Source organism: Etheostoma spectabile, unplaced genomic scaffold, assembly GCF_008692095.1.
Source record: "Etheostoma spectabile isolate EspeVRDwgs_2016 unplaced genomic scaffold, UIUC_Espe_1.0 scaffold00007743, whole genome shotgun sequence".
In the NCBI taxonomy this organism is placed as follows: Eukaryota; Metazoa; Chordata; class Actinopteri; order Perciformes; family Percidae; genus Etheostoma; species Etheostoma spectabile.
In genome coordinates, this window is record NW_022603518.1 from 1 (window position 1) to 50,756 (window position 50,756).

The following is a 50,756-nucleotide window of genomic DNA, read 5'->3' on the forward strand; positions in this document are numbered from 1 at the left end:
TTTACTAAAAAATTCTGTTTCCACTCATTAGTTCTCATCTGAGCCGATTTCTGTCATTCAAACTCTGAGATGTAAGAACTAATTTGTATTAAATTAGTTAGGGCTGGCTCAGAAAGAGCTCCTGAACCATCCCTTAGTTATGCTGCTATAGGCCTAGACTGCTGGGGGACTTCCCATGATGCACTGAGCACCTCCCTCCCTCTCTCCATCTGTATGCAACCTCATCCCATTAATACATGTTACTAACTCGACTTCTTCCCTTTCCAGGAGTCTTGTCTCTCTCCCCCTCTCCTCCTGTCCCTTCCTGGAGGTGGTTCTGGATCTGTGGTTGGAGTCTGCCTCCGTGAAGTTTTTCCATGCCTCTGTCTCCTAGTGCTTGCTCTAGGTGAGTTGTTGGTTTACTGTAAATAACATCCCAGAGTCCGGTCTAGACTTGCTCTTTATGGAAAGACCTGGGAGATAAATAACATCCCAGAGTCCGGTCTAGACCTGCTCTTTATGGAAAGACCTGGGAAATAACTGTTGTTGTGATTATATAAATGAAATTGAATTGAATAAACATCTGACTTACTATGAACATTATTTACCAAAACTAAATGTTATCGCCACCTGCGTAGAACAAGGAACAACACTAAGAATTATATCCATTTCTCTGTAATAATGAACGTGTTTCCTTTAGGGGTTTTTAGCAGTGGGGTGGGGGTCTGTCCCAACAGCAAAGAGTCAAGTCGTGAGATGGATAACAGTTAGCTAGCTAGCCTCTTTATGTAACGTTAGCATTACATGTACACTTCTTAGCTTGAATTTGGTATCTGCGTTTCAAAGCCGTCTCCCACGGTGAAGTTTTTGGTGGAGCTGTTCGTTTCATCGTCCATCAACACAACAGCATGATGAGTAACTGGACGGTTCAATTACCTCTCAATCCTTGGTGTACTACTGAATACTTGTTGTTAAATTGTAATGTGAGCGGCAGCCAATGTGCGTCAGCCCTATTTCTAATAGCGTGGCAGAAGAACTGTTGCCTTGACGATGTACCACAATACAACCAACAGAGGAAACATGTTGCTCAGTAACACAAACTGAGAATAAGCCTCATCTATTACAACACACACATCCATAACGGAGCAAACAGTGTAATACACCTTTAACAGTGAAGCACGTGGCTCCACAGGCTGGTCTGTTTACTGGTCTGAGGAGACTGTGTAGAAGGACAGAGAGCCAGCAGGAACATCTACATACACTGCTACTCTGTTAGAGACAGAGCAGGAAGTGAGGTCTGTTCTTCCGTATATGTGCCAGAAAGAGTAACCATCTTCATCAGAGCAGACCAGTCTCCAGGAATGATCATTATATCCAAACAACCTCATCACACTGCCTCCTTTCCTTCTGATTTCCTCTGTAACTCACTGATATATCAACCTCTCCTCTCCTCTCGACCTCCCAGTAACAGCGACCAGTCGACCATCTCTACACAGCAGCTGAGGCCAGATGTCAAATCTGTCTGGATGATCAGGATATGACTGATCCTCCTTCACATTTGTCACTTCCTGTTGTTTTCAGACATTTTGAGGTCTCTGTGTACTGAGTTTCATCAGATGATGGAGTTCTACTATCTGTCCACTAGATGGAGCTAACTGACCATCTAATGAGCTGAAGATCACAACTTGTACAGCAGCAGGTATCTCTCCAAGTCCTCCGTGTGGCATATTACTTTGATACTTTAATACATTTAGCTGGTAATATTTACTACCTTAGTAGTACCTTTTTTTTTATACTGCTTGTTTTTTCTAACATTTATCTTTACATGCCCGCTCCCCTCCCTCTTGGGTAAGGAATATCTCCAAATTAAAACAATAAAAGCATCTTTCTCCTGACTGCAGCTCGCAAATCAACACAGCAAAAGCAGCGGCGTTAGAAATTAATTTAATATCTACTTACATTTGTCGACGGGTCCTCTGGAGCACAGGCGGCGTCCCACCTGGTGACCTCATGTTTGCAGTGGTTGTGGGATTGCTTCATGCTGGAAGCTTTATGTTCTAGCTAGAAGAAATAAAGGGATGCGTGGGATTACCCATAGACTGTATAGATATTGATTATATTATTATTATTAGGTCTACGGGATTACCCCCCTTTCTGTTTCATGTCCCTGACTCAGCTGAATTACTTTTGCCCGGTGGGGACAAAATATGCCCCCCCCCCTTAAAGTGATCAATGAGCTTCACCAATAGACCATATATTATAATCCTCCAATAGAAGTGTTTTAACTCTGCTGGCCGGCTCCATTGCACGCGTACGTAAGAGGAGCTGATGTTCAACACTACGCTTCACCAGAATCACCAACTGGAGACAGCGGCCAGAGCAGCGTGGGGGTGCGTATTAGAGGGTTGGCGCTCCTATCCCATCCAGACTTCAGTGTTGCCGGGTAGACCTGACCGGACTCCAGACCAACCAAAGATAGAATCTATTACTGGGGTTTGCAGCTGAGTTAACCACGCAGGCCTATTACAGCCAGAACTTAACTATCTGCTCTACAAGCGGACAAACACGACAGTCTGTATGTTTTTTAACGTTTGTGGTGTGGAGCCCTTTCCACACAGAAAAGGATCATAAAGTGTCTTTATTTCTTTTTACATTAAACTACCGATATACAGGAACAACTTCTGACTGTCAGTGAGCGGATCTGCAGTTTGGTTTTGAGAGTTTGTGTTTTTATTTCTTGTTTCCCTCCCCTGCGTCCTCTGACAACAGCTGACAGTAGATCAACTTTTTCACGATGCTGTGCCGGCTCCAAAAAAACTGAAGAAACATCAACATTCCAGGGAACAGACGCTCCGCTAACTAGGGTTAGGCCCAGACTAGCAGCTAGCTTCTTCACACCTAAACAGCCTGTGGGAGCAGACGTATGTGAATAATTTAAGTTCATTCAGAAGCCATACATACGTTGTCCTGGGGAAAGGGGGGGTAATTCATTTTCCCAAGGGGCCACATGAGAAACAGGGGCTGTTGTGGGGGAAGTACCAAGGTAGTAAGTATTAAAAGCTAAATGTACAACGTATACGTCGATGTATATGTCACACGGAGGCCACTTGGAGAGATACCTGCTGCTGTAGGGATCCATCCCATAATATTATTAGAATAATAATCTGAGTCTGTCAGAGACAACAACACAACCTTTAGTGGACGGAAACTTTACCTTTTAATTAGGAGTTGAAACACAGAAACAACAGGAAGAATACATCCATCAAATAATCAGCATGTGGCCTTGTTTTATTGAACTCATTTTGCATTAAGTTGTTCCACATTCCCCAACATTTAAAACAAGTCGATCATTGACGTTATTCAACAAGTCAGATGAATAAATCAGCCAACAAAACTCCCTACTGACTGAGCTACTGCCACCCGTAGTAGTTATACTTTTGACTTTATGACTTTAATTATGACTTTGTGAAGCAAAATGACATGAGGAGATCCACCTCACACAGAAAACTGATCATGTTGAATGCAAGAGGGAAACCTTGGGTTCAACATGGGTAAAGTCTCTCTTGTTATGATATATCTGATCAGATCTGCTTCACAGTGCAGATCCTTTCCCCAGGACAACGTATGTATGGCTTCTGAATGAACTTAAATTATTCACATACGTCTGCTCCCACAGGCTGTTTAGGTGTGAAGAAGCTAGCTGCTGTACAAGTTGCTGATCTTCAGCTCATTAGATGGTCAGTTAGCTCCATCTAGTGGACAGATAGTAGAACTCCATCATCTGATGGGGGACACTGACTGGGTCCAAGAGTGTATGGCTGCAGCCTGGAGCATCCCATGTCATGCCGTCCCGCCTGGTGCCATCCCCGGGCTTCTACTTTTCAAAATAAAAGCTCGCATCTGGAATAAAATAAGCTTGCGTCGACTATCATGCTATGAATAAAATACTTACAAAATATATTTCTGTCTAAAAAATAAATGCAGATTACAGGCAAACTAAAAAAATTCCTTCTGCCATCTCACCTGGTGCCGTCCCCGAGATCTAAATTTCAAAATAAAAGCTTGCATCTGGAATAAAAACTTTAAACAATAGGCTCTATCTCTTACTTTTCAAAGTAAAAGCTCACATCAACTATCATGCTGAATAAAATACTTGAATTTTTTTTTTTATTTAAAAAAAAAAAACATATATATATATATATATATATCAGTCTCTAAATAAATGCAGATTATAGGCAACTAAAAGATTCCTGGAACAGGTTGGACTGGTTCTGACGTCTCTCTGACTCTGAAGTTATGAAGATGTCACGGCGTCATCAGATCAAATGCACATCGACACCAGAAATTTCATACGTTGTAGAATTATTCTATTATGTTAAGAAGTAACACAGATGTAGAGGAAACATCCCTTTCTTACGTATATCCGGTGAGGGGAAATTCACATAGTTCACTCAGTTTGGTACCTTTAATACACACTTTATAGTGAGGTATTGGCAGAGGTGTGAAAATAAGGAATTACATTACTTACGTTACTGTATTGAGCAGTTTGGTTGTGTGGTTTTTTCAAGTAGTTTTTAAATTTTTTTAAATACTTGATTTTAAAGCCCATGTTACAGATTTAATTTTCCAACGAATTTGCCACTTATTGATTTTGGTAAAACCATTCAAACTGTTATCCACTGTATATGATATTGAAAAGTATCACATAACATAAAATAACACGAAAAAGTAGGTCCTATTTTACAGTGGTTTGCTTTTCTCCCACACGCATTGCATGACGTCACACAAGGGAGGTGATAGGCCAGCCAGCTTAGAGAGACCATGAGTTACGAGAGAGATAGAAGACACAGTGTAAGAAAGAGTGTTCAGCACCAGATTAAGATAATACATACATATACATAGATAGCCTATATATATAGCTAGACATATAGATAGATAGACAGTATTGATAGATATATTAAAGAGAGAGAGGCAAGCCAGCAGGCAGCTTTATTTGTAGAGCACATTTCAGCAAACAGGGCAATTCAAAGTGCTTTACCAAAATCAGTTAAACAGATAAACACAGGTAAAAACAGTTAAAAATCTAAGCATTAAAAACTAATAAAACACATGAATAGACAGTTAAAAACAAATAGAAACATTAGGACCATAAAACACCAGAATAAAATTACAGTGCAGCATAAGAAATTTAAAGAATGAGCATTCATTTAAAGAAAGGCAGCATCAAAAAGAAAGGTCTTCAGCCTTGATTTAAAAGAACTGAGAGTAGCAGCGGATCTACAGGGTTTCTGGAGTTTGTTCCAGATAGAGGAGCATAGAAACTGAAAGCCTGCTTCACCCTGTTTAGTTCTGATTCTGGGGACAGAAAGTAACCTGTCCCCGATGACCTGAAAGGTCTGGGGGGTCATAGTGTAGTAGCAGATCAGAAATGTATTTTGGACCTAAACCGTTAAAGGATTTATAAACTAGCAAGAGTACTTTGAAATCAATTCTTTGAGACACAGGAAGCCAGTGTAAAGACTTCAGAACTGGAGGTGAGTGATGTGATCCAGAGAGAGATATATAGCTATAGCTAGCATACCGGTATAGCTAGCGAGCTAGCTAGCTGTAGGTTAGCTAGCTCGGTAGGAAGGTGGGTACAATTTGTCCGTGTTAGGCGGGCAGATTTTTCAAAGACCGGCGTAACCAAGAACTCAAAGATCTGAAAGTGAAACACAGCTTAGACAGGGGATGTTGTTTGGCTTTTCACAAGTTTAGAGCTAGCTAACTCTACGCCGCCGGACGTTAGCACAACAGCATTAGCCTAGCCTGCTAGGTAAATATTACGACTGCCTTTGGTGTTGCCTATATACGCGTCCATGTTGTTAACATCATACATGCGGCATTAGTCCACCTTTTGTACCATAGTTGTGTTGAATGGAATAGTAAGCATTGCTCCAACGAGATGGGTGGGTTTTTGTTACGTTACACACAAAGCTAACTGGCTATAGTTAGCCTGTATGGATGCTAGCGGATTAACGTTGTGTAGCCAGCAACTTCGGCAGTAGAGTTTTGGCAAGCTAACCACAAGGGCGTTGTCGCCCACAATCGACCTGCAGTGATGTTTGAAATGGAGACACGCATATTGTTTCTTTCCCCTGAGATCCTGGACATTATTTTCATTGATGACGTTAAAAATAAATGAAGAGTAACCCGAGTGTGCGCGGTATGAGCTTCCCGACCGGAGGCTCACTCGCCTACACCACCCGCTCTCCACCCTCTCACTTGCCTACACCACCCGCTCTCCACCGCAGCTTCGCCGCCACACACACACGCACCGGCCAAACAGCGACACGTTTTCACCGGAGGTTAGATATAAACACTTAGAAATAACACTAGGGGGGATGCCTTCTATTCCTATATCTAGATAAGTGTATCAGTACTTATCTGAACTAACGACATGATCATTGTCACTAGATCGAAAGAAAACGTTCACTCGCTGCTATTCACTGACCGTAAAAAGTAAAGTCATCGTCTGCACTGCTGCGTTGCTAAATAAAGGAGATAAATGAAGGAGACTTCCCCACAATCTTGACAATTCCTCATTTGCCCTCTCACGTCTGTCAAGTTTGTGATTATACAGCCGCTGGCCTTTCCTCCTCTTCCTCATCCCAGTCAGTCTCCGTAGTTCTAGTGCCAGGCTGAGACTTCTCTCCCCAGTGTGACGTCATCGCACAATACCAAAAATGACCAAAAACTGTCCCAGTCCACCTCTAACTGATTCATTAAGTGAATGTGGAGCTGTTGTTCCCCTCCTGGCCTCCAGGCGGCGACCTTCTTTCATTTTGAACTTTATTCTGAAAAACCCTGACTTGGAAGAAACCGGAAGTCTCGTTGCTTCACTGTGATCTCGGGCTGGCGGCGGGAGAGCTGTGTTCTTTGTTATTAGTGAGATTTAAGAAGACAGAGCTCCAGGTGAACCCGCACACACTCAGGTAAACACTTTGATAACTGCCCTTTACACGCCAGTGTGTTGTAGCTTTTGTGTGTGTGTTGTAGCTTTTGTGTGTGTATTGTAGCTTTTATGTGTATGTTGTAGCGTTTGTGTGTATTGTAACTTTTGTGTGTGTGTTGCAGCTTTTATATATTTCTTTATTTACAGACTCAAGGTCCAGATGACTTAAAAACAATACAATACAAAAGGGGTTCAGACCAGACACAGACATAAATATATATAGACAAACTGATCCTCAACAACATCACAAGATAAACACACATACATGCAAATTTACCAATTGCAATGCTCAATAATTAAAACGAATACAGGTGTATGTTCCAATGATTCCATAGTTTTGACAAATATCTGGTATCACTAAGTGCAGGATTAATTATAGCATTTAAAATCATATTATTGACTCAGTTAATCGACAATAAATCTGTACATAACTTCCTCAGCACAGCATGGAAGGTAGAACATTACAGGTCACACACAGATGGCTAGCACTGTTCCATCTTGGCGCTTCATCAAATTCTGAATGCATCATTGTACGCCACCTTTAACACTTGTTCATCTTTGCTTTACTGTAGCTGCACCATAGATGAGCTGTATACAGTGGAGTACAGTATGCTCTGAAGAGAGATATTTTGACTTCTTCAGAACACACATATGAAATTTGCGTGCCAGAACATTAGCTTGTCCATATAGTTTACGGCACTGCCGCTGTATGTCATCATCATCACACACAGATCGTCCCTGATAATGTGGCCCAAGTATTTCACTTTAGTAACCACATTTAAGGCCTTGCCCTGACAAATAGAAGAAGGAAAACATAGCTTCCTGTCCTCATAGTTTTGACAAACATTACAACACTCTTTTTAGCATTAAATTTGATGTCATGCTGTAGCCCATATTCTGAGCAGACTCTAAGCAGTGCTGTAGGCCAGCACTATATGGAGACATAACAATTACATCATCTGCATACATCAGATGATTAATACAGCTATCCCCCACCATACATCCAGTTTTACACACTTCCATGTCCTAGAGAGGTCATCCATATATAAATTAAAAAGACAGGTGCACTATTCCCCCTTGTCTAACCCCATTGGTCACTGGAAAGAAGCCGACGTTGTTCTCCCCCATCTAGCTTGCATAGTTTGGTGGGAATACCAATAATGCAGGATACGTATCAGGTATCGGGGTACCCCCCGCTCTTGTAATTTTACTAAATAATTTACCATGATTAACACGGTCAACGCATGGAGGCATCAGAAAACATAAAAACATTGTGGAACCCTGTCTTTTATACTTAGTAACAAGTTCTTTCAATACATATATACACATATCCGTGCCATGTTTTCTTCTTAACCAAATTGATTATCCGTGTTATTATATATTTGTAACCTATCAAATAGAATTTTTTCTAACACTTTAGAAAGTATATTCGCTAGAGCGCTCGGCCTGTAGTTTTCTATGCTAGATACCTTACAGGTTTTTGTCCTTACAACTGGAACCAAGAGTACAGATAACATAGAGTCAGGCAATATACCGTGTATTAATCCAGAAAAGCCCATCGCAAGTAACACTGAGACTCTATTCTTGCATACTTGAGGTGTTCAGCTGCTACTAGGTCTAGACCACACGCTTTTCCCACAGCTAAATCCCCAATGGCATTGATCACTTCAACAGGTCTAATACCCACACCCTCATCATAATGATATCACCAACATGATAATGAGCACTCTCAACACAGTTAAAAATCTTTCTAAAATGTTTCCCCACAGCTCAGCAATATTTTCATCCCCTGTGATTCCACCAATGCTGGATGGCAAGGGCATCTTCCTGTTATTGATAACCTTCACTTCCTTCCAGAACTCATACAAATCATTCTGTTGCAACTTGGCCATAGAATTTGCCCTCACCATCTGCTCATTACTTTTGATAAAACGTACAGCATATTTAAACCTTGCATTTGCCTTTTTCTTATGCTCAAATTCTGGTCCATACCTAACTTTACCAATGATACCCAGTTTAAAAAAGCTTCCTTAGCCTCCACATGGAGTTCAGACACATATTCGTTCCATCCTGGTCTAATGTTATACTTTCTTTCGTCATGGATTAAAATTTACTAGCATTAATTAAACTGCTCACAATGTTGTCATACATAATACAAATATCACTGTGATGTTTTTTGACTCATACAATTTAAGTTGCACACAGAATAGCTTCAGAGGTATATCATATACTGAGACTATCATCACTCAGTGCATTATACTTCCATAGTTCATGTCTGTGAGTTTTGCCCAGTCCACTCTTGTGTTGCTCATTGATATTATCATTATTATAGCTAGTCAGCTCAGGAAACTGTCAAGATGTATTACCATAGAGACAGGTATGTGATCAGCTGTGGCTAAACCATACAGAATCTCAACTTCCAAGCAATCATGAGCATCAGCTGTACATATACAGTGGTCAAGCCAAGATGTTGTATGCCATGCTTCACTGATATATGTATAGCTCTCTACTGGTAACAGAATTTTACTTGAAATAACCAACTTACTGTCAAGACAGTATTGTTTAAGATGTTTGGCAAATATAGAGTTATCATCGGACATATCAGCATTCATATCACCAACCACAAATATGCAAGTACTTTCACTCTCTTTAATTAGTGTGTTGATAAAGGCTAACCTATTACAGTTTTTTTCAATCGCTAACAAGCGCTTACCCATACTTCAGATACTTTTTCTAAACTCTTAACACAGACTCACACCTACATAACACAATTGGCCAAATGGATAATTTTCTTCTCAAAAACACATTTTGTTAAATATATACTAACTCTTCATTTCAAAATAGAACACATCTTTTTCTCTGCACACACTAACTTTACCAAACCCTGGAAACCTGGCTCAAAATGAAATTATTCTGTCAAAGAATAACACTTTTTTTCACTTCACAAAGTACATGCAGTCAATCAAAGTACACCAGGTTTTCAGAATACTGGCTATTGTTGATATTACAAAAACTGCCTAGACTTTTATGTTTCAGTTTTACAGGTATTTGCATGCAAAACATGCATCCCACCATTTTTTTTACACTACATTTCTTGGTTGGGAATTGTATGTCCACATGTACTGTAATGTTCACATTCCAAAATCATTCCAGTAAAAAGCAAATCTTTTGTTTTCATTTACTGTTTACTACAGGAGGTAGAGTAGAAACACGGTATGACAGAACAGAATTGCTGCAGTATTGTACATTTTCTACAGTATTGCTTACAGTGAACAAAATATCCATGAAATGCATAAGAAAAAAAATTGGGCTGCACTCTTTCACCAGCCTCTCTTAGTGAAAGACCGTGGTTGATTACATGGTCAACGATAGTGGCACGAATTTCATCACTGACTACTGTTCTTGCAGCCCTTGGAATGCCACCACCACGCATTCTTACACCTCTACCTTGCCCTCTCCTTGGGCCTGCTCCTCTCACTGCTCCTGCTCCTCTCACTGCTCCTCTCCCTGGGCCTGCTCTTCTCCCTGGGCCCCTTGCTCTTACTCTCTTGTCCAGACATTACAGTGTTTGCCTTTTTCTGTTTCTGTTTCCAAAAACATCACTCCTCAAAGTCCTCCTTATGTATAAGTGTCAATGTAATAGAAAAAAATAACCCTTGCCACTTAGTCTAAGCCAGACTGGAATCAGCTGGGGTTTGCCCAATTTACCCAACATAAATTAATTTACAAATACAATTTTTTTTTTTCATTACCGCTGATATACATTGTTTTTTAACTGATATCATTGCAGAAGCAGAGGTTTTTATACTGTGTCTAAGGTTGGATTATTGTTTTTTTTGCTGTTGTGGGATGGTGTGTTTAACATTTGTAAATACTACAAAAACATCCACAATTTTGTTGGGAGGTATAGCTTGTCTGTTAAGAAAATGTAAGCATTGTGGAACTGTGTTCACTAACTGCATATTGTGAAAATGACTTGAAATGTGTGAATGGTATGGCCACAAAAGACCGATGCTGTGCTAATTGTGTTTTGAGTTTTGAAAATGTGACAACTGGTTCGACAACGCTTGTTAGCCGACTGAAAAAACTGTAATATATTCATTTTCATTTTTATAGCATTCATATGGCATGTAGACATTTAAGATAATAAAAACATTTTGTCATGTACACTTTAATTGCTATGGCCCAGTCCACCTCTAAACGCATCACCTCGATCAATGGGTCAAGTTTCCTATGCCATAGAATGGCCACCCCACCAGTATTCTGCCACGCACCATTCCCATACTTAGATCTGTTGTCGACTCACCTGCGCCATAGAAATTATCATGCACTGAATTAAGTTTATGTAGATCTTGCTTGGGTAGCAAAGTCTCTTGTACCATAAAATGTCAGAGCTCTCTAGAGCTTGTCAATAACAAAACGTCGCGCTTTATCCCCGACCCCCTGGTCCAAGGCATAACCCCAGCGAGTTATATGACACAACTCTCATAATCAGTTCATAGTCCAGTCTCATTGCAGCAGTTGCTCCACCCTCAGACTCATCATCATTCATAATCTCTGTAACATTTCTTTGAACCAATGTTTTACGTGCTTCATAGAAGCGCCGCACAAAGACACCCTCCGGCCACAACTGTGGCTCATACATTTCGCTCACCTCATTGCATTCTACACTTACTTTGAAGGAGTTATACCGTCTTTGGGCACCCTCTATCTTTTGGCATATAACATCTCGACGTAGTTTGCCTTTCAAGTAACTAGCCAACTTTTCCGTGTTTACATCTGGGGAGAATTTTGTCGCAAAAACACTCACCAACTTAGTCTTTACAACCCGTATGCTTCCTCCCACACTGGTTCCAACAATACAACTTTTCTTTGCCTTCCCGTAAGCAGTCGGTTTGGCCTTGGGTTGTGTAGTTTCTCCAGTTAGCTGTTGTCGGCGGCCCCGCTTCACCACCCCACTCCACGCCGGGGCAGCCGTCCCTCCGCTCCCGCCACCACACAATACACACTTTTGTGTGTATTGTAACTTTTGTGTGTGTGTTGCAGCTTTTGTGTGTATTGTAACCTGTGTCTGCGTGTTGTAGCTTTTGTGTGTGTGTTGTAACTTTTGTGTGTGTGTTGTAGCGTTTGTGTGTGTGTTGTAGCGTTTGTGTGTGTGTTGTAGCGTTTGTGTGTGTGTGTTGTAGCTTGTGTGTGTTGTAGCTTGTGTGTGTTGTGGCTTGTGTGTGTTTAGCTTGTGTGTTGTAGCTTGTGTGTGTGTGTTGTAGCTTGTGTGTGTGTTGTAGCTTGTGTGGTGTGTTTGTAGCTTGTGTGTGTGTGTTGTAGCTTTGTGTGTGTGTTGTAGCTTGTGTGTGTGTGTGTGTTGTAGCTTGTGTGTCTGTGTGTTGTAGCTTGTGTTTCTGTGTGTTGTAGCTTTGTGTGTGTGTGTTGTAGCATTTGTGTCTTTGTGTGTTGTAGCTTTTGTGTAAGTGTGTGTTGTAGCATTTGTGTGTGTGATGTAGCTTTTGTGTGTGTGTTGAGCAGGGAGGAGGGGCTGGTGGGCTTATTGTAATATTGATGTTGAGGGTCGTTTGAAGGTGGCAGGCTGGGGGGGGAGTAGGCTAGGGGAGGTGTGAAAGGGGGGGGGGGGGGGGGGGGGGGGGAAGAAGGCGAGTAGGCAGAGTCCAATCTGTTAAAACCAATTCAGCTCATCTGCCCAGTCCTGGTCTCCGCTGGCTTGGTCCCCCCCCCACCTCTGCTGTGGCCTGAGATGTTCTGCAGCCTCTCCAGACGTCCCTGGCCTTGTTCTGTTCCAGACTCTTTTCTCTAATTTCCTCCCATAGATGACCTTCCCCCTCTGATCTTGAGCCGGAGTTCCTTCTGGACTCTGTGCAGCTCCTCTCTGTCCCCTGATGCAAAGACCCTCTTCTTCTCATTCAGCAGAGCTTTTATCTCAGAGGTCCCCCAGGTTTTTGTTGGGAAAACACTGGACCAACTTGAGGGCCCGGTGTTCTCCACACAGAAGTTCATCTAGTCTGTGATGCATTTGGTCATGCTGTCTGTGTCGGTGCCGTGGGGGGTGCAGAGTGCTTCCCAGTCTGTAGTTTCAAAGCAGTTTCTGAGCCTATCACTGACCTCCTCAAACCACTGCTTCACAAGCCTCTCCACAGGTTGTTTGGCCCCCACAGGGGGGTAGTCTGGGACCAGGTGGACCAGGTTGTGATCTGAGCGGCCGAGTGGGGGGGGAGAGGTGTATGCATCTTTGATGTTTGCATACAGTAAATCCAAAGTTGTGACGCCCCTGGTGGGGCATTTAACATACTGGGTGAAGGGGGGGGGAAGCAGAGGACAGGGAAGCATGATTGAAGTCCCAGGAAGTGAGGAGGAGGGAATGGGGGTGCTGGTTTCGAAGTTGAGAGGCAACAGTGTGAATCTGATCTGTAGCTGCAGCAGCAAACGTTCACACAGCCACGTCTCGGTGAAGCACATGAGGCTGCACCCCCGCTACTCCCTCTGCAGCCGGGTCAGCGCCGTCAGCTCCTCCAGCTTGTGTGTGCGTGTGTTGTATCTTTTGTGTGTGTGTGTGTGTTGAACCGTGTGGGCCACCGTAGCAGTGTGAGGGGAAATGACCTAATAAAGTTTTGTGTGTTAACTCCAAAGTCCATGTTTTCCCTTTAGATTTCTTCCCAGTGTAAGAAGCCACAGTGGAGATCTGCTGGACTTCAGGACCAGAGAGGAATGGAGGAGGACAAGCAGGACCAGGAGCAGCGGAGCAACGAGGTCCCCAGAAGACCAGCAGCAGACTGGGCCTCTGATAGCAGCCATGTTCAGGTCAGTGTTCTACTATCATAGAACCTTACTGGCTTGGCCCTGGTGTCGGCCACTGTTCCACCAAATGCTTGCTCGTGTCAAATGGTTGTCTCTTTGTAAAGTAGACAATGTGGCGTAGACATACTAGATCTGTCCTGAGAGGACTCCTGCTGGAATTTGACTCTGAAAATGAAATGTCTGCTGCAAATCAGCTGATGCGACCAAGTTGTTGCCAGTTTTATTTAGGGATGCACTGATCTGACTTTTTCAGTCCCGGTCCCGATGCCTGGGCTTTGTGTGTCTGTCAATACCCGATACCGTTGTTAATTAATAATGAACTGTAGACATCCACCTTATACCATCCTTCACCATGTGGACGAGACTGAACGCACCAGACTCCTAACTACACATTACTTGGTGGTGCTGCTTCCCCCCACCCGAGGGGCAGAAGTACATAGGAGGGCGGAGCCAGGCGAAGGCTAACTCCTAATCAGCTGTTACTACACATCATCTTCTTTGCCAATGTCTTTAGCAGACCCCCCCCTCCCCCACACACACACATTATTGGCCATTCCCTATCCTTCTCACGCTCATTGGCCTGCCACCGATTCCAGATTGATTGACGTGCCCCTTCCATGTTTAATGTGTAAAAAAAAACAAAAAAATGTGGGTTGGAGGGCAAATTTACTGGTGTCACATGTGCGACTGGATGTAAAATTCAGATGCACACTCTTACATTTTGGCTGCAAAATACGAGCATTTGCACTGTCAAAAAAAAAGTACAAACCAGGACCTTTAAGTAACAAAAGCTCGTCACTGGGGTGGTACCCTCAAAGGTACATTGTTGTACCTTGAATAAGAGGATCAAATTTGTACCTTACTTGTTTGTACCTTCTAAGGGACAATATTATACCTTTGAGGATCAATAATGTACCTTAAACCAAGGTACAACAAAGTACCTGTAGAAAAGGTACAGTTTTGTCATATAAAGGTACCGCCCCAGTGACAAAGCCATTTCGTACCTTTTAGTTGCAAAAAAGTTACTTTTTAACTCCTGAAAGAAAAAAAAGGCAAACAACTAAGTGAATTTTAGACATTTATTTTAGTCCTTTAAACGGAAATGTTTAATTCACAGGATCTCAAACACAACACGTAACATCCCAAAATAAAATGCAAAAATGTTTTAGGATGTCATATCCAATATAAAAAAACATTTAAAGACACTGTATTAACAACTTCATGCCGCCATGTCAAAAACAAAGAGAACAGTCAACAATAGCAGAGAAAAGCTGCATGGCAGAGAATAAATACAATAGCACTATTTATCTTTCAATTTCATGAACATATCATGAGCAATGGCTTGTCTTGTTATAATGTCTTAATGCTTCCTGTAAATATGTTGTCGGAAAGACTTTGCCACAAGTTATGACAAAATGTGGCTCATGTGCATAGACAAGTCCGATGTGCTGGGTTAACTTCCCCAGTGTGAAGGCTCTTTGAGAGCATTTCGGAAAGCTGAAAGGTGGAGGCATGGCTGTTGTTGATCAAGCTAAAATGTTGATTACTCTGGTCATATTAACAGCTAGAGGCTGGTCACCAACCTCAGACATTTTTAGAACATATTGCTGGATGAAAATCAGGGTGTTCTTCAGACGAGATGGATATTCCACGTTGTAGACAAAGTAAGCACAAAAAGTAGCAATAACACCTTCCTCCAAACCCAGCGTCCTGCAGACTGGCTGCTCATCCAGTTTGGCCACTGCAGGGACCCTTAGAGAGAGCACAGTCCTCCAATCAGAGACATCAGTAGGATAGGGTGACGGTGGCTGATTCTGCAAGAGATATCACATAAAAATTTTATATTCACTCAGTTAAATTGCAGAAATCTACCACAAACATTCATAAAAAGATTTGTAAAAAAAAACACACACACACACGTTCTGTGTTGTCATGAAGAAAACTAGGGACAAGAAGAATTGAATATAGTAAAACATGGTCAGCTAGAAGTCACTCACACCTCCCATTAGATCGTCTAACCCTTGTATCATTATCTATGCATGTCCCCCCCCCCCACCCCCTTGGGTCTACCAAAGGCGTCCTCAGCAGACAGTAAGCTGGCGACCAGAGCAAGAAAGGAGGAGCAGCCTGCCAGTGAAGGAGAGGAGGGAGTATGTGGTGGAGAAGGTTTTGGACCGCAGAGTGATGAAGGGAAGAGTAGAGTTTCTGCTGAAATGGAAGTGCTTCTCAGAGTAAGTATGAGTCTAGAATAATCATATTTGGTGTTCATGGTCCTGAGATATATAATATATTTACATACTGCAAAGAGTGAAATGGATTGTCTAAAACAAAGTGTGAGGAGATGTTCTTCTGTCTGCACTCACCTTTCCAGTGAGGATAACACATGGGAGCCACAAGACAACCTGGACCTGGACCTTATCACCGAGTACCTGCAGAGACACAAGGAGGAGGAGGGGAGGAAAAGAAGGAGGGCAAGAGGAAAGGTGTCCGGGAGGAGGAGGTGGTGAAGGAAAGAGGGTACTCCAGACTGCAGAGTCCCATAAATCTAATCTCAATACTAATGAATGCACACAGAGGGTTTCAGACATGCTGTGAATGATGCTTCTGGTTTTACTTAGCTCGCTCCACCATGGCCCCTTACTAACTCACTCACTCAGTCTGTTGATATACAAACGCAGATAATGAACATGCATGTATTTGGGGGGGGGTGTATGAGGGCACCCCCCTTTTGACCATCATTACATCTTTGAATGTAAAAACCTTTACATACAGTTGTGTTCAGAATAACCGCAGTGTTTTTAAAGAAGTGAATTATGCTCAAAATCCTTAGAATAGCTTTTAATTCCATAATACCAATGCATTGGGAACACTGCCCATTCATTTCCAAATCAAAATATAACCAACATTGATCAAGTCTCTGTCCTACCTTTACAGGAAGTGAGAAAAAGGAATTTTAGCAGTATTTGCATTTTTCTTTACAAACTCAAATTTTTACTGTATAACTGAAAAATGTGTCAGGGTTTGAATCCCTGCACTAATATTTAGTTGCATAACCATTATTTCTGAGAACTGCTTCATATCTGTGTTGCATGGAGTCACCTGTGAACAGGTATTCCAGCCCAGGACCATTGAACTACATCCCATAATTCCTCTGCATTACTGGGTTTGGACTCAGAAACAGCATTTATGATGTCCCCCTACAAGTGTTCTTTGAGATTGAGGTCCGGTGGTTGGGCTGGCCACTCTATAACATCCATCTGGTTCATCTGGAACCAAGATTTTGCTCCTTCCTGGTGTGTTTGGGTCCTTGTCTTGTTGAAAGACCCGTTTCAAAGGCCTTTCCTCTTCAGCATAAGGCAACGTGACCTCTTCAAGTATTCTGATGTATTGAAACTGATCCATGATCCCTGGTATGTGATAAACAGGCCCAACACCACAGTATGAGAAACATCCCATAACCAGCATGCTTTACTGTCTTCACAGTGGACTGGGGCTTGATTTCAGTGCAGGGGGGTCGGAGGACAAACTGTCTGCTTCTCCTTGACCCAAAAAGAACAGTTTCCCTCTCATCAGTCCCCAGAATGTTGCTCCATTTCTCCGTTGGCCAGTCAATGTGTCCTTTGGTTGTTTCCCACGTCGGTCAGGCTTTGGATGCCATTTCAAGACATTTGAAATGATTTTGGCAGAGCAGCTTATGATCTTCTGCACTTCTTTATATGTTTTCCCCTCTCACATCAACTTTTTAATCAAAGTCCTCTGTTCCTCAGAGCAATGTCTGGAACGAGCCATTTCGCTGAGTATTTCAGCGTGAAATGCACTATAACCAGCATGCACAACATGTGCTTCCTTCCTTCCTTAAATATGTATATATACAGTATATAGATTAAATATGGGCAATAACTGACACCTGTTTCTACACAGAATCAATCAGCTCACTAATTGAACACAACACTGCTATTATTATGAACATGCTCCTTTCAATTACAGATTCAATTCCACAGAATGAGCAGTATGCATGTCGTGACTGTTGGTTTTCTAGGACTTTTATTATTTGCCTTGTAGAAATATCACTTTACCAAAAATATGATTCATGAGTTTAGTGATGCTATTATTTTGAACACAACTGTACATCAAAGCTATTTTTTAAACATCCTTGACCACGACATATGCGCCTTGGTTTTTCAGAGGCGTCAGTGATGCTCAACAGTTTTATCCAGAGCACAGCAGAAAGCTCTGCTGAGCTTCAGAAATGCTTGAGGAAATGGAGCTTGTGTTGACAATACCACATTACACTACCATATTACTACTTACACAATACTGCTGGCTATACATTTGATTTAGCAAAACGACAACCTCAAACAAAAGGTCAAAGGTCAACTGTGCCCCTCATTGCTAATGGCTATCAGGGTCAATGGTTCTAATTTACTTTACTGGAGTAGAGCTGTTCGAGAAACATGAAGACAACACGTAACCCCTACAGATACCAGTGAAAGCTAAAAATCTTTTACAACTTTCCCGCACTAAAAATCCTGTATGATCCCCCATTTGTTACTAAACATCTGGCTAAAGGCTGGCAACAAAATGGAGGCCACACATAAATTGATCAAAAGTAGTTTATTTATCACAAACTAACCAACACTGGATGTTACATTTACCATATGCAACTCCATAATAGTGTGATCGTAGATAATTAAGAAAGGTAATGCGTCAGTCAAACAATGTTCCATAGACATGCTCTAAATGTTGTTTCTAGTTAAGATAGAGCTCTACAGCATGGCACCTCACTAACTCACTCTCTTGGTTTTTCTCTGTTGATAGAAACGGAGAGGAAGAGGAGTCAAACGTCACCGCTGTCAGCATTGTGACAAATCCTTCACAACGTCAGGATATTTAAAGATTCATCAGAGAGTTCACACTGGAGAGAAGCCGTACAGCTGTGATCAATGTGGGGAAACTTTTTCACGTAGTGGAAGCCTTAAAACTCACCAGCGCATTCACACTGGAGAGAAGCCGTACAGCTGTGAACAATGTGGGAAAACCTTTTCTCAGAGGGGACACCTTAAAATTCACCAGCGTATTCACACTGGAGAGAAGCCTTACAGCTGTGAACAATGTGGGGAAACCTTTTCTCAGAGTGGTAGCCTTAAAACTCACCAGCGGATTCACACTGGAGAGAAGCCGTACTGGTGTGAACAATGTGGGGAAAGGTTTTCTCGTAGTAGTCACCTTAAAAGACACCAGCGCATTCACACTGCCTCGTTGTGAACATGTTTCAGAGCCAAGCTGTTTCCTCCTCCTCATGCCCTGATAGCTGTGTTGTTATATTCTGATCTTCTCTCCACATTGAAGGCTGACCTGCAGTAACTTTATCTTCTGATCAACATGTATGTTATTGTGGATCAGCTGGACTGTTTTCTGCCTTTCCTCAGAACCCTTTATCATTTAGGCACCATTATCAGTGCCTGAACCCATCCTTTTAAAAATCTATTTTTCAAATGTATATATCTTTAAAAAAGGAGCACAAAAAGACAGCCAGCAACATTTAAGAACGGCTTGTTTATTTCTATATGGTCCAAATTAAATGTAATTTTTTAAAAATATTTCTCCAGTAAATTGCTTGAAGAAGAAGGCCCAAAGGCGAAACATTAAGACGTTTAAAGATGTTTTGGTTGGAAAACGTAGACGTGTTTGAAACTTTTTGATTTTGTTAAAACTTTCTTCTCATCTCTAGAAACATTAATTGGCCTAAATAAATTGTACGCTCTCAAGTTATTGTTTTGTAGTTCAAATAAAATAAATTAAACGAGGCCTCATACTGATTATTTGTGACTTGATATGGTGGATTTATCCTTCCTGCCGTTTCTGTGTTTAAACTCCTTGACAAGAGAACGTTTCCATCCACTAAAAGTGCTGAAAGACTCAGATTATTATTCTAAGTGTGTGACAACATTATGGGATGGATCCCTACAGAGATAGACCTTTTAGATAGAAAAATGAAGGGGATTTTCTTACTAAACCAAGTGATATAGCAAATTGTGTCAATGATTATTTCATAAATAAAATAAATAATCTTAAAAATACTGCACAGCTACACAACACGGATTTGTCAAAAACATTGACAAATAAGATCCTGGAAAGTAAAACATGTAGCTTCTGATGAATTGTAAAACAAACCACATGGTGTGGACTATCTTGAATATAAGTGGATTAAGCCAATAGTTTCAATCATTGTTCCTACTATTGCTCATATAATTAATATGTGTTTTATGGAAAATATATGTCTGCAAGCATGGAAGATATGTAAAGTTGTGCCAATACCAAAGAATAAGAAAATGCCTTTCTCTGGATCAAACAGTAGACCAATAAGCTTATTACCAATTCTCTGTAAAATAATGGAAAGAATTGCTTATGAACAGATTCAGTTTTATTTTTTTAAATAATTTAATTACAGTTTTTCAGCTTGCATACATACAGATGAAAACACTCAACAGCCACTGCCCTGACTCAGATGGTTGATGACTGGTTTAAGGATATGGACGAGAGGAAAATAATAGGTGTTGTGGTGCTTGATTTTACTGCAGCATTTGATATAATTGACCACAACTTACTGTTAAAAAAATTGCACAAACCGCATTATTATGGATGGAAAATTATTTTACTTTAATGGAAGTTTTTCAGGCTTGTGGAACATGGAGTTCCTCAAGGAAGTTGTCTTGGGCCACTCCTCTACACAATCTTTACTAATGATTTACCATCTGTTTTAGATAAAACGAGCATTTCAATCTTTGCTGATATCTGATATCTACTATATATTTATCAGGAACTGATATTGGTGATCTAAATACTAAACTACAGAGAGAGTTACAGTCAGTGATTGACTGGATCAGGAGTAACAAACTGATCTAAATGGATCTAAAACTACTAGTTTAGTGGTGGGAACTCATTTTTCTTTAAGTTCCAAACCGAAACTTGAACTCAGTATAGAGCAAACTTCTGTGGAGCAAAGAGAAGAGGCTAAACTTATTGACAATAGATTGTGTTGGGACAAACATGTTCAGAAGCTGGTAACTAAAATGGGCAACACCTGGTCAGTTATTAAAAGGTGTGCAAACATCTTCACACCACAGATAGGTAAAAAAGTTCTTCAGGTTTTATTTTTTTCACATATGGATTACTGCTCAGTGGTGTGGTCCAACACTTCAGCAATTAATATGAAAAAATTACAAGTGATTCAGAATAAAGCTGCACATGTGGGTCTCTCAGATGGGTTTAGATCAAATGTTGATAACATGCATGAACAACTCACATGGCTTAAAGTTAAAAATAGATTTGTGTATTCGCTAATGTTTTTTTTACATAACATAACAAATAAAAAACTTTTTACTTTATACACAAAACTGTCCTTTAGTACTGCTACACATCATTATCCAACGAGGCGTGCAGTAGGAGGGAGTTTTATTTTACCTAAAGTGAAAACTAAATCAATTTAGCGTTCTGTCAGGTACAGAGCGATGTGTGAATGGAACTCTCTCCCAACGACTATCAAACACAACTCTCAGTATGGTTTAAAAAATCACTTAAGACATATTTATCTCAAAGGAATTAAATATGTAATTTAAAATTAGTTTGTTATAGGGCTTTTGTTATCTTATTTCTTAAATTGATTTATCTATTCGGAGTAGTGTCTTTTATTTTATTTCTTGTATAAATTGCGTTAACTTTAAGATTTAATTATGGTTAGTGTTTTCTAATTTATGTCTGTGTGTGTGTAATGAAATGTCACAAAGAGTATTGTCAAAGAAAGGATTGTAGGACCCCAGGAAGAAAAGCTTTTAGTTCATGCTGAAGCTAATGGGGATCCAAATAAAACAAACAAACAAGTTTACTTCAACATTTTTCCCGGGTAGGGGTTTCTGTAGAAACATTCAGGGGATGTAGCTCAGTGGTAGAGCGCATGCTTTGCATGTATGAGGCCCCGGGTTCAATCCCCGGCATCTCCAACAAGTGTTCTGTTACAACAGTCTGTAAAAGAGCTGCAAACCTCGTATTCTGAAAGACTAAAAGGCAATGTCCTTGTGTTCATGGTAATTAATGCAAAAATCAGTCTCAATGACCAGATGTGTTGCAAGATTTACAGTGAACAGTGCATTGTCCTAATGGGGATCAAATAAAACAAACAAACAAAATGCGTTAGCAATTTTGCATCAAGGAAATGTGATCAGTCAGTGACTAGAAGGGCAATGTTCAAGTAGTTTGTTTGGCATGTAGTGTTTTTATGGCAACACTGCCAGATTGAGCTGTCTGATTATATTGAACAACAGACTACTTTTGACGCAAAACATTTTACCAAAATTGGAAATTGAATTTTGGTAAAAAGGAAATGCAGCTTAGATTTGTCACTGACTTGAAAGGCTATGGTCAGGTAGATTGTCATGGGGTCTTTTCATGGCTCCACTGACCAAGTTTCCGATAGCGTTCTTCTCTTATTCAATGATCTTAGAAAAAGTAAAAGAAATTTGGAAACTTTCAGGGGATGTAGCTCAGTGGTAGAGCGCATGCTTTGCATGTATGAGGCCCTGGGTTCAATCCCCAGCATCTCCAGCAGGTATTCCTTGTCCAGTCTGTCAAAGAGCTGCAGAAGCTCTTATTCTGAAAATGAAACAATGCAGCGAGTATTAAAAGGCCATAAAGTGGATGATTAACTTATCAAAACTTATCAAGTGTCTAAAAACTCGGTGCACTTTACCCATGTCCTGCTTTACTCAACAATTAAAAAGGTTTAGTGCATTTTTGAATAGCACAGTGTTGTGGGTTGCCGTGACCTCCTTGCATTTATGGTAATTAATGCAAAATCAGTCTCAATGCCCAGATGTGTATCAAGATTTACAGTGAACATGGCATTGCCCAGTGATGGTGGTATAGTGGTGAGCATAGCTGCCTTCCAAGCAATTCACCTGGGTTTGATTCCCAGCCATTGCATTAGTTTTCATTTTGTGGGTACTTGCTTTATTTGTGAAGATTAGCCGGAAAGGTTACTCGCCCAACCCAATTTGATAAAATATTAGATCTCTGTTATGGTACAAATAAGGGAGCATATCAATCAATCAAGCTGCCTCCATGAGGATCCACAGACACAGGAAGTGCACTACGATTTGCACTCTGACCCTGTCTGGTAACTACTAATCACCAGTTGAAAAGTTTATCAACAGCGCAGAAAGCAGCAGAAAGGCAACAGGTGTGTTACTTTTCAACTATGATTTATAGCATAGCAGTGCAAGCATTTACCCCAGGTTTGATTTCCAGCCACTGCAGTTGCATTTACAGGTTTTGAAGCCATATACAACATTAACATTACATGTTTTACCCAGACTTCTTCTTTTATTCAGTGATATTTCAATTTCCTTGCGGAAGTCATCCCAAAAGGATTAATAAAGATAAGTCTAAGTCTATCTCAGAAAAAACTTCTAAAAAACTGAAAATCTTCAGGGGATGTAGCTCAGTGGTAGAGCTCATGCTTTACATGTATGAGGACCAGGCATCTCCAGCAGGTATTATGGTAGAGTCTTTAAAAGAGCTGCAAAGATATTACCTCCTGTGGTAATCTGACTGGTAGGGTTATAGAACGTAGTGGTAGACTAAGACCTCCTGTGGTAATCTGACTGGTAGGGTTATAAAACGTAGTGGTAGACTAAGACCTCCTGTGGTAATCTGACTGGTAGGGTTATGGAGCGTAGTGGTAGACTAAGACCTCCTGTGATACAAACTATGCAGTATGCTCTCTCTTTTCTACCTCAGACTATCAGACAGCACAACAAGCCCTTTAAATGTACATGTTTTACAGTCTCTATTTAACTGTATTTATGTACTTGTACTGTAATATATTTATTGTATTAGACTCTAGTTTTTATGGGTGTCATTGCGGGAATGAGCAGCTTAGCTTCCATTTTTAAAGATGAAACTTGTCATGCCATTAAGTTTGCTCTTCAGCAGGTAATCACACGAGACACGTTTTTAGCCCACCAATCAGATGGCTCATTTTGTTCCAACTACCGCCATCTTGGATTCTCTCGCTAAGCGAGCTGTCATTCTGCCTGATTAAGTACACACTTCTTCATATTCTTATTAAAAAATGAATGCATAACACTGTATAAACTATTATTTCTGTCTGTCTTTAGTCCCACTGACTTAACGCTGTGTGTTTACGGAGGTTTCCGAGTGTTTGTTGCTTGCAAAACGGCCGTACTGTACAAGTCCGCCGTCATTATAACTCCGGTCCGCTTCGGACTTTTTGTGCACATTTAACGTGTCTAAATGACTGCATAACGCTATATTAACTAGTACTTATTTCTGTCTTTAGTCCCACTGACTTAACGTTGTGTTTTGACGTCTATTTGTGTAATGTCCGAGTGTTTGTTGCTAGCTAAAGTGCCGTACTGTACATGTTAGCATGTCCGCCGTCAGTGTAACTCCGGTCCGCTTCGGACTTATTGTACACAAAAAACGTGTCTAAAAGAGTGCATAACGCCGTATAAACTAGTACTTATTTCTGTATTTAGCCCCACTAACTTAATGCTGTGTTTTTATGGCTCTTTGGGGAATATCTGAGTGTGTTTTTTGTTACTAAAACGGCCGTACTGTACACGTCCGCCGTCAGTATAACGCCGGTCCGTTTTGTTTTTTTGGGGACTTACTGTACACAAAATGCATTGTCATGTATAATACAGTGACTCTGTTTAATATTATTAATTACTGTCTTTTTATTGTCAGGCTAATCTTACATAAAACAGTGTGTGTTAACTGTGTTATCCTCTCTGTTACTGTGTGTTGTAGATTAAGACATCTTCTTAAAATAATTAACTGTAAGTACCACATGTCATTTGTTTTTAATCATTTTAATTTATTTTCATGTGGAAATATGTACTGCCAGACATTGTGTTAATGTTTATTCATTTATGTAAATGGAAATTCCTACATTCAGAAGGCGACACCACCAATGCCACCCTCATCCTGAGCCGGTGGAAGGTCCAGTTTGGTAAATACCAGGGGAAGACCTTCCACTGGCTGCTGGAGAATGACGTGGGCTACAGCGTCAATCTTGTGGCCTCCCACAAGAAGGAGCGAGAGAGGACAGGGTCTCAGTCCCCGCTGATGGCCAACAAGGTGGAGTGCTGTAGTCTGACTTACACAAAACAACTGAAAGTGTGATGATCTGATGACATTTTAACCTTTATCCCTTTGTGAACATGCAGGATGCCTTCACCCGCTACTCCTCGGCGTCCCCTGACTTTGCGGAGGCAGTCAGGTTTCACCAGGCGTTCGAGGAGGCTACTTCGTCCACTATGTCCGGAAGAGAGACAGAGAGCAGAGAGCCAGGGCGGCTGCTGCTGCATCCACCACCACCAGCAGCAGCAGCACCACCAGCAGCAGCAGCGGCAGCCAAGCCTCTGTCTCGGCCGCAAGCCAGAGAGCCAAGACTGTCTCACACTAAGTGTAACACTGTAAATCTGTCTGTATGATGTACCTGAATGTGTTTGTAATGTTGTCTCATTATAGATGTTGTTGTGTGTTTGTGTTATAGACCTCTTGGATCTACGCTTGCGGCCTTTGTCTCCGGGCGGCGTTCTCCGTCTGCGGTGGAAATGCAGGCCAAACTGAAAAAGTTGGCCCCTATGCCTACATTGCCAGGCAAGTCCAGCTTGAATTAAATACAGAGTTAAGCGTTTATACTATTGTATTCCCTGAGATCACTTTATAATATTCTGTTCTCTGTGTGGTTACAGCCTCTTCCTTCCGGCCCTTTAGACCAGCTCTTCCCTCCGCTTCCACTGGGGAGCCCTCGGATGAAGAGCTGGTCAAGGCAGTAGTTGATTTGGAGAAGTGTAAGTAATATTTTACAATTTGGCACATTGTTTATGTGGGCATGAAGTTCTTTATATAGCATACATATATGTATAAATGCATAATATATAATAATATCAATAACAATAATAACATAATATACAATGTACTGTCTATACATTTTAAAAATAACACAACAATTTTTGTATGTTACTGAAACGTTTTATTTGTCTTAAAGCCTCAGACGTACAGGCCCCTCTCTCGCTCCTGCATCCACCTCCTCCCCCCTCATCAGCGGCACAGAAGGGAGCTGGTGTCTCTGCCGGGGACGAGCCCACGGACAGCGAGCTGCTGGAGGCCTTACAGGACCAGGACCGGCCCCTGCAACCTCCAGCAGCCGTGGAGCAGACGGCAGAGACACCAGCTCCCCCGCCACGTCCTGGAGCTGCCAGTCCCCCGCCACGTCCTGGAGCTGCCAGTCCCCCGCCACGTCCTGGAGCTGCCAGTCCCCCGCCACCTGGAGTGCAGGAGTCAACGGAGCCAGCTGTCCTCCCTCCCCCGCCTCCTGCTGGCAGTGCTGAGGTAAGTCTGTCTGTCAAAACACAGAACAAAACACACACACAAGACTGCCCTTACACATCCAATGTTTTCCTTTCAATATTAAAGTGTCCTGTGTGGTTGTGTTGTTACCTCTCCAGCTGTTGCCTGCGTCCTGGCGGGCAGCTCTCACTGCGGAGCAGCAGCACTGGATCGGCCGGGTGCTGTTTACCAGGAGCAGCAAGGGGCGGTCCCAGCTCGTTAAGGAGTTAAACGTGTGGTGGTACCCTCCCCAGACCCTGCCAATCTACACCCTTTCTGGCGCCGAGAGAACCTGGAACACAAACATATTCTGCTTTTAGACTCTTGATCTTAAATCAATTGATAAATGACAGTGCAGATTACAACAGGTCAACACTGTTTTATGTTGATTCCTTTTATTTATTATTTTATTTTATTGTGTTAGTGCCTATTGTCAAATGCTGCTCAGATCTTTGCATTGGTAACCAATAAACCTCAGAAACTGCACTTTGTTTTGAAGCTTTATTATTAAGGATCATTTACAATGCACAACATATCTTCTAACCGTTACTTTAAAGTGTTTGTATGATATACACACAGTCAGATTAAGCTTGTTCACAACCACCACGTGTGCAACCTTTTATTGTTTGTGTCAAAATGCATTTTAGGATGACATTTCTTTCTCCACCACCTAAACCGAGGGCCCCTCATCCAGTCTCCAGTCATCCAGTCTCCAGTCATCCAGTCTCCAGTCATCCAGGTTCAAGTCATCCAGTCTCCTGAAATTAGACAAAACATAAAGCTTGACATTATTGATTTCATACTGCTTATTTCAACATTAAATCTTATAAAAGTTACAGTTTAGATGATGTATGTAAACTCAGATGAAGCTTGCAGACGTGTAGCGTTTCTACAACGCTGTTTTTGATGGCATCTTTATCGCCGCAGGCGGGGTTCGAACCGCCAACCTCAAAACTTCAAAAAAAAAGCCCACTAATTGCTTAATTGCTAGCCCCCCTCCCGCAGGAAAACAGAGAAGAACGCTCCATAAGCTTTGCGCAACAAACAGGACATACAAAGCACAGGAAATAGCAGAGGATGGTTTCGAACCACCGACCTCTGGGTTATGGGCCCAGCACGCTTCCGCTGCACCACTCTGCTCTGCTCGTATTAATTGGGGGCTGGAAAATCTGTAATTGACATTTTTGAGGCGAGGTTTGGGATCCTGTGGCAACCAAGGCTCCAACAGCTTACGGGTTGTAAAGTTAAACATTTGGTAGACCTTTCTACTATCTTTTATGTGAGCTTCCTGATTACTCATAAATTGAGTATTCACATGTAAGACTTGTGATTGGCTGGTGTTTAATGCAAAGAAAGGACTGGAGCAATTATTGTAGAGAATAAATAGGCTGACATTGAAGTATTGAGACAACAGTGACTAAAAATCTAATTCAATCTACATATCGGTCTTCTTAAAGATCTAAATAGATTTTCTCACCTCAGAGTCATCTGGAGGACGTAACCATTAGCTTCTGTCCCTCTGAACCCTGAGTGACAATCACTCTGCAGTGAATGAGATGCAGTTTCCCCCCCCCCCCCCCAGTCTAACCAAGACTATACTTTCAGGGATCATTTCTAGAGTTTCTGACTTGAGGAATGTGTTTCTAAAGTGTTTGGTCTCGCTGACCACGATGATGAGTCGTGATATTCCTTTTTGAGCGTGAAGCTGACAGAGAGTAATGATTCACTTCATATGCTCTCTGTCATTGATGATCGTTCTTTGCTTCTTTATGGAGCATTGAGGAAGGGAATATGATCAGAGTGGTGATAGTGGTAAATATGTGAAAAACTAACATCAGTGAAGGTAATGAAACATGCTAAGCTTTCTGATTAACTGAAGTTATAGTCAGTCTTGAAGTATGTTTAGTCCATGGTGGACATGGTTACTTGAAAGGGTTAACACCTACTTTGTAATGCCTTATGTCCCGTGTAAAAATGTGACCCGAGTTAAGCCATAATTCATTTTTATTTCTACCTTTGCTTTTACTACTTTGACATGTCAAAAAGGTCTGTTGTTTGAAAGCCCATCTCTACACATCCATGTTCAACTCCCACAGGTATTTCCACTTGACTAATCAGACTGTGTGGCCTTTACAGGCTCAGCTTGATTGACATGTATTAAAGGGGTGGAACGGTCCACTTAATCTCGGTGGATGGGATGGCATGTTGGACTGAAAAGAAATACTTTGGTGGAGACAGATGACTTCCAGTACCTATGAGATAATACAATACGGTTTGTGAAGGCACATCTGTAGTTTGGTATACTGTAATGATTTATCAGTTTTCTACTATTCTTGAAGTATGCCTCTTGTTGTCAGCAGGATTTGAACCTACACGAGGAAGACCACAATGGATTTCTAGTCCATCGCCTTAACCACTCGGCCACGACAACCTGAAACTTAGTGCTATACCTATTTGCACAAATGTCCATAAACTTTCTAATTGGTTAGTAGAAGTTACCAGACACGGGCAAATTGCAAATTGTAGTGGACTGCCTGCGTCTGTGGATCCTCGTGGAGGCAGATTGATTGATTGATATGCTCCCTTATCTGTACCATAACAGAAATTTATTATTTTATCAAATCTGGGTTGGGCGATTAACTTTTCTGGTTACTGCTTGACAAATAAAGCAAGTAACCACACAACAAATGTTACTGCAATGGCTGGGAATCAAACCCAGGTCAACTGTTTAGAAGGCAGCTATCCTCACCACTATACCACCATCACTGGCCAATGCAGTGTATGTTCTTAAACCTGTAAGCTCACTTTAAACTAGATGTGGAAAGTTGAAAGGTTGATTTTTTTCACCTGTGCTGTGGCTTAAAAACAGGTTCCACTGAGATTTGAACTCAGATTGCTGGATTCAGAGTCCAGAGTGCTAACCATTACACCATGGAACCTTTTGAAGTGTTGCAAGGGTTTGCTAGTCAGTTTCTTTCATAATATCCACATGCGTGATGTTAAAGGCACACAACAATCACAACAAAGATGAAAAAGCAACAATTATAGGCCAACTTAAGTCATTTAGTAAGCAAAGCATTCAGAGGATGTGGGAAAAAGCAAGTCAAGAACAGGTTTTAAAGGACTTGCCATTGACAGTGATTTCAGCAGTAGATATGTCTACTGTGTACAAACACGTGGTAACTTTACATGTGTTGACAATAAAGATGCTCACAAAACGCTGTTAAATACTTAAATACAAAGAACTGCTAAGTTCTTTATTCCCAATATCATAGGAAATATCATGTCTCAGAAAAAGAGTAGCTGTCAGAAATAGGATTTGAACCCACGCCTCCAGTGGAGACTGCTACCTGAACGCAGCGCCTTGGACCGCTCGGCCATCCTGACTGATCCTACAGATGTTCAGAAGGACCTGTTTGAAAAATTATAATAAAGTAAATCAAACGTGTCATGATATAGGAGGTTCTCAGTCATCCATGTCATAGTTAACAAGGGAAGGTTTCTCAACTGTCAGCCCAAATATATGGGCGTCCATGGAGACATGGAAGAAAGTCACCAGGGTGGCAATGTGCTTGACAATGGCAATACATTGCACGGTATGTGAAGGCAATGTGCAATACAGGCCAAATCCTCTGGTGGGAATCAAGATCCACCAATGTTTCTGTCCACAATGTCCACCTGAATCACACAGAAAATGTTGGACACAGTGACCACTCCCCCACCCATATCTGTCAGTTGAAAGCTGTGGAGAAAGGGGGGTTCCAAAGCTAAACGACGTAGAGTAGAAAATCAACAAATAATTGTGATAATTAATCGTGATCTCCATATTGATCAATCATTTTGGTCATAATCACGCAGCCCAAAGAGATCTAATGTTTTATCAAACCAGGTTGGGCAAGTAACCTTTCTGCTGACTTCTTGTAAAATAAAGCAAGCAACATCACTCAAAGAAAGCTTCTGCAATGGCTATGAATCGAACCCTGGTCAGCTGCTTGGAAGGCAGCTACGCTCACCACTATACCACCATCACTGAACCATACAATGTTCACTTCAAATCTTGTAATACATCTGGGCATTGAGACTGAAAGTGCGCTCTATCACTGAGCTACAGCCCCTGATGATTCAGAAATTCCCTCCAGGGGATCCTGTGTTATCACATTCACAATAATGGGAAGTAAATGTTCAGGTGCTAGCTCCCTTCGATAGCTCAGTTGGTAGAGCGGAGGACTGTAGAGGCATAAAGCTGAAATCCTTAGGTCGCTGGTTAAATTCTGGCTCGAAGGAGCAGAGTTTTCCAGAGTTTCCCTTCAGGGATCAATAAAGAATTTCTGATTCTGATGTAGAGATGGACAGACGACCCAAAAGCATAATACTTCTTGCCAAGACCTAACAATAAACAAAAAAAAAGAGGTGAGAGAGATAGAGTTAAAGAACCTTTTTTCAGGACACCCACATTTTCATTGTGGTTACGAGACTGAATGCAAAGTGTGTATCCCCCATGTAACTCAAAGCCTATCACTTCCAGTCAATACTGTCAAATTTGGAGCTCCTTCAAGTTACATTAACAACCAGGTGACTCCTCAACATGCCCCCACCAACACACTGTTTTCAGTCTAAATGGCAAAGGACATTAAACCTTTAAGTTTACTGTAAACTGGATGTGGAAAGTTGAAAGGCAGATTTCCCCCCCCCTATACTGTGGTTTAAAACGAGGTTCAACACAGATTTGAACTCAAATCGCTGGATTCAGAGGCCAGAGTGCTAACCATTACTCCATGGAACCTCTAAAAGTGTTGCTAGTGTTTGCCTGGCAGTTTCTTCCATGAGATCCACATGTGTGATATTGAAGGCACACTAAAACACAACAAATGTGAGCGAATTCAGGGGATGTAGCTTAGTGGTAGAGCGCGTGCTTCACATGTTTGAGGCCCTGGGTTCAATCCCCGGCATCTCCAGTAAGTCTTATTGTCCTGAGTGTGGAAGAGCTCTTATTCTGAAAGAGAAAATTAAATGATGCAGCAGGAGTTAAAAGACAATAAAGTGGATGATTAACAAGTGTCTACCAACTCTGCACTTTACCAGTGTCCTGCTTTACTCAACAAAGAAAGGTTTGAGCAAATTTGTATAGCACAGTGTTGTGGGTTGCAGTGACCTCCTTGTGTTTATGGTAATTAATGCAAAAATCTGTCTCATGGACCAGATGTGTTGCAAGATTTGCAGTCAACATTGCATTGTCCAGTGATGGTGGCATAGTGGTGAGCATAGCTAGGGTCGCCCAACCCGATTTGATAAAATATTAGATCTCTGTTATGGTACAAATAAGGGAGCATATCAATCAATCAAGCTGCCTCCACGAGGATCCACAGACACAGGAAGTGCACTACGATTTGCACTTTGCCCGTGTCTGGTAACTACTGCTAACCAATTTATCAACAGAGCAGAAAGCAGCAGAAAGGCAACAGGTGTGTTACTTTTCGACAATGATTTATTCCGTAGAAGTGCAATCATTTAATTTATTTATCCTCCATGAGAATCCACAGTAGGCTATGTATCTATTTCTCAGCATTTACTTTCAGCCTGTGTTACAAGATTTGCAGTGAACGGTGTATTGTCCAGCAAGTGGGAATCGTTCCAGGTGAGGGTTGGCCTCCGCCAGGGCTGCGCTTTGTCACCAATCCTGTTTGTAATATTTATGGACAGGATATCGAGGCGTAGTCGGGGCGGGGAGGGGTTGCAGTTCGGTGGGCTCAGGATCTCATCGCTGCTTTTTGCAGATGATGTGGTCCTGATGGCATCATCGGTCTGTGACCTTCAGCACTCTCTGGATCGGTTCGCAGCAGAGTTTGAAGCGGCTGGGATGAGGATCAGCACCTCTAAATCTGAGGCCATGGTTCTCAGCAGGAAACCGATGGAGTGCTTTCTTTTATGAATTTTTGACACATTATACTATGACCTTTTTTAAATTTTTTACATACTATACTATGACTTTTTATGACTTTTTATGAATATTTCGACATATTACACTATGACTTTTTATGACTTTTATGAATTTTTTTACATACTATACTATGACTTTTTCCAACATACTGTGACTCTTTTTGAAAAGGGAAATTAGCTCAAATGGTAGAGCGCTTGCTTAGCATGCAAGAGGTAGCGGGATCAATACCCACTTTCTCCAGAGGACTTTAGATTCTTCCTGCTTTACAACAAGAAGTATAAATCTGGACTTGTTACGACATACTACAACTTTTTAGGAATATTTAGACATACTATACTATGACTTTTTATGACATTTTATGAATATTTTGTCGTATTATACTATGACTTTTATGAATTTTTGACACATTATACTATGACTTTTAAAAAAAGAATTTGATATACTATACTACGACTTTTTATGACTTTTTATGACTTTTTATGAATATTTTGACATATTATACCATGACTTTTATGAATTTTTTGTCTTACTAAACTCTGACTTTCATGATTTTATTGTCATACTATACAATGACTTTTTATAAATATTTCAACATAGTATAGTGTGACTTTTTATGAATTTTTCGACATACTATACTATGACTTTTTATGACTTTCATGAATTTTCGAGATAATATACTATGACTTTTTATGAAATTTTTCGACACATATGACTTTTTATGACGTTTTATGAATTTTTGTCTTACTATACTATCTCTTTTATGAATTTTTCGACACGCTCTAAAATGAATTTTTATGAATTTTTGACATACTATACTATGACTTTTTTTTTAAAAGGGGGTATTAGATCAAATGGTAGAGCGCTTGCTTAGCCCGCGAGAGGTAGCGGGATCAGTGCCCGCATTCTCCAGAGGACTTTAGATTCTTCTTGTTTTACAGCAAGAACTATACATCTGGACTTGTTACGACATACTATACTACAACTTTTTATATATTTGTCGACATACTATTGTATGACTTTTATGACTTTTGAGATACTTTACTATGACTTTCATGATTTTTTTGTCATACTAAACTATGCCCTTTATAAATATTTTGACATACTATACTATGATTTTTTATGACATTTTATGAATTTTTGTCATACTAAACTATGACTTTTATGAATTTTTGACATGTTATACTATGACTTTTTGAATATTCGTCATATTATACAATTACTTTTTTTGAATATTTGTCATATTATACAATGACTTTCATGATTTTTTTGTCATACTATACTATGACTTTTTATAAATATTTCGACATACTACACTATGACTTTTATGAATTTTTTGACATACTCTACTATGAATTTTTTCAACATACTATGACTTTTACTGAAAAGGGGAATTAGCTCAAATGGTAGAGCGCTTGCTTAGCATGCGAGAGGTAGCGGGATCAATGCCCGCATTCTCCAGAGGACTTTAGATTCTTCTTGTTTTACAACAAGAACTTTAAATTTGGACTTGTTACGACATACTACACTAAAACTTTTTAGGAACATTTCGACATATTATACTATGACTTTTTATGTTTTTGTTGACATTCTATCCTATGACTTTTATGACTTTTTTGTCATACTAAACTATGACTTTTTATAAATATTTTGACATACTCTACTATGACTTTGTATGAGTTTTTTGTTATACCACAACTTTTTATGAATTTTTGACATACTAAACTCTGACTTTTTATGACATTTTATGAATATTTTGTCATACTATACTATGACTTTTATAAATTTTTGACATGTTATACTACGACTTTTTTTGAATATTCGTCATATTATACTATGACTTTTATGAATTTTTTGACGTATTAAACTATGACTTTCATGAATTTTTGACACGTTATACTATGACTTTTTATAACTTTTTTGACATACTATACTATGACTTTTTATGATTATTTTGACGTACTATACTATGAGTTACTACGAGGCTTTGAAGACTAAAATTAATTTGTGGATGAAAATATATTTCAAACTGAATCATTGTTTTTTTTGACACACACGCACACACACACACACGCACACACACACACACACACACACACTTTATGAATAAACCTCAGATAGTTCAACCTGTTTTATTAGGAAGTTGTTTTACACTCTTTCAAAATAAAACATTCATAAGGTGCTCGGGTTTGAAAACGGACGCAAACAGAAAAATAAAAACAAAACTGAGTTCTTCTGTTCTCCAACAAGAAATAAGTACGAATAAAAGGATCTGTCTCTGTCTTCATGATGTCGGGTTGGTCCTCTGATCTGTCCCCGTCTTCTCAAGACGGATCTGTCCCCGTCTTCTCCTGGAAGACAGATTTATTATTTCAGTTTAATTATTAGGAATCAAAGTCTCTGTGTGTTGGTCCTTTGATCTGTCCCTGTCTTCTCCCTCTGATCTGTCCTTGTCTTCTCCCACGGATCTGTCCCCATCTTTTCCCTCTGATCTGTCCCTGTCTCCTCCCTTTGATCTGTCCCCGTCTTCTCCCTTTGATCTGTCCCTGTCTTTTCCCTCTGATATGTCCCCGTCTTCTCCCTCTGATCTGTCCCCATCTTTTCCCACAGATCTGTCCCCGTCTTCTCCCTCTGATGTTCCTTCTTAAATCTTTGTGGGTTTTTCCCAAAATTTTTAAAGCTTTTTCTTTTTTTTTTACACTTCACTTTTCCCATTTGTTGACATTTTTGTCTCTTTTTTACACTTAAAAAAAAATTCTTTTACCAAATTGTTTTCTCCAAATGCTATAAAATTGACCAAAAACTCCCAAATCCAATGAAAGTGTTAACCCAAATTTCTGATATGGAAACTTCTTTGAGACACAGGAAGCCAGTGTAAAGACTTCAGAACTGGAGTGATGTGATCCAGTCTCTTGGTCTTAGTGAGGACTCGAGCAGCAGCGTTCTGAATCAGCTGTAGCTGTCTGATTGATTTTTTAGGGAGACCTGTAAAGACCCCGTTACAGTAGTCAAGTCTACTGAAGATGAAAGCATGGACAGGTTTTTCCAAATCCTGTTGACACATAAGTCCTTTAACCCTTGATACATTCTTAAGGTGATAGTAGGCTGACTTTGTAATTGTCTTAATGTGGCTGTTAAAATTCAGGTCTGAGTCCATGACTACACCAAGATTTCTGGCTTTGTCTGTTGTTTTTAACATTGTTGTTTGAAGCTGAGCGCAGACTTTTAATCGTTCCTCTTTTGCTCCAAAAACAACTACTTCAGTTTTTCCTTCATTTAATTTCAGAAAGTTCTGGCACATCCAGTCGTTAATTTGTTCAATGCATTTAGTCAGTTTATGTATTGGACTATAGTCCCCTGGCGATAAGGTTATGTAAATTAGTGTGTTGTCCGCATAACTATGGTAACTTATTTTGTTTTCCATAATCTGAGCCAGTGGAAGCATTTTAAGAACCAGTATTAATGTAAAGAAAGGACTGGAGAATTTATTGTAGAGAATAAGTAGGCTGACACTGAAGTATTGAGACAACAGTGACTGAAAATCTAACTCAATCTACATATCGGTCTTCTTAAAGATCTAAATAGATTTTCTCACCTCAGAGTCATCTGGAGCACGTAACGATTAGCTTCTGTCCCTCTGAACCCTGAGTGACAATCACTCTGCAGTGAATGAGATGCAGTTCCCCCCCCCTCAGTCTAACCAAGACTATACTTTCAGGGATCATTTCTAGAGTTTCTGACTTGAGGAATGTGTTTCTAAAGTGTTTGGTCTTGCTGACCACGATGATGAGTCGTGATATTCCTTTCTGAGTGTGAAGCTGACAGAGAGTAATGATTCACTTCATATGCTCTCTGTCATTGATGATCGTTCTTTGCTTCTTTATGGAGTATTGAGGAAGGGAATATGATCAGAGTGGTAGTAGCAGATATGTGGAAAACTAACATGAGTGAAGGTAATAAAATGTGCTAAGCTTTCTAATTAACTAAAGTTATAGTCAGTCTTGAAGTATGTTTAGTCCATGGTGGACAAGGTTACTTGAAAGGGTTAACACCTACTTTCTTGACTTTGTAATGTCTTAAGTCCAGTGTAAAAATGTAAACTGAGTTAAACCGTAATTTATTTTTATTTCTACTTTGCTTTTCCTACTTTGACATGTCAAAAGGTGCATTGTTTGAAAGCCCATCTCTACACATCCATGTTCCACTCCCACGGGTGTTTCCACTTGACTAATCAGACTGTGTGGCCTTCACAGGCCCAGCTTCATTGACATGTATTAAAGGCGTGGAACGGTACACTGAAGTCCCGGTGGACGGGATGGCATGTTGTAACGAGGTTTGAGTACATACAGCAAATACTTGAAGCCAGGTTACTCTACGAGTGGATATGGGGCGTTGAAGGTGATGTGGAAATCCTGATTGATTCAGGGATTTTTTTGGCCCTATTTGTATTTGGATCTAAAGGCTGGTTAACCATTGTAGGGAGGAGACGTTGGACAGTTTAGTTTTAGTTTAGGAGAGGCTGCTCTTCCTCAGTGCTGCTGGCTCTGACTCATATGAAGGGAAATATGGGGCAAAAGGTGAGAGCTTGCAGAACAAAAATATCTGAACTCATATGTTTAAATTTGCACTTGCAAAATTATTCACACACGTGTGATCTTAATTTGATGTCACACAATGAAAAAAAACACGAGAGCTTGTAAGAAAAATCTGGATTTGTAATTTGCACTTGTAGAAAATATTCACACACCGGTATTCTGAATGGGAAGTCACAGAAAAAATATTCACAAATGTGTAGATTGATATTTCCATGAACAGAATGACCGCTACAAGCGTGTAGTGCAACGTTTACTTGTGTACTTTTTTTTAAATTCTGGTTCATTTTCCATCACAACTACAACTCAGTGATGACAACCTCTCAGATTAATTTGTACCTGTGGACTGAGTCTGTGGAGCTCTGAGCCAACAGGACGGGGGGGGGAATCAGGGTTCTATCACCAGATGAGGGACAACTCTGTCTGGCTTATTTATGTAGCATGGAAGCTAACGTTAGCTAACCAGCCAACGGCCAGGCCAACTCACAATCGGACTGAAAATTGTTCTTAAAAAAATGCTAATAAACAGTAAAAAAACTAAAAAATAACACTGTAATATATTTCTTGTCCTGCCTATGCACCACCTGTCTGTACTTTGTATATCACATTGCACTTTTCTGGTTAGACACAAACTGCATTTTGTTGTCTTTGTACTTGATCTAATCTAATCCCAAAAAAAAGATGGATGTCTTTGCACAAGAGCAGTACACATAATTATGCGCCATTTGGGAAGTCATTTTCTCTAACTCCATTAACTGTGTGTTCAGCAACTTCCTATTATTTAACCCTCTGAGACCTAAGGTCATTGTTATAGCTCATTGTCCGTCTGCTTCTATTTTCTATAAAAGCTTGTAAAATATCAACCCGGGTGTCAAGGGGGGGGGGTTTCTCACCTCAGAGTCATCTGGAGCACGTAACGATTAGCTTCTGTCCCTCTGAACCCTGAGTGACAATCCCTCTGCAGTGAATGAGATACAGTTCCCCCCCTCAGTCTAACCAAGACTATATTTTCAGGGATCATTTCTAAAGTTTCTGACTTGAGGAATGTGTTCTAAAGTGTTTGGTCTCGCTGACCACGATGATGAGTCGTGATATTCCTTTCTGAGCATGAAGCTGACAGAGAGTAATGATTCACTTCATGTGCTCTCTGTCATTGATGATTGTTCTTTGCTTCCTTATGGAGCATTGAGGAAGGGAATGTGATCAGAGTGGTATTAGTAGATGTGTGGAAAGTTAATGGAAAAAGGCACAATAAAATTAGCTAAGCTATTTAATTAGCTACAGTCATTGCCAATCTTTAAATATTTGTCTTGTCCGTGGTGGACAATGTTACTTGAAAGAGGTTAGGGTTACCGCGTACCGGACTCCATTCAAGGTCTCCAAGAAGGCCAAATACTCCAAACTCTTGTTTGGTGCATATGCACAAACAACGGTCAAAGTTTCCCCCCCATCACCCGCAGGCGACCCTCTCGTCCACCGGGGTAAACTCCAACCCAGTGGCGCTCAGCTGGGGGCTTGTGAGTATCCCCACACCCGCCCGGCGCCACACACCCTGGGCAACTCCGGAGTAGGACAGAGTCCAACCCCTATCCAGGAGTACGGTACGAGACTGTGCGTAGAGGTAAGCCCCACCAGATCTAAGTGGTAGCGCTCCACCTCCCGCACAAGTTCCGGCTCCTTCCCCCACAGAGAGGTGACGTTCCACGTCCCCAGAGCCAGCGTCTGCCGCCCGGGTCTGTTCCGTCAAGGCCCCTGACCTTTGCCGCCACCCATATGGCAGCGCACCCGACCCCAGCGGTTCCTCCCACAGGTGGTGAGCCCATGGGATGGAGATAGGGGTTCCACGTAGCTTCTTCGAGCTGTGCCCGACCGGGCTCCGTGGCAAACTCGGCCACCAGGCGCTCGCTGACGAGACCTCCGTCTGGGCCTGGCTCCAAACTGGGGACCCAGGCTTCCTCTGGGCAGGGTCACTACCTCGATTATTAATGGGGTTTTTGAACCATTTGTTGCCATGGTAGACCCTACCAGGAGCACACAGCTCCATCCAACACAGCTCCATCCAACACAGCTCTCAGGTTCATAGGGACACACAAACCTGTCCACCACGATAAGGTGATGGTTCCCCGGAAAGGATCATCATAATATTATAATAAAATAAAAAAAGGGTAACTCAATCCCCACAAACTACAAAATAATATAAAAACGGAATGAACCATGTAACAAACAAGGTCAAATATTGTGATACCAAATTCCAATCAAACACACCTAAAATCCTATCAATTGTAGTTTAATCTAAGTCATTGGTCTGGGGATCCAAAGGGGTCCCTGAGGGGTATGGGGTCCCCAGCAAAAGGGAGAATGACTATTTTTATTATAATCCAATGCCATTTGTAACACCATGATCAGAATGTCTGACTATTTTAATCATGGATTTAATTCACCCATTCTGTCAAATGGGGTCCATTGGCCGAATGAGTGTCAGTTTGGGTGTCCTTCACTGGATGTGAAAAAGTTTGGAAACTACTGTTCTAGGTTATGATATCAATGGCCCAAGTTTAATTGGCGTCCAATCGGCCTAAAAAAGCGATGTTTAATATTCTAACACGTGCTTTAACATTTACTGTGTGGGAAATAGATTCTTTTTATGAACAGTTGAGACTAATCCACACCCACAATGTGAGTTTAAAAAGCCCCCCTTAAAATGTATGTAACAGCATTTTGTTGTGAGGATAACTTACAAAATTAATAAATTAAACCTCTGTTTTGATTTCAATAAGTTATTTTTAAACTTAAACTTAACTTTAAACAAAACTAAATGCATTATATTTGGAAATCATACTACAAATACAGATGTTAAATTAGTAATTGATAAAAAAAACAATCAAAAGAGTCAAATTACATTTCTGGGGGTTGAACTTGAATCCAAACTGTTTTGGAAGCCCCTTATTAAATATCTGTGCATGAAGATGGCCAGCAGTACTAGTATATTGAAAACAACTACAACTACATATTGACCCAAAATATATTGCATACTCTGTACTGCACACTTTTTACCATATTTGTTATATTGTGTAGGAGTTTGGGGAAATACTGTACCTAGAAAGTAACTTACAAATATTTGCACATTGCAAAAAAGAGCAATCAGGATAATAAATCACTTACATGAGCATCTAATCATCTGTTTTTAATTCACATTTGTGATATTTATGGACATCGTTACATTCAAAACTGCACAATTTATGTTTAAAGTTAAAGAAAATAATTGATCATGTAACATACGCCCAATGTTGAAGGAAGAGCCGGGGGAAATCATCTAAGAGGACATTGTGAACTACTGTTAAAAGCACGTGTGTTTCAGTTTGTGGGGTGAGATTATGGGATGGACTGAACAATGACATCAAATAGAGCCATAATATCATTTAGTTAAAAAAAGGATTATAAAAACATTACTGGACCAAAACAGAAAAGAAATCGAAACATAGGAATGGAAATGTAATGCAAGGTATTGTTGTATAAGTATTTGCATATCGTTTTACTTTGCTATAAGATGATTTTGTGACACAGGGTCATTTCAAATTGCTTCCATCTGCTCCTTCTCAACTAATCCTTATTTTTGTATATATATTTATATATAAATCAGGTTTGTATTGTATTTGTTAAATACTGATTGTTTGTTGTTTCATTCCGTGGTTTTAATTCTTTGTTTTCACTGTTGTCTTGCAACACTGTTGTTTGTTCGAGATAAATAAATAAATGAAACAAGTTAACTGGACAAATACATTTCCCGTATTAGAGCCGTATTAGAAGCATATTTTGTAGCTTTGCATTTATGGTCTATATGTGCCTTTTAAGTTTTACATTTTTCCAGCAGGAATCTTCTTAAAAAATCTAACAACCACTCCTTTGATTTGAGGCAGACTCAGGCCGTAAACTAGAGGGTTATTAATGGGGGGGACCATCAAATACTCTAAAGATAAAACAACTGTGATGATAGGATTCATTTTTCCAGCCTCAAATCGAGTCAATAACAGCTCACAGAAGACAGAGAGAGAATAGGTGGTGAATGTGATGATGTGAGGCAGGCAGGTCTGGAACGCCTTTCCTCTGAAATCAGACGAGCTTCTTCTGCAAACAAGCAGGATACGGAGATAGGTGTACAGGACAAAGAACAGGGGGGTTAACATGGTTGTGACTAAAAGAAACTGACCTGTTATGTTAATATGAGTTATGTCCACACACGAGAGGTGAACCACAGACCAGTTGGAACAGAACAGCCTATTCAGGTTATTGCCACACAGCGGTAATCTGACAGTAAGATAGAGACCCAAACCCCCAACAAATACAGGGTAGAGCACGGCAAAAATCACAAGCTGTGTTACCATCTTAAATGTCATTTTACTGTGATAGTGTAAAGGCTGGCAAATAGCAACAAGTCTATCATAGGCCATGATGCTGAGGAAAGTCATCTCACATAATAAATAGTTGTTAATAACATATATCTGAATGAAACATAATGGACGTGAGATTAAATGAGTGTCAGACAGAATGTCCATCAGAAACCTGGGGAAGAAGCCGGCTGAGCCGTACAGAGAGTTAAAAGACAGACAGCTGATAAAAATATACATGGGCTGATGCAGAGACTTCTCCAGACAGACTGTCAGAATAATGACAACGTTAGCAGAGACAATAGTCATGTGGAGCAACAGACACAGACTGAAGTACAGATACCTGAGGGGCCCAAAGTCTGCAAACAGAGTGAACCGAAAAAACAAAGGATTCAGGCTGTTGTTGCTCATCATGTCTGCACAACAGCAGAGCTGGAAGAAGAGAAGTGAGAACAGATGGAGATACAGTAAATGAGATTACAATTTTAACAGCAAGAAGTCTTATTTCAACACTAGATTTAACACTATCTGCATTTATGTAAGTTGCATAAAGTGCGCATTTCTAACAATTGTGATAGTTCAGAAAGACAAAACATGGACATGGGAGAAAAAAGGTCAGTGTCACATGAACTAAATGCACAAGCAACCTCACATGTTTCATTGAACAATATTAGAGTTGAATGACTGAAAAAGAGATGTCTCCAGGTTAACAAGGCTCAAGCATGACAGACGTTCAAAAGGTTCTTTTCCACAAGTGATATATTTGCAATTAAATTCAACCTTTGGGAAAAGCTTTTAGCGTAGTGAAGTTCTCCACTTTTGTGTCTTATAACAGCTGATATGATCAGCTGAAACAATATACTGTATATAGTGTTCATATGTGTCCTGTGGTCTGTCCAGCAGGTAAAAGACATTCAGAAAACAGTCTTTGCATCAGTGTATGTGAACATTTAGAATAACACACAGCACCCTCCCCTGACTGCAGCAGACTGAAGCAGCAGCTGAACCTTTATCCTGTTTTGCTGTTACACTGAGAGCAGCAACCTGGACACACAGGGTCCAAAGGGAGGGACGGTGTGTCACACACTGATTACGCATTTTTGTGTTATGTTGCATCAGTATACCCAAGCCCAGACTTCCAAGGCCAGAGATATACTATGTGTCACTCCAACCCACGGTGCAATAAGGACAACAAGTATGAATATTGAAGATAAACATATTGACATTTGAAATACGAAAATAAGAGTTCCTCAATGTTGTTTTTGATGTTGTTGTTTTGTTGTTGAATGTTCTGAATGTTCAGATTCAAGAGTTCTTGGGGTCTTCACAGACACCTTCAACCAGGCCGAAGAAAAGCGGCAGAAGGAAGATGACCCGACCGCAGCGTGATTGCTGCTGAGGATGCTTATCATTACCCTGATGTAAATGACATCAGACCAGAGGATCGCACAGCGAGGCATCATTGCTTGAGGAGTCATCTGAAAGGGGCCCCATGCAAAAACTTTACTGACATCTCATAGTAGAACATTACAATGGACATGTGTTTGCACAACTTTGAATAAATGGCTCAACAAATCGCAGGTTCACACAACCATGTGTTAGTTAAAGATTTAATAAACATTAAGAATGTGCAGATGAACAATATGAATGTGCAGATAGATAAATTTATGTGGATGTTGTCTGATGGCTGGTCTGGGAGGATGTATGGGTGGAGGAGACTCAAAGGAGGGGGGTTCCCTTTCAGAAGCGCTTTTCGCCGGTCTACAGTCTACAGACCCCCAAAAGCGTCAGATTGTGTAGAAATGAGATTGTTGAGATTGTTGGGAATGTTGGGATGTAAGATCTGTATACCTGGGATGACCAGCGGCCTGGGAACTGAATGGTTTGGTCGGAGATGCCTGATCTGGCGGCTGTGGATGCTGTACCGATGCGGAAAGAGTGGCGGGAATAATGTGATAAGGCTGAAATGCAGAGAATTCTGTTCAGATGTTTTTGAAACCAGAATCGAGTGGCCATTTTGGAATACTGAAAAGTGGGTGTTGTGGAGATGCCTTGACGGCGTACCTGGAGCTGATGTATTTGATTAGTGGCTCGTTGAGGTAGGAGCTTAGGTGCAAGGCATAAATTGGGAAGGAAACTTCTAAATGTGAATATGAGAGAGTTTGAGGTGTGGATGGTGATGTCTGATAAACTGGGGATGAAGAGAAGGATTATAGACGGATTAAGTTGGTGCAAATTCAGAACACCTCAAAAGCTGAAAAAGCATTGGATGGAATGAGCATGGGTGATGGGGGAGGGGGGAAGGGGGGAAGGACAGACCAGCTGGAAAGAAGAAGAAGACCCTGTGACAACAGGCGTGATGCCACCGGCTGTGGCCGACGCTGGCGGGCAGGCCCGGCCCTAAACAATTTGTGCCCTAGGCAAGATTTTAGGTGGCGCCCCCTTGCATCACTGTACAGTTAACTGATGTTAAAACTAACAGATAGCGCTCGCTATTTATTGATTAGCCAACTATGTCATGCTAACGGCTAATGCTATTATCGATCATTGTTCTGCAACAGCAAAATAATATCATTATCATCATCACCTTTACTGGAACATTACCTCTGTCTTTGTCACGTTTTTCCTCCTCTTCTTTTCTTTTTTTCCTCCCCTGGGCACCAGACAGTTTAGGACGCTTTGACATTATGAGATTTAGATGCAGGTAAAAGAAGTCAGGCTTGTTTTTTTTTAATTAAGGTGACGTTATAGGTACAGCACAGGCCGGGCGCCCCCTGGTGGTTTGCGCCCTTAGCATTTGCCTATACTACCTAAGCTACAGGCCGGCCCTGCTGGCGGGGGACCCGGAAGTGCTGGAGGCCCGGTGGTCGTTGCTGCTGGGGGTAGCGATGGAGGCTGACGAAGTGGGCTGAGTGACTGGAGCAGCTGAGGCTAGGCCGAAGGAAGGGTAGAAGAAGGGATGAAGGGATGTATGCGCACAGGGTTTTGTGAAGCCTGCAAACACGAGGATGAAAAGGCAGAGATCGCCTGAGACATGACAGACAGAGGGAGCAGGCACATGGGGAAACATGACCTGACCCCCGCCAGTTGGAGCTGGTGATGCGTGCTGTGGCTGTCGAGGCATCGTGACGTCAGGCGTGATGCCACTGGCCGTGGCCGATGCTTGAGGAAAACCCAGAAGTGCTGATGGCCCGGTGGTTGTTGCCGCTGGGGGTAGCGATGGAGGTTGACGAAGCGGGCCGAGTGACTGGAGTCGCCGAGGCCAGAGAGAAGTTGTCAACACGTGAGCAAAAACATTTGGGTGTTGGGGAAGGGAGGGGGTGGGGATGGGGGAGGGAGGAATGAGGGTAAGGACAGACCAGTTGGAAGAAGAATGCTTATGAACGACGGGTATGATGTCTAAGCTGCTGCTGTGCCCTGCCACGTCCTGCTGTGCCTTGTAATGCCGAACAGTGCCCTGCTATGCCATGAACTACTATAAAGAACTGCTACAAACTACTATTTTTTTCTATTTTTGTTATTGCCACTCTTCATTAACCCCAACCGGCCCGTCAGACACCGCCTACCAAGAGCCTGGGTCTGTCCCAGGTTTCTGCCTAAAAGGAAGTTTTTCCTCGCCACTGTCGCACTGTTGCTTGCTCTGGAGGAAACTACTAAAACTGTTGGGTCCTTGTAAATTCTGGAGTGTGGTCTAGACCTACTCTATCTGTAAGTGTCTCGAGATACCTCTTGTTATGAATTTATACTATAAATAAAATTTAATTAAAATGTATTAAGTGTATCAGAAGCCTTATTTCGGTGATTGCCGAGCGTCACTGCACAGCCTCCAACTGAGCTTGAAGACGTAGATCTGACGTGAGCAACCTGTCATTAAAGTTGTAAGTCTTCTGGTAGCTGTCCCTAGTGTTCCTAGTTAATTAAATTTAATTTACATATAGTATAAAGTCATAACAAGTTATCTTGACAGTGTAGTTCTAGACTACTCTAATTTACAAGGACTCAATAATTCCAGAGCAGGCGGCGTGACAGTTGCGAGGAAAGAACTCGGACTGGATGGAAACTGTATACCTTTAGAGTCTCAGAGCTGTGTTGTGCCAAAAATAGGTTGATATGAAAAGGAAAGAATTGTGAAAATGTATCATAAATTGGGAGAAATACAGGAGAGGTTTCACCACAGGAGGAAACCAGCAGAGGGCAATGAAAAACAGCAGTCTCCCTGGGAAAATGGGGGGGGGGGGCTGGGGGGATGTGTTGGTGGAGTGCAGAAGTAGATGAAGTAGTCGGCAAAAATATTTGAGTTTTGCTACTAGCTCTGGACCTCTCGATATATCATCATACAAGTGTTTATTTGATGTGATAGGTGTGTTTTTTCTTATTATTTTAAAATAAATATGAAATTAAATGACCATTTACTTAATTTGCCTGTTTAGTGAGCCTCGTCACACACAAGGTCCCGTGAGATTTCTGCCTCTCTATGAATGATGTTTTGCAGCCCATTAGTGGCTCCTAAAGGCGGTGTACTGATCCCCTCTGGACTGGAAGTTTGTTCACACCTGTACGAGGTAGTAAGATGATGACATCTCAACCAATGAGGTATCACTGCAATCAAAGGTGTGAAAACAGCATGAAAAAAATCAACATTTGATGCAATCATTACTGAACAGTGATGTTTTTAGTGGATATTGTGTCTGCCATAAGTACAATAATTTAATCAATCGGAATGTTTTAGATCTTTAATAATAAAAGGGATCCAATTACCATGTGTGATGTCAGATAGGTTGCTGTCAGTCCCAAATCCACAGAGAATTATCTCCCGACTCTGCAGATCCTCTCAGCTTCGGGTTTTTAACTCAATGATTTTTGTGTTTTTAAGGCCCAACACGTTTCTAATTTCTTCATTCTCACAGTTTTCATGAGCTACCTTTCTTTAGAACTCTCTAAATACCCGCTGTACCAAAGTGTGGTGCTGCTCAGCACAAAGACACAGTTAGAGACGAGCTGGTGAACATGGATGATTTAGCAGGTAAATAGGGTTAGGGTTGTAGTGCAGCCGGAGCGTACCAGAATGTACGGAATAGCGGCCAAAGCTATTTTGATAGGAGACAAGCAGGAAGTAAGGTCATGTTGTAACATGTGCAGATTGTGGCTTGGCATTGTTTTGCTGAACTAAGCAGCGACGTCCATGAAAAAGACATTGCTTGGATGGCAGCACATTCGCTCCAAAGTTACTCCAAAACTTCATGCACCTTTCAGCATTAATGGTGCCTTCACATATGTGCAAGTTACCCATGCCATGGGCAATAACACACCCAGTACAATCACAGATGCTGGCTTTTGAACTTTGCGCTGATAACAATATGGATGCTCCTTTATCTCTTTGGCCCGAGGACATGATGTCCATGATTTCCAAAAACAATTTAAAATGTGGCCTCGTCAGACCACAGCGCACTTTCCACTTTGCGTCAGTCAATCTCAGATGAGCCCGGGCCCAGAGAAGCCAGTGGCATTACTGGGTGTTTTTGATAGATGTCTATTACTTTGCATGGTAGAGTTTTACCTTGCACTTGTAGATGTAGCGATGGACTCTGTTAACTGACAATGGATTTCCAAAGTGTTCCTGAGCCACGTGGTAATAATGTCCTTTACGTAATGATGCTGGTTTTTAATGCAGTGCCGTCTAAGGGATGTCATGGGCATTCAATGTTGGCTTTCAGTCTTGCCAGCTTACGTGCAGAGATTTCTGAATTATGGACTGGGAACAAAAAAGTTTTTTTGAAAGTTCTTTCAAAAATGAAAGCCTTAACATGAATCGAGGGTATCTGGGGTATCTGGTGTCATGTCTAGAAAGTTCAATAGATGTGCACAGGCCCGGGGAAGTGAGGGGCTGATGGAACAGAATAAAAACTACTGAGGCAGCCGTCGAGACACTGAGATGGAACGGCAGGTTCAAACTACAGGGGGCTCGAAAGTTTGGGCACCCGAGGTAAAAATTTGTATTAATGTGCATAAATAAGCCAAGAAAAGATGGAAAAAGTCCAAAAGGCATCAAATGACAGACTAGACAGTTGTATAATATGTCACAAAAAGTTAGATTTCATTTTCATTATTTACACTTCCCAAATAACAGAAAACAAAAAAATGGCGTCTGCAAAAGTTTGGGCCCCCCTGCAGAGTTAATACCTTGTACTGCCCCCCCCCCCCCCCCCCCGCTTTGGCAAGTATCACAGCTTGGAAATGCTTCTTGTAGCCAGCCAAGAGTCTTTAATTCTTGTTTGAGGTATCTTCGCCCATTCGCCCATCATTTATGTTGAGGTCAGGAGATTGTGAAGGCCATGGCAAAACCTTCAGTTTACGCCTCTTGATGTAATCCACTGTGGATTTTGAGGTGGGTTTAGGATCATTATCCATTTGTAGAAGCCATTCTCTCTTTACCTTCAGCTTTTTCACAGATGGCATCAAGTTAGCGTCCAAACTCGTGAAATGTTACCAATTGTAGAAAATGACAGACTTGGTTTGAATGTGAAAAGAACAACACTAAGTGTCAACAAACAACAGAGTCACTCAATTCTCATTGGCCGGGCATTGCCATTAGTCGCCTGGTACACGCCTGGCTGCATCATATGAGGAGCCATCATTCATTTTCATTTAGGCCACAGACGCACATGCTGCTGAGTCCTTTGTAGAAAGTATTCTTCAAGACAAGTAATAAGTTCAAGAATGGGCACATATCAGTTATTTTAGTGACACCTGTGTTGCTTGTTTATGAAGTTAATAAAATGGCCTAATGTGATCTTACAGTGCTTTGTGAAAATAATAATAAAAAGGTGGGGGCACATCATTGGGGTGAAGAGGCCTGATAAAACAATCAACCAACAGAAAGATGAGGCTCAGTCAAAGAAAAGTAAAAGAAGACGTTTTCCACACTAAACGGGACAGTTGGGGACAATGGCGAGGTTCGTGGCTGGTTGATGACAGCATACTCATAAATCCTTTAAGGAAAAACATTGGCTGGTAAAAAGCTTGTGTGGCTGGTGACCAAAATAGTTTACTTCAGGCCCTGCTGACCACCATATGGTACTAAAAAGAAAAACTACATTACACAATGTAGTCTTCAGCAAGTTTAAAGAGGCAAAGTTCATGTGAATGCAACAGCATGGTGTCTTAATGAGCAGAGCTAAAACTGAAGATCCAAACTCATTTCCCTATAGATCAGGGATTGGTGGGCTAAATGATCATTTACTTTGTTGTGTATAGTGGGCATCATCAGACACAAACAGTCAGGTCCCGGGAGATCTAATCCTCCTCTCTGTTAACGTCTTACAGCCCATTAGTGGCTCCTAAAGGCGGTGCGCTGAACCCCTCTGGACAGGAAGTTCTTTCACACCTGTATGGGTTAGTCAGGTGATGCCATCTCGACCAATGAGGTGTCTGCAATTAGAGGTGTGAAGACAAACAAGAGTCAGCATGAACCCATCAACAAGTGATGCAGTCATTACTGAACAGGACTGTTTTTTCAGTTGATATTGTGTCTAACATGAGTACAATCATGTATTTTATCGAAATTGTCTAGATCTTTAATAACAAAAAGGGATTCAATTAGCGTGTGTAATGTGAGAGGGGTCGCTGCCAGTCCAAATCCACAGAGAATTATCTCCCCACTCTGCAGCTCCTCTAATATCTAGAGAGGGTTTTTGACTCACAGTTGTTTTTGGTTTTTAAGGCCCAAAACATTCACGTTTTGTTCACTCTCACAGTATCATCAGCCCCTTGTAAATAGATGAAGTTAGAGACTAGCTGGATGTAGATTTAGCAGGTAAAGAGAGTTAGGGTTGTAGAGCTGCCGGACTGCCTCCGAAGGTGCAGGAAGTAAGTTCACAAAGTATAAGAGAGCCAAATTCTGAAAAAGATGGCAGGTTGGGGTGTCAAACTAACAGCTGGATCAAACACAGGACTTTTCCCAAGGACTGGGGATCATGTGTTGTTTGAAAATTAATTAGTGGGACCCCTGGTTAGATTAATTGGTACGGCACGTGACCATAAAAAGAGGCTTTTTCCTCAATACAGAAGTCCGGGTTTAACTCAACCTGTAGCAGTGTCCTGCATGTCTTCCCCCTCTCTCTCTCCTCTAGCTGTCCTGGTGAATAAAGGCCGAGATGAACCTCTCTCCATTATGAAGTTCTCATTGTCCATGGCGTTGTGGAGGAGACTTAAAGGATATTGGGGATGTTTAGGTAAACTGACTAGATACTCTCGCTGTTTCTCTCCTTCGCGGCTGTTCAACCGGCCTGTGGCTTGCATAAAAAAAAAGACCTAGGGCGTATCTTTATCGGAGCAGAGAGCCGATTCACGGGGACGCCCTGTGACGCAGCTAAAAATCTAAAAATCTAAAAATAGAGTCGTGAAGGGTAGTGACACTGAGGGTGATCACAAAAGGTAGCACTAACATTGACTAATTAGTGTGAAGGTAGTCTCAAGTTTACAATTAGTTTTATCTAATTTATGAATTTTTTTTTGAGGATACTTGTGTTTATCTGTTTAACTGATTTTGTGTAAAGCACTTTGAATTGCCCGGTTGCTGAAATGTGCTATACAAATAAAGCTGCCTTGCCTTGCCTTAGTTCGACAAACAGTTTTATTAGTTATTTGACTTAGTTTTCCATTTGGGTGCACACATTTAGTTAACTTGTCAGTTAGCTAATTTCAGGTTTGAGTTACATTCTGTGAAATTAAACCTTTCTTTTTTAATTTGCCAGTTCCTGGGGAGTTGCTACTGGGGCGTCGTTGGCTGACAGACAAAAGGACCTCCAATTGATTCTAAGCTGTTTAAATGGGAAGGATATTGGACGGACCAGTTTTTCCGTATATCATGGGGGTGGCAGAGTATTTAATTTTTGAATTGTGTGCTTTTTTGGCTATTTATACTTATAGTTAGTATTATTATTTGATTATCCTTAGTTCTTATTAGGTAACATTGGTTTAACATACTGTAGTTGTAGTTATTGTGGTTTGGCTATTTAATGTCTTGTCTACCCCTTGTATTTTTGTTTTGTATTTTTTTCAACCTCTATTTATTTTTTTGGTAATGCAGCGTGGGGAGGATGGAGTGAAGAGGAAATTGTGGGGAGTCTCAGGAACAACAGAAAAACAGAGGAGCAAGCAATGGCATGGACACTGGAGCTTCAGGAGGAGTCACAGGCACTGAGGGTGAAGAAAGCAGAGATCCAACGATGGTGGACCTGGCTAGCAGTCTTCGTGCCCACATGAGCCAGCAAGAGGCCCGTGACGCTCGGCTGAGGGAGGAGTCAGCACAACAGGAGCAGTGGTTTAGGGCATACAACATCAGGTCTAACTGCTGCAGCTGAGGTTGCAAGCCGCACTTCCCCAATTCTGGAAAACACATCAACAGCTCTGGCTCAGATGAACCTGGGCCCCAAGTCCAAACAGAACGGCACAAGAGTGTGTGCATCCTCTGCCTCATCAGTCAGTTTTAGTTCCCGTCAGAACCCAGATAAGAGAAATTTAACAGAGCATGATGATATTGAACACTTCCTAAACATTTGAGAGGATTGCAGCAGCATGTCTGTGGCCTATTTCTGACTGGGTCTTGTGCCTATTCCTCTCTTATGATTTGACTGTGTTAATGATGT

At 41.2% G+C, this 50,756-nt stretch overlaps 1 protein-coding gene and 8 non-coding genes across 9 annotated transcripts; 7 read left to right on the forward strand and 2 right to left on the reverse strand.

The window, feature by feature from the left end:
- Positions 1–21,708: 21,708 nt before the first annotated feature.
- Positions 21,709–21,780, forward strand: trnaa-ugc (transfer RNA alanine (anticodon UGC)). The gene has a single exon. It is a non-coding gene; the product is annotated as a tRNA-Ala (tRNA).
- Positions 21,781–22,309: 529 nt separating this feature from the next.
- On the forward strand, positions 22,310–22,381 carry trnaa-ugc (transfer RNA alanine (anticodon UGC)). Its single transcript has one exon. It is a non-coding gene; the product is annotated as a tRNA-Ala (tRNA).
- Positions 22,382–27,786: 5,405 nt separating this feature from the next.
- On the forward strand, positions 27,787–28,002 carry LOC116678685 (small nucleolar RNA U3). The gene has a single exon (XR_004329373.1). It is a non-coding gene; the product is annotated as a small nucleolar RNA U3 (small nucleolar RNA).
- A 1,062-nt stretch (positions 28,003–29,064) lies between these two features.
- trnaq-cug (transfer RNA glutamine (anticodon CUG)) lies at positions 29,065–29,136 on the reverse strand. The gene has a single exon. It is a non-coding gene; the product is annotated as a tRNA-Gln (tRNA).
- Positions 29,137–31,080: 1,944 nt separating this feature from the next.
- trnav-cac (transfer RNA valine (anticodon CAC)) lies at positions 31,081–31,152 on the forward strand. Its single transcript has one exon. It is a non-coding gene; the product is annotated as a tRNA-Val (tRNA).
- A 2,368-nt stretch (positions 31,153–33,520) lies between these two features.
- trnaa-agc (transfer RNA alanine (anticodon AGC)) lies at positions 33,521–33,593 on the forward strand. Its single transcript has one exon. It is a non-coding gene; the product is annotated as a tRNA-Ala (tRNA).
- A 2,241-nt stretch (positions 33,594–35,834) lies between these two features.
- Positions 35,835–36,050, forward strand: LOC116678686 (small nucleolar RNA U3). Its single transcript, XR_004329374.1, has one exon. It is a non-coding gene; the product is annotated as a small nucleolar RNA U3 (small nucleolar RNA).
- Positions 36,051–37,722: 1,672 nt separating this feature from the next.
- Positions 37,723–37,937, forward strand: LOC116678687 (small nucleolar RNA U3). The gene has a single exon (XR_004329375.1). It is a non-coding gene; the product is annotated as a small nucleolar RNA U3 (small nucleolar RNA).
- A 2,641-nt stretch (positions 37,938–40,578) lies between these two features.
- LOC116678684 (olfactory receptor 56A4-like) lies at positions 40,579–41,523 on the reverse strand. Its single transcript, XM_032508452.1, has one exon. It carries the CDS (start codon positions 41,521–41,523, stop codon positions 40,579–40,581), a length of 945 nt encoding a protein of 314 aa, XP_032364343.1.
- Between the last annotated feature and the right edge of the window lie 9,233 nt (positions 41,524–50,756).

Bases quoted from the DNA above. Each gene is read 5' to 3' on its own strand.
- LOC116678684 (XM_032508452.1), bottom strand. From the start codon at position 41,523: ATGATGAGCAACAACAGCCTGAATCCTTTGTTTTTTCGGTTCACTCTG.